The sequence below is a fragment of the Ovis canadensis genome, chromosome 3 (assembly GCF_042477335.2).
Source record: "Ovis canadensis isolate MfBH-ARS-UI-01 breed Bighorn chromosome 3, ARS-UI_OviCan_v2, whole genome shotgun sequence".
Classification (NCBI taxonomy): domain Eukaryota; kingdom Metazoa; phylum Chordata; class Mammalia; order Artiodactyla; family Bovidae; genus Ovis; species Ovis canadensis.
This window is the reverse complement of record NC_091247.1, coordinates 40,868,279-40,935,798: the sequence shown is the minus strand read 5'-3', so window position 1 is coordinate 40,935,798 and position 67,520 is coordinate 40,868,279. Positions and strand designations below refer to the sequence as shown.

At 38.6% G+C, this 67,520-nt stretch overlaps 1 long non-coding RNA gene across 1 annotated transcript; it reads left to right on the top strand.

Moving 5' to 3' along the window:
* The first annotated feature begins 12,225 nt into the window (after window positions 1-12,225).
* LOC138436811 (uncharacterized) lies at window positions 12,226-37,867 on the top strand. The gene is made up of 3 exons (XR_011255630.1): window positions 12,226-12,371; window positions 20,872-21,168; window positions 34,837-37,867. It is a non-coding gene; the product is annotated as an uncharacterized lncRNA (long non-coding RNA).
* Window positions 37,868-67,520: the final 29,653 nt, after the last annotated feature.

Here is a 67,520-nt window from a genome sequence, read left to right as displayed (position 1 = left end):
ACTAGCTTTGTTCATAGTGATGCTTCCTAAGGCCCGCTTGACTTCACATTCCAAGATGTCTGGCTCTAGGTGAGTGATCACACCATCATGATTATCTGGGTCATGAAGATCTTTTATGTACAGTCTTGTGTATTCTTGCCACCTCTTCTTAATATCTTCTGCTTCTGTTAGGTCTCTACCATTTCTGTCCTTTATTGTGCCCATCTTGGCATGAAATGTTTGTTCCCTTGGTACCTCTAATTTTCTTGAAGAGATTTCTAGTCTTTCCTACACTATTGTTTTCCTCTGTTTCTTTGCATTGATCACTGAGAAACGTTTTCTTATCTCTCCTTGCTGTTCTTTGGAACTCTACATTCAAATGGATATTTCTTTTACTCTTTTAATATTTACTGCTGTGCTAGTAGTTTTATCCACTTTTGCTTTCAAATCACTAGTGTAAATGCAAACACAGTGAAAATGGACATAATGTCTTACTACTATTATGAAAGCAATTTGGACTTCACAGACCCTCTGAAAAGATCTCTTGGGGACCCCATGGGATCTGAAGACCACACTTTGAGAACCATTACTACAGAGCATGCCATGCCACAATTAGAAGCAATAGACCAGATTACATTCAGCAATATGAATAAACATTAGTGGTTCTAGGAGGTGGGATGAGTAGATTAACACCTGTTACATAATACTCTATGAAAATGAAAGTGAAGTCTCTCAGTCATGTCCAACTCTTTGCAACCCCGTGGACTGTAGCCTACCAGGATCCTCCGTCCCTGGGATTTTCCAGGCAAGAGTACTGGAGTGGGTTGCCATTTCCTTCTCCAGGGGATATTCCCAACCCAGCAATCAAACCCAGGGCTCCGACACTGCAGGCAGATTCTCTATCAGCTGAGCCACCAGGGAAGCCCATAATATACTATGGGTACATTAAAAATATATGCGCATAGTACATGTTTAAAAAAAATTAAAGGATGCATATCAAACACCAGAATGGCTACTATGGGGTTAAGAAACATTGTTTTCAGCAATAGTAATTGCTAGATCAATTTTTAGGTTTTTAGTATATCAGGGGTTTAGTAATTTGGGGTTTTTCCATTACTGTTTAAGGAGAATTGAAATAGTTGTAGTAGTTCCTAAATATTGATGAAAATCTGGCAATGGAAAGGAACACTTAAGAACAAAATAAAAATTAGGAAGAGGTAAGAAATGAGCTATGGGAATATGAGTCAAAATGCAAAATCCTAAGTATGTATTTTTCTTCCTCTCGTTGGGTAGCAGCATTAATAAAGTCTAATGGTTTTTATTCTTTTTACTGTTATTGTTACATATTTTCAAATATGAGAGATCTCTGTGCTCAGTTCATTCTTTTTGATTACAACCCCAGAGTCTACTGCTTTATAGCACATACCCATACTTCATTTTTGAGGACAATTTTGTCTATTGCCAGCTTATTTGAACTGTGATCCTTTATCATACAATGAGAGCCTTAATGGTAGAACTCCAGAACTCTTTACTTGATAACATAGCTTATATTTGGATCAAATGGACTGATGGTGAGAGAAGGATTAATTAGCTCTTCTCACTACTGTCTTCAATCTACAATTAGAGAAAAGGAATGCTCAGAGATCCTGGAGGTTCCTAACAGCTAATACAAAATCTTTCAAAGAATATGCTTTTTAAAACTGTCTGATGATTGAATAAATCCTTAGTCTAATCCTTCCTTAGTATGAAGTCTTAATCCAAACAGTCTTCCCTGATAGCTCAGCTGGTAAAGAATCTGCCTGCAATGCGGGAGACCCTGGTTCAATTCCTGGGTTGGGGAAATCCCGTGAAGGACGGCATGGCAAACCACTCAAGAATTCTTGCCTGGAGAATCCCCACAGACAAGAGTAGCTTAGTGGGCTACAGTCCATGGGGTTGCAAAGAGTTGGACATGACTGAGTGACTAAATTCATCAGCTTACTTCGAAAATTTTTTTACCCATACATAGTTCTGTTTTCTAATATTTTTGCATCCTTTTTACTTCCCTGAACCCTCTTACAACATTAAGTCCTTCCAGATGGAGCACTCCAGGTTGAAGTATCATAAATCATAATATCATAAATATCAATGTACTAGCTACAGAAGGCAGACTTAGTGCATTGGCAGGAGTGAGCTACATTTGAGTAATTACTATTTTTCAGGTACTTTTGCTATGTGCTTTGCAAGTTTAATGCCATTTAATTGTCACAGTTGCACAGTGGCATTATTCCCAGGTCAGAAATGAGGCGATAAGTGCTCAATTTTACTTCCTGAGCTATACTTGGTCTTATACTCAGTTTTAAGAACAATTCAGGCTGCTCCAAATCTCATGCTTTTTACACAGTAATTATTTTCTACTTCACTTTTTCCACAGTCACCATTATTATTCTTTTAAAATTCATCCATTCTTTTGCTGTTATTTGTTTATGGCATTGGGTAGGCCTTCTTTTTTTTTTTTTTTTTTCAAAACAGCTGGACTATTATATTAAAAGGATGAAAATTTTAAATGTCTAATAGAAAGCGTTTCTTTCTTCGGTATAAAAAATTTAGTAATATCTTCTAAGTGCAAATATAGACATTGTTTAAGTGCTGAAGATATCCTGGACCATTTATTATACCTCTAAGCCTGTGAATATTCCCTGTAGGACAGTGAAACAGATGGAAAAAACTTTGACACTGTTTTGTTACCTCAGATTTCTTTGTGACTTAATGCAATTTTAGCTCCTAAAGACATGCAAGAAATAAAGAATTTAAAGGAAGGAACAATGACTATGAACTTTAAAACAGGGTGTGTTCATATGACCAAACATTTAAGAATATTCAAAAATAAAATTTAGTCTTAAAAATAGCACCTAATTACTTGCCTAACTCCCTAGCATTGTAATTGCTTTTGTTTTCAGCAAGTAGTATTTAAAACATATTCAGGGAAAGGAAGTAAGGGACCTAGTAAAATATGTGAAGTATCTGAGTAAAGTATATTAAATTTAGAGAAAATATACATTTTAATATGCATTTTATAGGTTTTAGATATGAGACATGCAAATCATTGTCTCTATATCCCAATACAGAGAGAGGGAAATTTAAGCCCTGGGGACACTAGTGCAATAAACTCCTGGGAAGAGGAACTCCCCATCTCTAAGCAGTAATTATTGCCAAAACTGTTGAAATGGCTTTTCTAGAAGTTGGCAATGGTTTGTTCAGAAAGGGAGCCATAGTTCCAGGCTCTCTAGACAGTTTCAGCACTTGTGAATATATCCTTCACTGATGAGCTTGTTCAAAAATTCATCAAGCTGTTAATCCTCTGCTTTAAATTACAATTGCAATATTTGTCCACAATGTGTGCCAGTGCACTTAGACACTCAAAGGTTTATGTTAATCATTTCATCATTTAGTTCTGCCACTGCACTTTTTCTGATGTTGAAAGTGTTATCAGTGATACAGGAAGAAAATAGCACATTTTTGAGGGGTGGAAAGCTGAGCAAGTATAGCTTACTTTTATTTATAACACAGTGTTTGTAGAGAAAAAAATTTTCAGGTAGAAGCACTTGATTAGTTATTTGACTATTAAGTATTTTAAAATAAAAAAATAGACAAAAATATGAACTGATTTTTTAACGTGTTAAATTTTATTTTTGTGAATTGTGACCTATACATGAAACAAAATCTAATTTGATATTGTATCTGCTTCCATTACTGACTTATTCTGTTTTCTTCAGTTAAGTTCAGTTCAGTCATTCAGTCATGTCCAATCTGCGACTCCATGAACCGCAACACACCAGGCTTCCCTGTCCATCACCAACTCCCGGAGTCCACCCAAACCCATGTCCATTGAGTTGGTGATGCCATCCAACCATCTCATCCTCTGTCATCCACTTCTCCTGCCCTCAATCCCTCCCAGCATCAGGGTCTTTTCAGATGAGTCAGCTCTACACATCAAGTGGCCAAAGTATTGGAGTTTTAGCTTCAACATCAGTCCTTCCAATGAACACCAGGACTGATCTCCTTTAGGATGGACTGGTTGGATCTCCTTGCAGTCCAAGGGACTCTCAAGAGTCTTCTCCAGCACCACACTTCAAAAGCATCAATTCTTTCACGCTCAGCTTTCTTTGTAGTCTAACTCTCACATCCAGACATGACCACAGGAAAAACCATAGCCTTGACTAGACAGACCTCTGTTGACAAAGTAATATCTCTGCTTTTGAATATGCTGTCTAGGTTGGCCATAACTTTCCTTCCAAGGAGTAAGCGTCTTTTAATTTCATGGCTGCAGTCACCATCTGCTGTGATTTTGAAGCCCCCAAAAATAAAGTCTGACACTGTTTCCCCATCTATTTGCCATGAAGTGATGGGACCAGATTCCATGATCTTAGTTTTCTGAATGTTGAGCTTTAAGCCAGCTTTTTACTCTCCTCATTCACTTTCATCAAGAGGCTCTTTAGTTCTTCTTCACTTTCTACCATAAGGGTGGTGTCATCTGCATATCTGAGGTTATTGATATTTCTCCTGGCAGTCTTGATTCCAGCTTGTGTTTCTTCCAGCCCAGCGTTTCTCATGATGTACTCTGCATAGAAGTTAAATAAGCAGGGTGACAATATACAGCCTTGACGGACTCCTTTTCCTATTTGGAACCAGTCTGTTGTTCCATGTCCAGTTCTAACTGTTGCTTACTGACCTGCATAGAGGTTTCTCAGGAGGCAGGTCAGGTTTTCTTAGGCATACCCTTGGTATTTTCCTGCCTCAGAGTTCTGATATATACAAAGGGAATTGCATTTATCATCCTCTTAATTAGTGCTTTCATTTGTACTGTTTATTGTAGGATCATTTTTTTAAAACTGCCAATTGCTAGCACTTACTGGGCACTTGCATATGCATTTTAAGTGTATTATTTCATTTAATTCAAGGAAGAAGATATCTCTGCATTTTGTGGACAAGGAAATACAGAAACCTAAGGAAATATAAAGTGGTTAACTAGTTAAAGATCACATAGCTTATACATGATAGAGCCAAAATACAAACCAGTCTGGCACATGTGTTCACTCTCTTAATCATTAGTATGTGATACCCATATCTTATGAACGAGCAAACTGAGACTCAAGTGAGCTTAAGGTAATATTCAAGGATAGAACCAGTGCTAGAACCCAGACCTTCTCAATTTCATCCCAGTAATTCTACACTGGATCATGCTGTTGGTCTGAACCTCTTTTCTGTTAAAGTTAAGAAATTTAAAAATTGCTTACATATCTATAATATTCTCAAATCTTCACCTGCTTGTCTATTTTTTCAATTGATAAATAATAGATCTTTTTTATTTTGTTTTTAAAAATCTTATTCACTGTTCAGAAAGTTAAATACAACTATCTATCATATAACTGCAAAGGAAAAGAGTAAATGGAGCATTTTTAATGTAACATAGAATAAGATGGAAATAAAATACAACAATCTATACAACAAGACAGTAGAAAAAAGGATAGACTAAGTAAAATTTAAAATAATTATGTAAATAAGCTGAAGAACATATTTCTCTTTTAAGAAGATAATTCATGGTTGTTCAAGATAATTTTTAAAATATAGAAAAACATTACCACAAAAAAGCCATCAAAAGTATAAAAAATACATTTAGGATATTTTCTTAGGATTTACTGTAAGACTACTATTATGTATTCATACTATATAAACTAAAGTCCATATAAATGTCATTTTAAATTGCAACATAGTATTCCATTGAGTGAATTATCACTATTTAACCCTCCCCTTTTGAACATTCATGTAGATTTGTTTTTTCACTTGTTAAATTTTTTTAATTTTTATTTTTTTAATTAAAATTTTAGTTTAAGTTTTTAAATTAAATTATTTTTTAAATTAATTTATTTTTAAATTTTTATAAAATTTTTTGATTTTTTTAAAAATTAAATTATACAATAACACATACAGGAGACTTGGAAAATATGGAATGAGGTTACATATAGTTCCAATATATAACATATTATTTTTTTAAGTGGATAAATCAAGATTTTTAGTTGGAGTTTCATTATCAAACTCTCAATGATTAATAGATGAATACACAGAGAAGTATAAGGATAATGCTGCTGCTGCTTAGTTGCTTCAGTCATGTCCAAAGGATATAGTAGACCTGAAAAACTCTGTGAACCAATTCAACATAATTAAAATTTACACAATTTTCACACAACAGTAGACACAAATTCTACAAGTTTCCATAGACTATAAACTAGGAGATACTGGAACATATCCAGGGACAAAAAGAAGGTGCCAAAACGTCAAGAGTCTATTTTTAATACATTTGATTAAAAGATGCAATAAGTAATATGAATTATTTGGCTATATTCAAAATTCTAAAATATAATATCCATGTTTCTAAACACTATCTAAAATAATATTTTATGAATTTCTTTTCACTCTTGATTTTGTATTTTAATAAATTATGTTACTTTTAGTAAACGCATGACTAAAATTTTTTCTTTAGTCTTTCATAGCAATTCTATTGACATACTTTATTCAAAAACATTTCCTATCCATAACTAAAATTGTTCATAGTTCACTTCATTTCAGTCGCTCAGTCATGTTTGACTCTTTGTGATCCCATGAATCACAGCACGCCAGGCCTCCCTGTCCATCACCATCTCCTGGAGTTCACTCAAACTCACGTCCATAAGTACATAATAAAACTCAAGACAATGAAAGTTTCCAAAATTATATTTTCAGCATTATTTATTTTTAAAATCAGCAAACATTTATTACAAACTTTGTGCAATCTAATACTTTTTGGGGTATTTTGACAATGATCTTCAGCAGTTTGACTATGATAGCCCTAGGCTTGATTTTATTCATATTTACCCTGTTTCAGATTCACTGAGGTGCTTATATAGTAAATCTGTCTTTAAGCAAAATTGGAAAGGCTTTACTCTACTTCTTCATATATTTTTCTTCCTTTGTCTTTCTTTTTTCTTCTGAAACTCCAACACTCTTGTGATACTGTACTACAAGTACTTGAGGCTCTTTTTACTTTATTTCAACCTTTTTTCCTCTCCTTCAAATTAAATATTTTTTAACTGATCTATCTTCAAGGTAACTGAATTATTTTACTGTCATCTTCATATAGCTATTTAATCTATTGTATAAATTTTTAAAATTTCAGATACTGTATTTTTTAGCTTTAAAATTCCCACTTGTTTCTTTTTTAAATAATTTTCTGATAATTTTCCTATTATTTTATTCTCTGTAAGCACATTTTCATTTATATAACTGAGCTTGGTTTTAGCTGCCACTTTAAAACCCTTGTTGATTATAGTAATGTATTGACCATTTTATATTAATAATTGGCCTCTGTGGATTATTTTTTCCCTGGATATTAAGTTTCATATCCTGGGTCTTCATACATCTAAAATTTTAGATTGTATCCTGGAAAATGTGTTGGTTATATATTTGGTTATATTTCTTTGAATAGTCAAGATGTTTTTGTTTTAGCAGAGAGTCTGTTTTGATAGACTCAGACAGCAACCTCTGCCTTGTCTGGGCTGGGCTGCATCTCAGGTCTGTCTCAGTTTACACTCTTTCAATCAGCTCAGTTCATTCTGTGGTTCTAAGAACAGCCAGAGATTTAGGCAGAGTTTAATGATGCTGTGAAAGTGCTGCACTCAATATGCCAGCAAATTTGAAAAACTCAGCAGTGGCCACAGGACTGGAAAAGGGCAGTTTTCATTCCAATCCCAAAGAAAGGCAATGCCAAAGAATGCTCAAACTACTGCACAATTGTACCATCTCATACGAACTCCTTATTGCCAAATTCAGACTTAAATTGAAGAAAGTAGGGAAAACTGCTAGACCATTCAGCTATGACCTAAATCAAACCCCTTATGATTATTTGGAAGTGAGAAATAGATTTAAGGGTCTAGATCTGATAGATAGAGTGCCTGATGAACTATGGAATGAGGTTCATGACATTGTACAGGAGACAGGGATCAAGACCATCACCATGGAAAAGAAATGCAAAAAAGCAAAATGGCTGTCTGGGGAGGCCTTACAAATAGCTGTGAAAAGAAAAGAGGCAGAAAGCAAAGGAGAAAAGGAAGGATATAAGCATCTGAATGCAGAGTTCCAAAGAAAGCCTTCTTCAGTGATCAATGCAAAGACATAGAGGGAAAGAACAGAATGGGAAAGACTAGAGATCTCTTCAAGAAAATTAGAGATACCAAGGGAACATTTCATGCAAAGATGGGCTCGATAAAGGACAGAAATGGTAGGGTCCTAACAGAAGCAGAAGATATTAAGAAGAGGTGGCAAGAATACATGGAAGAACTGTACAAAAAAGATCTTCACGACCCAGATAATCATGATGATGTGATCAGTAATCTAGAGTCAGACATCTTGAAATGTGAAGTCAAGTGGGCTTTAGAAAGCATCACTATGAACAAAGCTAGTGGAGGTGATGGAATTCCAGTTGAGCTGTTTCAAATCCTGAAAGATGATGCTGTGACGGTGCTGCACTCAATATGCCAGCAAATTTGGAAAACTCAGCAGTGGCCACAGGCCTGGAAAAGGGCAGTTTTCATTCCAATTCCAAAGAAAGGTAATGCCAAAGAATGCGCAAACTACCGCACAATTGCACTCATCTCACATGCTAGTAAAGTAATGCTCAAAATTCTGCAAGCCAGGCTTCAGCAATACATGAACCATGAACTCCCTGACGTTCAAGCTGGTTTTAGAAAAGGCAGAGGAACCAGAGATCAAATTGCCAACATCCTCTGGATCATGGAAAAAGCAAGAGAGTTCCAGAAAAACATCTATTTCTGCTTTATTAACTATGCCAAAGCCATTGACTGTGTGGATCACAATAAACTGGAAAATTCTGAGAGATGGGAATACCAGACCACCTGACTTGTCTGTTCAGAAACCTATATGCAGGTCAGGAAGCAACAGTTAGAACTGGACATGGAACAACAGACTGGTTCCAAATAGGAAAAGGAGTCCGTCAAGGCTGTATATTGTCACCCTGCTTATTTAACTTCTATGCAGAGTACATCATGAGAAACACTGGGCTGGAAGAAGCACAAGCTGGAATCAAGATTGCCAGGAGAAAGATCAATAACCTCAGATATGCAGATGACACCACCCTTATGGCAGAAAATGAAGAACTAAAGAGCCTCTTGATGAAAGTGAAAGAGGAGAGTGAAAAAGTTGGCTTAAAACTCAACATTCAGAAAACAAATATCATGGCATCCGGTCCCATCACTTCATGGCAAATAGATGGGGAAACAGTGGGTGACTTTATTTTTTTGGGCTCTGAAATCACTGCAGATGGTGACTGCAGCCCTGAAATTAAAAGACGCTTACTCCTTGGAAGGAAAGTTATGACCAACCTAGATAGCATATTGAAAATCAGAGAGATTACTTTGTCAACAAAGGTCTATCTAGTCAAGGCTATGGTTTTTCCAGTGGTCATGTATGGATGTGAGAGTTGGACTGTGAGGAAAGCTGAGCACCAAAGAATTGATGCTTTTAAAGTGTGGTGTTGGAGAAGAAGACTCTTGAGTCCCTTGGACTGCAAGGAGATCCAACCAGTCCATCCTAAAGGAGATCAGTCCTGGTGTTCATTGGAAGGACTGATGTTGAAGATAAAACTCCAATACTTTGGCCACCTGATGTGAAGAGGTGACTCATCTGAAAACACCCTGATGCTGGGAAAGATTGAGGACAGGAGGAGAAGTGGATGACAGAGGATGAGATGGTTGGATTGCATCACCAACTCAATGGCCATGGGTTTGGGTGGACTCCTGGAGTTGGGGGTGGACAGGGAGGCCTGTCGTGCTATAGTTCATGGGGCACAAAGAGTCGGATATGTCTGAGCGACTGAACTTAACTTACACACAGAACTTTGGCTTTGCCCCATCTGGCTCTCTCCTTTCTGATATTCTCTTTCTGGAAACTCTTCTTGCCTTGTCTCCTTCCCTTTGTTCCTCTGCACAGAAAAATGACAGACTTTTTCTCAGAGTTTTAACTACTTTTCACTGTGCTACCTCTATGTATGACCTCAGAGAGAAGTCTCAAACAGAGAAAAGTAATCTTTTGAAGGTTATTGCCTCCAACTTTTCGTTTCCCTCTTAAATCTGTCTACTTTTTCCTTTCTCAACTCTTTAGAAACTTTGGGTGGTTGAACTTTTAATTTTGCCCAGAGTTTTTTGTTGTTTGACCTATGGGGATGAGGGGAAGGGGAGGATCTGTTTGTTAGAAGCTATCTTTGTGTTGCAGGAAGAACTGCCAACTTTAGCTATTTTGAATAGAAAGTGATAGTTTATAGATTTTGCTCACAAGAAGCTCTCAATCTGAGTATAATAAATGTGTCATAGATCACAAGACCCCATAAAACACCAGCCATCTAGATACAGAAATCCTTATTTTAACATCTAAACTAGTTAGGAGACCAAAGTCCTACTGCTGGTCTTGTCGTTACTTAATTGCCTAAATAAATGTCTCTGGACATCTGTTTATTCACTATGAAAAAAAGAGGTTAAATTAGATATCTAAGATATTCTAAAGGCTCTATGATTCTGAAAGAAGTAGGTTCATTTTGGGTCATATGTTTATGTGTTACTATTTCTAATATATTTTGAAATTATAATGATTCAATTCAATACCAAAATTTTAATTAAAAGTTTTAATTATATAGCTTCATATAACAGATGGTTCCTGGAAAGATTATATAAATTAATATTAAATACTATTACCAATATGTAATGGATGATGGTCATTTATAGGAATTGTGTGGATTATTTTTTTAAAAGATCATTTTTGTTAAAATAATTTAGCTTTTGTATTGATATAAATGTAAATTCCCATGGAAACACTGGTTACAGATACATGCTTTGTGTTAGAAATATCCACATAATTTATTGCCATGATTTGAGATAGCAATGACCTGTAAGCTTTGTTGTATAGAGTTATTGGTTTTTACCAGTGGACTATTTTTGTTGAATAAAGTACCTTATAAATTTAATTAATTAACATATATATAAATATTTTTAAATTTTAAAACATTTTCAGTCTATTATTAGCTAAAAGGTTATATAGACATTGTTAATCATTTTAAATACATTTTAAATTAAATTATTATTTAATTATTGCTTAACTTATTAATATTTGTTTATTCTCTCATTTTAATTCTATACTGATTTTATAGTTATTGATATGAACCAGGTAGTCACTGGTTTGCTTCAATATAATGTAATTCCTTCTTTATACAAATTCAGTCCATTTCAATATGTAGATTTTTATTTATCTCACAGTGGAGGTTTTTGTTTTATTTTGTTGTTCTCAGCTACTCCAATATGTTATCAAATTTGGCTTCTTTTTGTTTTTTAGTGAGTAAATGAAACTTATTTTAGTATCAAGATATTCATAGCAGGGTATAGTAGCTGTTAGAAAAAAAATTTTAATGTGTCTCCTTTTTTGTAATTTGTTATATATAATCTTATTAGGATTATATTCATTGTCTTAACACCACCCTTAATTTTTCCTTATAAAGCATCTAGGAAATATATGTGAAAGTTGAAGTCCAAAAAATTTAACAACCAACTTGCAAAGAGGTTCTGTTTTCAAACTTTAGAACTGATAAACTTCCCTGGTGGCTCAGATGGTAAAGAATCTGCCTGCAATGCAGGAGAAGCATGTTTGATCCCTGGGTGGGGAAGATCCCCTGGAGAAGGGAATGGCTACCGCATTCCAGTGGGTTTCCCAGGTGGTGCTAGTGCTAAATAACCTATCTGCCAATGCAAGAGACGTAAGAGACAAGGGTTCAATCGCTGGGTCAGGAAATTTTCCCTGGAGGAGGGCATGACAACCCGCTCCAGTATTCTTCCCAGGAGAATCCCAGGGACAGAGGAGCCTGGCAGGCTACAGTTTATAGTGTTGCAAAGAGTGGAACACAACTGAAGTGATTTAGCATGCGTGCTTAGCACCCACTCCAGTATTCTTGCCTGGAGAATTCCATGGAAAACCCATTAATATTGTCACATTCATTATTCAATTTTGCAAAATATGGGCACAATATTTTAAAATATCCAAATTGCTGCACAAATGCCATTTTATAAGTATGGTAATGCTAACAAAACAGAACTGTAGGCTTTTATAAGGTGAAAGTGAAAGTTGCTTTGTTGTGTCCGACTTTGCAATCCCGTGGACTGTAGCCTGCCAAGCTCCTCTGTCCATGGAATTCTCCAGGTGAGAATACTGGGGTGGGTAGCCTATCCCTTCTCCAGGGGATTTTCCTGAACCCTGATCGACCCCTGATTGAATGGGGTTTCCTGCATTGCAGACGGATTCTTTACCAACTGAGCTACTAGGTAAAGTACATAAATTTAATTCCAATGAATATGGCATACAAAAAGAGGTACAAGGACTATTGATGTGTGGTGTTACAAAATGTGGGTTTACAGCTGTATTCTGCAAATAGGTTTGTTTCCAAAATAGCTGAATATTAGTTTAATGAAATCAACCATTTTACCTTATTATGTAATTTCTGTTATTCTTTTCATGCTTTAGGAATAGCTTGATCCAAGTTTTTAAATGAGGTCCTGTGGCCAGTCTATTTGTTTTTCACTCTATTTCTGTGTCCCTCTCTGTTGAGATCTCTTTATGTAGTGAAAAAAATAGATTGTAACATTTATACTGTTACATGCATTTTAATGTCAACCTCTTGGAAGAGACAGCCTCTTCCTCCTCCCACCACCCCCTGCCCTGCCTAATTTTCATCTCAATCACTGAACAGCAGCTGTGGTTAACCCTGTTTAGTCACATGCAAACTTTGGGGCAGGGAAGTAGCTCCTTAACTGACAAATTTACCAGAATCATGTGACAGACAAGAGGGTGATTTCCAAAATGGAGAAATGTAGGGTGGACAAAAACTAACACAATTTTTTTCTTGAGTTGACCCTTGCTCACCCCTCTAAATTGTTGTTTATCTTTGTAGACTTACTATCCTTTGTTTTCTGAGATAGCAAGAAATAATATAGTTGTTTCAACACTTAACAACTATATAATGGTTCAAACACACTTGCCTCTTTTTAAAATGTTGGATGTAGTTTTTATATTTACATTTGAGAGAAAGCAGAATACTGCTGATGAAAATGGTGTATTACTTTTGGAAAGTACTATTGAGATCTCACATAACTCTCATATTTTTGGTTCCAAGTTGGATATATTCCACATCGAAGAGAGCCAAATACTTTAAGCAAGTTATGGGATATAACATAGGAACAATACTATGTGTCTGGAAAAAGGTCTAAAATTCATGAGTTACGCTTAAAATAACAACAAATAATCAACTCAAATGGTGTCATGTAACATTCAGAAAATATTTAAATGTGCCCCCAAACTTCACAGTGAATGTTTAACCTTAGAACATCTACATTTTTCCTGCCATGTCAACCCTGCTTATCCATTTATGCACCATTTTCATTTCTCTGATGCTGGGCTCCTGGTCAAGCTTCTGCTTCTCTACTGCGTCAGGAACTATAAATGTGTGAGTCATAATACTACTTTGTGAACCAAACTGAAAAAGTTAATCTAAAACTTAACCACAGAGATCATGGGTTTGAAACATATCCATCAGTTAGGTAAAGAGGACAAGATAAATATTGTTCTTCTTTAGGTAACCATGCTAAAGAGGGAACAGGTGAGCAAAATTCTCCAAAGACCTATAGATAAGTTTTACCCATTATTGAAACTGTTTCTCCAAATAAACATTATTTAATATTAGAATCTTATAATTATTAACTAATTAAATGATTTAAAATATAGACTTTGAATTACTCTAGAGAGTACGTATGCTGTGCTGTGCTTAGTCACTCAGTTGTATCCAACTCTACGACCCCATGGACTGTAACCCACCAAGCTCCTTTGTCCATGGGGATTCTCCAGGCAAGAATACTGAAGTGGGTTGCCATGCCCTCCTCCAGGAGAACTTCCCAACCCAGGGATCCAACCCAGCCTAATCAACCCATAAAATCATGAGAGATAACTGTTTTTAAGTCAATAATTTTTAGGTGTGTGTTGTATACAGCAGTAGATAACTAAAACAATTGACAAGAGCTGACTCATTGGGAGAGATCCTGATGCTGGGAAAGATTGGGGCAGCTGAGGATGAGATGGTTAAATAGCATCACCTACTCAATGGACATGAATTTGAGCAAATAAGACAGTGGAGGACAGAAGAGCCTGGCGTGCTGCAGTTCATGGGGTTGCAAAGAGTGGGACATGACTTAGTGACGGAACAACGACAGCAACAAATACGTGTATTTATATCTGTATTAAATATTTGTTAACTTTTAGTGATGTACTTTCATCTGCAGCTATTAAAGAGGAGGGAATTGGAAAATTTGAATTTCTTCTCTTTTTGCTCCTGCCCTTTCCATCTTTTATTAACTTTACTATATGTACTTTGCTAGGGAATGCAGCATGTATACTGTTTTGTAATTATAACCCTACATATTTTTAAACTCTTCGATGTTAATAGAATTAATGCTTAACAATCTTTTTTTTCCTACAGTTTTTCTTATTCTAGCAGACTACTTAGGATGAACTCAGGGGAATAATATTTTTAAGTTCTCATTATTTTAGTATTTCCTGAGTTCTTATGCATAACTTTATTTTTTTAAATTATAGTTTAGCTAGATATAAAATTCTTACAGTCCTCTTCATCCTCACAGCTTTCTTTCCTTAACAGTGTTGTAGGATTCCTCTGCAATCTGTAGCTTTGAATTTTTCTATGGAAAAGTCTGGGACCAGCCTGATCCCCCACTCACACCCTGTACCTTAAAACTTTTTTGCCTGGTTATCAAATACATTTTTCATTTTCACTGAAATCCTGTGAATTTGCTAAGATATGTCTTATTTATTATTTTGAATACATAGTTCTTTCACAGAGTGGATCTTTCACTATTTGAATCCAAATAATTAATCTCGGAGAAATAGACTTGAACTATATTATAAGTTATTCATTTCTTTTTCATTTTTTTTCTTTTAGAACTCTATGTGAATCTGGAGACAATTTCCTCTATTCTCTTTCATCTCTTTATTTCAATCTTATTTTTCTTACTTTTCTTATATCTGTCTTCTATTTATTTGCTGTTTTCTGCAATCTTTTATTTATTGTGTTTTTTATTTTGCCTTTATTTTTGTAATGGTTTTGTTATTTTTTTCTTTCACTTCCTACATGAACTTATATTTTCTCTCTTCCTCTCATCTTATGATTTCTTCCTTAAATTATTAAATATATCTTTACAGTCTTTCCTCATAAAGGGTATTGCTTGATTGTGCTATTTAAATTTCTGTTGGAAAAGTGGTCTCAGTCTACTGGTCTGCTAGATTAGGAAAGTTTTCCACCTAATATGATTTGTTTCTAATATATTCTAACTTGTTTCCTCTTGTTTCTTTTTTTTTTACCCCTCGTAGTATATTTATGTGCCTCTGGTGATACATCCCTTTTTCACTGCTCATCTTTAAAGCAGATGAATTTCTCCAGGATTAATCATTTTGGGGAGTTTCAGTATAGAAGGGTTCATGGCACTATTCCAGGTTTGCTGGAATTATGATTTTGATGACCCAGAATTTTGTGTGTGAGTTTGTCTAGTTTTTAATTTTCCTAAGTCAGTGAGGGTAGTCATTATAGAGGTTTTTCAAAATGCCAAATCTCTACTCTCATTTTCTTTGAGAAAGACTTTTGCTGCAAAATACAGCTAATTTTTATGATTCCTTGTTTGTTGTCATCTTTTTGACTTTCAGAAGTAAGCTAGGTCCAGAAGAGTTCCTACCTCCACACGTGCATCCTATTTCCATTGTTGCATACAAGGCATGTGGATTTTGCATCTCAGCTAGTCGTCCTTATTTTTTAAGAAGTGTGTTTTTCTGACTCTGAGATCTGAAGCTATAATGTTATTTCTCTTGTTCCTTTTGCATACGTATTTGCTTGACCCCTCTTCTTCTGGGAACCCTACACTTTTTTTTTTAGTTTATTATTGTTTTAGTATATGTTTTGCAAAAAAAGAAGTTTGTGTTATTATGTCTATTCCTCTGAGTTGCTTTAGGTGATTTTCAGGAAGAAAATAGGAAAATTCTAACTTTAGAGCATCATCTTCATCGTTGATGCCATTTGAGACATTGTATTCAGTACTATAGAGCTCATCTCCATTGACTTATTCCTTACAGAACCTATTAAAGCATATTTCAGAAAAAAAAAAAAACAGTTTTCAGACACAACTTCATTTGAGTTTCTGTTTGTTTTTGCCTGTTTAAGAAATTCTCAGTTATATCTGACTTCTCACTAGTTAAGTTGTAATTATTTCCTTAATGAGTCAGATGTTTAAACCTAAAATATATAATAGACAAATTTAGGAAACGTAAAGCTATGTTATTTTAGCCAGTTATATTTAGCTATTTTTTTGAAAGACCTCTTGGGAGGGTGCAGATTTAAAATCTGTACCTTCATATATTTTACATCAGTACTCCTATAACTCTATCAGCTCAGACTTCAATTCATCAGTGCAATGGACAATTAAAACATCTGCTTTCTGGACCTACTTTCCAGATACAGTTTTTTTTGACTGCATTGTCATTTTATGCAGAAATGTTTGGAAAATTTTATAAGCAATTTAGTGCATTTTGTTCTATTTTATAAAATTTAGTGGGAAGAAAAGTAATGAAATTGTTAAACTATGATTTTAGAAGATGTATATAAAGTCCATCTTTAAAAATTAAACTTACTATAACTTGCAACCAAAGAAACCTGGCCTAATATAAGAGGAAAATGAGACCCAGTTTGACATGAAGCCAGGAATAAGGTTAGGATACAAAATGTATGTTGTTAAGTCTGATTCACTTTCAGCCAATGGGTAGAAATTTGGCTTTTAAGCCTTTCAGCATGGAGCAGATTTTCTAGATTTCTTTTTTGTATAGTGGCAGGGGAAAAGGTTCTGGGTCCATTCTACTCTGAGCTGCTATTAGCACTATTATACCCTCTGTTCTGCAATGGTTCTGTTCAGTAATTCTGCACTGCTGGTCAGTCGCCAAGTTGTATACGACTCTTTGTGGCTCCATGGACTAGAGCAGGCCTGGTTCCCCAGTCCTTCACTATCTCCCGAAGTTTGCTCAAATTCATGTCCATTGAGTCAGTGATACTATCTAACCATCTAATCCTCTGCCACACTCTTCTCCTTTTGCCTTCAATCTCTCCTAGCATCAGTTCTTTTCCAATGAGTCAGCTCTTCATGTCAGGTGGCCATAATATTGGAGCTTCAGCTTCAGTACCAGTCCTTCCAATGAATATTCAGGGTTGATTTCCTTTAGAATGGACTGGTTTGATCTCCTTGCAGGCCAAGGGACTCTCAAGAGTCTTCTTCAACACCAAAATTCAAAAGCATCAATTCTTTAGTGCTCAGCCTACTTTATAGTCCAACTCTTACATCCATACATGACCACTGGAAAACCCATAGCTTTGACTATATCGACCTTTGTTGGCAAAGCAGTGTTTCTACTTTTTAATGTGTTGTCTAGGTTTGTCATTGGAGAAGGCAAATGGCACCCCACTCCAGTACTCTTGCCTGGAAAATCCCATGGATGGAGGAGCCTGGTGGGCTGCAGTCCATGGGGTCGAGGAGGGTTGGACACGACTGAGTGACTTCACTTTCACTTTTCACTTTCACGCACTGGAGAAGGAAATGGCAACCCACTCCAGTGTTCTTGCCTGGAGAATCCCAGCGACGGGGGAACCTGATAGGCTGCCATCTATGGGGTCGCACAGAGTCAGACATGACTGAAGTGACTTAGCAGCTTAGCAGCAGCTAGGTTTGTCATAGTTTTCCTTCTATCTATTAATCAAGAAAACATTTGATAACCAGAATTTTTATTTTTGTCTTCACATGTTTTAATTTTACCTTCCCTCAGCTTACTTTCAACAGTCATGAACTTTTCATTTGTTAGTCTGATTCAATCATGTTGGACATGGAGTAAAATTCCAGAAACATCTTTGAGTGCCAAGATGTTCATCCTGCTTAGTTGTCTCTTAATCTCTTTCAGTGCCCATCAGTATACATTTTAAGCTGTAAGATGCTGATTAGGTCTGGTGTAATCCCAGATAAGCACTTTATAAGAAAAAACAAAAAGAACTGTAAAGGATGTGCATCATGTTTGAAAATCATTGTCCTAAACTTTACCCACGGACTTGAATTAGTTAACCTTTGCAAAAGAGACTTTGCTATCACAGAGGTGTCTTATTTTTAAAAGGTAAATGAGCTCACTACTTATTTCTTAAAATTAGGGGACAGGAATTCAACTGGCAAAAGAACTAAGGTTAACACCATGAAATAAGCAATGGAAAATGCTGATATTTCTAGCCAGGCAGTAAAGAATGTCTTTTCCTTGTGACATCTCAAGCCACGGAAGCCATGTCTTTAAAAAAGTCTCTTATATCAGAAAGGCTTTTTACTCCATCTTTTTCAGGATTGTAAAATGTGGTTGGGCAAAGGGGGAGCGTAGTGGGGAATCCGGAAATTTTTGAAGCAGAACTGGTAGGAAATTTAAAAACCTCATGGACAATGTGAAAGAGGGGAAGAGATTTCAGATGAAATAACGCTTCCTCCCCTGACAGATCCTAAAGGGCCGTATTGATAGCGATCTTCAAACTATCAAATTTAATTTTGTCTATTGAAAGTAATTTTACGGCCTGTAGTTGTAGCCATTTCAGTTGATTTTCATGACTCTTGGACAATTTTTATTAGTTATATTTAGTGATTTGATCCTTCTGTTAGATCGCACAAAAACTGTACATTCTGGAAAAGTAATTATGTCTATTTCTTCTTCTGACAGAGTATGAAGTAAAGACTATATCTATGAAAGAAATAGATTCACTAATAGGGTTTTGAATACTTAAGCGATGTCCTCGTTCTTTTAACAAAGAGAACTGAATCAAAACTACAAATGTTTTGTTTGGTGGAATTATAGGATAGTGAACGACAACAACAAAGAACATAATTCAAAAGAGACTCCTCTTAATCTATGACTGAGGCAGGAAGTACCCTAAGCGACTGACTGCCCACTGGAATCACCTGAGAAGCATTTAAATAAATGCCAGTTTCTATCTGGGGCTATCACCTATGCATCAATATCTTTAAAAGCTCCTCAGGCAGTTTTAATCAGCATTCAGTACTCAGAACCAGTAAGTTATCCTCAATTAGTCTTGCCCCAATATTTACTAAACCCAATGTTGCTATAATTGAGATATGAATTATGAAATAAAATGTATTGAGTCTTAGTTATTGGACTTGAAACTTCATTGCACTGGGAGAATTATTTGGTTCTGAGTGTGCTAAGCTTCAGTCATGTCTGACTCTTTGAGAATTATTTAAAATGTGACAAATAAAAATTTTCAAAAAATAGCATTATTAAGAGCCATGTATGGTAGAGAACTTGTTCTAAAGGTGTCTTGAAAAGAAAGAAACCATAAAGGAGTCGTGATTAAAGAAAACTTCTGGGAGAAGCTAGGACTCTTCGCAGAGCAGGATCTGATGGGACATTCCCAGAACAGACACCTCCATATGTCTTCTGCCTGCCTCTAAACTTTGGAGAAAAAGTTTAGCCTCCTAGGCCTTCTCTGAGTTCCAAAGAACAAATTTAATTCGAGAAGTGAGAAAAGGCAGAAACAAAAGAAAACGATCAGCAAGACAAAATCATAATGGTTTAGTCATTAAACAAAGTCAAGGACCTTTAGTTTCTCCTCACGTTAGTCGCTCAGTCGTGTCTGACTCTCTGCAGCCCCAAAGACTGTAGCCCACCAGGCTCCTTTGTCCATGATATTCTCCTGGCAAGAATACTGGGGTGAGTAGCTATTCCCTTCTCCAGAGGATGGTCCTGACCCAGCGATCGAACCCAGGTTTCCTGCATTGCAGGCAAATTCTTTGTCATCTAAGCCACCAGAGAAGCCCCAATATCTCCTCAAGAGATAATATTCTGAGCCACATCCTCTGAGCTATTTTTCAGATGCTGAAACCCCTACCAGGCGGAAGAAGTTAACTGCAATCTGACCACAAGCACATAGACTCCAGACCAGTTGGAACCAGAAGGCTGACGATGTTGATTGCTGATTACCTCACCACTAACCAATCAGAAGAATATCTACAAACTGATCATGCACCCTGCAACCCTCTCCATCACCCTATCTTTAAAAGTCTTTACCTGAAAGCCACCAGGAAGTTCAGGTCTTTTGAGCATTAATAGCTCAGACTCCTTGTTTTACACCTGCAATTAATTCTGCACTTTCCTTCACCACAATCCAGTATCAGCAGACCTAAATTTGGTTCAGTAACAAGCCTGGGCTTCAAAGAGTGACAGCTCTAGAGGGTAGCCAGCCTCTAAAAGGACTCACTGACTCAATGGACATGAGTTTGAGTAAACTCCGGGAGTTGATGATGGACAGGGAAGCCTGGCATGCTGCAGTCCATAGGGTTGCAAAGAGTTGGAGACGACCAAGCTGAACTGAACTGAAGAGGACCCCCAGTAATCACCACTCCTGGTATTCACTCCTGGTATATTTCCCTGGTAGCTCAGATGGTAAAGCATCTGCCTACAATTTGGGAGACCCAGGTTTGATCCCTGGGTTGGGAAGACCCTCTGGAGAAGGAAATGGCAACCCACTCCAGTACTCTTGCCTGGAAAATCTCATGGACAGGGAACCTGGTAGGCTACAGTCCATGGGTCGCAAAGAGTCCGACATGACTGAGCAACTTCACTTCTGTTATTCACATCCTTGTGACTTTTATCTTATCTCCATTTTCTCCTCTCACAACTTGGAAGAAGCCAGCAGTGATGACACTCAAGCAGCTTATGGAGAGGCCTATGTGGGGAGAAGTGGAGGCCTTGACTGTAGACAACAGCTACGTGAGTGAGCTTCTAAGTGGATTCTTTAACGCCAGCCAAGTCTTGAGATGACTGCAGCATACATCAGCTGACGCCTGGACTGCCACCTGATGGGAGACCTTGAGCCAGAACAATTCAAGCCAAGAACCAGACAAGGCATTGGAAAGAATATAATGAGCAAGAATGAAGTGGGACTGAAATGGTATTGCTGCAATATTCTGGCTGGAGACACAGGTATGTCGCCTGTGGGTATGTGTTGAGAGGGGAGGACATAGATTAATGAGGATTTTGAAAGATTTACTGAATATTTGATGTTGGAGTAAGAAGCCATGGGCTTTTGTTTTATTTCTCCTCTCAAAAGTTTGGAAACATATTTTAAAAAACATAAGTCAAATGAAGAGGGGAAAATATTTTGTTGTTAGTAAATTAGCAAAAAAAATCAGATCACTGTTTTATATAAAGAAAGATAAGCACTTCTCTTGTAAAATATATTTTTGGGCAAAGGGTTTGAGTGAAATAGGAGAGTTGATATAAGAGGTAAAAATCACTAATCACTAGTGGACACTGAAACTAACAACAAATATATATACCAACCTGACCTACCAGATTAGGCCTTTAATCTAAAAGCATTTAACTATGTTTTAGAGAGACAATAAAATCCTTTTCTTCACTAAGACTTGATTTCCAATATTGATTCCAATTGACTTTGAATATATTTACTAAAGGCCATCACATTAACAAACGTTAACTGAGTGTCTTATATATATTTCACACAGTCTCCTATTTCCTACAAAGCATATGCATACTAAATTGAAAGTCCAAGGGCAGCAGCTTTTAATTTTTTCATGATGTTATAACAGGAACAGGAAAGAATTTTATGAATGAAAATTCACCTTGTTTAAGTACAGGCTCACAACCTTCTCTTAGCTGTTGGAATGTTTTCCTAAAGAATTTTGCCTTAGGCAAGTCTGCTTTTAGAATAAATCAGATCAAGTTCAATTTTATCAGTGTTTCACTTTTGGCTCACTGTTTATTTTGCAAGTAAAACTTAAAATCAATAGTTGGGTTTAGGGTGAACATTAAGGAAATTGTGCCCACACAGCAGGGTCTGCATGAACCACCTTTGGGGAGTACTTTATTTTCTATTTTCCACATTGCCTCAGAAAAGCAGATAGAACATCTCACTTCCTAAAAGAATTTTTTTCCATTTTTAAACAATGCACATTTATTACATGAATTTCTGAAAATCAGAAAAATATAAGAAATTATTTTTAATGTACATTGTATGTACATTGTAATACCATAAGCAGAAAATATCACTATTCTATTTTTCTTTCCTTCTGACATTGTTTTTCTTATATGTATATTTGGATGGTAGTATATAATTATGGTTATTCAGCATTCATGATTTTTATCCTATCTCTCCTCTCACTTGGAATTCATCATTTTATTCATTCAACAAGTATCTGCTGAGCAATATAGCACACATTTGTATTTTAATTTTATATAGTTAATTTTTTAATGAAGTTTATTTATAGTACAAATTAGGCCTCCCAGGCGGCACTAGTGGTAAAAGAACCCACCTGCCAATGCAGGAGACATAGCAGAAGCAGGTTCGATCCCTCAGTTGGGAAGATCCCTGGAGGAGGGCATGGTGACCCATTTTAGCTTTCTTGCTTCGTGAATCCCCTTGGACAGAGGAGCCTGGTTTTAGAATAAATCAGATCAGGTTCAATTTTATCAGTGTTTCACTTTTGGCTCACTGTTTATTTTGCAAGTAAAACTTAAAATCAATAGTTGGGTTTATCAATAGTCCATAGGGTTACAAAGAGTCAGATATGACTGAAGCGACTTCAGTCAGTTAGTCAGTTCAGTCACTCAGTCATGTCCAACTCTTTGTGACCCCATGGACTGCAGCACACCAGGCCTCCCTGTCCAGCACCAACTCCTGGAGTTTGCTCAAACTCAATGTCCTTTAAGTCAGTGATGCCATCCAACCATCTCATCGTCTGTCGTTCCCTTCTCGTCCTGCCTTCAATTTTTCCCAGCATCAGGGTCTTTACAAATGAGTCAGCTCTTCCCATCAGGTGGCCAAAGTATTGGAGTTTCAGCTTCAACATCCATCCTTCCAATGAACATTCAGTACTGATTTCCTTTAGGATGGACTGGTTGGACCTCCTTGCAGTCCAAGGGTCTCTCAAGAGTCTTCTCCAATATCACAGTACAAAAGCATCAGTTCCTCAGCACTCAGCTTTCTTTTACTTAGCACACACAATTTTTAATAGCTGCACAAAATCCCATAAAATACTTTGACCATAGCTTATTTATCCAACTTTCTATTATTGGATATTTAGTTTCCATTTACTTTTTGATCTGTAATGTTTTATTTTTCTTTTAACTCTTAGTTTCTTTTAATTGGAAAAATGACACATACAAATCATAAATCCGAACAGTAAAGAAGGGTTTACATAACCTCCTGTCCATACCTCCAGATTCCTAGTCTTTATTATCTGTTTCACATCTCCTATTTTCAAAGCAATCTGTGTATATGCAAACTGTCTTTTTTTCTATATGAAAGGAAGCATGCTTTGTACACTATTTTCAATGCTTTGTACCCTGTTTTTCATTTTTATCTCAATTACGTGAAATAAGCCCCTTAATTGCAGATGCCTCTTGGTATTATGTGCTAAGTCATTTCAGTTGTGTACGACTCTTTGCAACCCCATGGACTGTAACCTGCCAGGCTTCTCTGTCCATGGGATTCTCCAGGCATGAATACTGGAGTGGGTTTCCATTTCCTTCTCCACTTGGTATTATAAAGAGAAATCATTAAGTATCATTTACGTAATCACTTTTCTACTGATGTATGTTTGAATTATTTACAATTTTTTTCTAGTTCTCTAACCTACTGTTTTGTCTAGTCAGTATAGCTTAAACAATGTTAAACTGTTCCTCACTTTTATAGTGATGTATCAAGTTATCCAACATTAAGCAAGAACTTGCTCTGTGGTTCAGGTAGAAAATCTTGTTAAGGAATTACCTATTATTATCACTCATCTAGAGCCAGACATCCTGTAATGTGGTCAAGTGGGCCTTAGAAAGCATCACTACGAACAAAGCTAGTGGAGGTGATGGAATTCCAGTTGAGCTGTTTCAAATCCTGAAAGATGATGCTGTGAAAGTGCTGCACTCAATATGCCAGCAAATTTGGAAAACTCAGCAGTGGCCACAGGACTAGAAAAGGGCAGTTTTCATTCCAATTCAAAAGAAAGGCAAAGCCAAAGAATACTCAAACTACCACACAATGGCACTCATCTCACACGCTAGTAAAGTAACGCTCAAAATTCTCCAAGCTAGGCTTCAGCAATACGTGAACCATGAACTTCCTGATGTTCAAGCTGGTTTTAGAAAAGGCAGAGGAACCAGAGATCAAATTGCCAACATCCGCTGGATCATCGAAAAAGCTCTTGAGTTCCAGAAAAACATCTATTTCTGCTTTATTGACTATGCCAAAGCCTTTGACTGTGTGGATCACAATAAAGTGTGGAAAATTTTGAAAGAGATGGGAATACCAGACCACCTGACCTGTCTCTTGAGAAACCTGTATGCAGGTCAGGAAGCAACAGTTAGAACTGGACATGGAACAACAGACTGGTTCCAAACAGGAAAAGGAGTACGTCAAGGCTGTATATTGTCACCCTGTTTATTTAACTTCTATGCAGAGTACACCATGAGAAACGCTGGGCTGGAAGAAACACAAGCTGGAATCAAGATTGCCAGGAGAAATATCGCAAACCTCAGATATGCAGATGACACCACCCTTATGGCAGAAAGTGAAGAGGAGCTAAAAAGCGTCTTGATGAAAGTGAAAGAGGAGAGTGAAAAAGTTGGCTTAAAGCTCAACATTCAGAAAACGAAGATCATGGCATCCGGTCCCACCACTTCATGGGAAATAGATGGGGAAACAGTGGAAACAGTGTCAGACTTTATTTTTGGGGGCTCCAAAATCACTGCAGATGGTGATTGCAGCTATGAGATTAAAAGATACTCCTTGGAAGAAAAGTTATGACCAACCTAGATAGCATATTCAAAAGCAGAGACATTACTTTGCCAACTAAGGTCTGTCTAGTCAAGGCTATGGTTTTTCCAGTGGTCATGTATGGATGTGAGATTTGGACTGTGAAGAAGACTGAGCGCCGAAGAATTGATGCTTTTGAACTGTGGTGTTGGAGAAGACTCTTGAGGGTCCCTTGGACTGCAAGGAGATCCAACCAGTCCATTCTGAAGGAGATCAGCCCTGGGATTTCTTTGGAAGGAATGATGCTAAAGCTGAAACTCCAGTACTTTGGCCACCTCATGCGAAAAGTTGACTCACTGGAAAAGACTCTGATGCTGGGAGGGATTGGGGCAAGAGGAGAAGGGGACGACAGAGGATGAGATGGCTGGATGACATCACTGACTCGATGGACGTGAGTCTGAGTGAACTCTGGGAGTTGGTGATGGACAGGGAGGCCTGGCGTACTGCAATTCATGGGGTCGCAAAGAGTGGGACACGACTAAGCGACTGATCTGAACTGATTATTATTTTAATGAGCTATAAAAGTCAAGAATGGATGTATTTTTGGTATCTATGGAAGTAAATGCAATTGTCTTCATTGATCTATTAATTGGTGAAAGTATATGAAAGAATTTCTTAGAATCAAGTCATCTCTATATTCCTAGGATAAATTTAGGCAACATATAGAGTTCCAGTCATACTATATATACAATCTGAATCATTTGTTTTTACTTGAACAATGTAACAAAATCTTTTATCAGTTTATTTTAAATGCTTTATAAATATTTTGATTGCATAATTTTCCATCTAGCAGATGTATTATTACTTTTTTCTTGCACTATGTTGAGTATTTAATTTTCCATTTGAAGCTATTCTAAACAATGGGAAGCAGATGAAACAATTTTCTGACGTACACAGTATAACTCAGATGTAAGCCTCTCAGTATTCTAACCATAAGGGTTTTAATATTTAAATTCAAATAATTTTAGTATCCATTTCACTATCGTGGAAAAATCTAATGTGTACCCCAGTGTGTATCTTAGGATCATCTGGGACCTGTTTCTTACAGTCACATCTACTTCAAATTTTTGGCTTCTGCTGAATTTTTATCTCATTTATCTCTGACTTCTTGTGGAAGGTCCATTTTCTTTCTTTCATTTACTTAACAAGTATCAAAACCCTTTTTTCAAAATTCTCCAAAGCGCGATCCAAATAAGGCAATTTTAGAAGATGGTTACGTGTAACAGACTTTTATTGCTGATTTGGTGAGTGCTTACACTGAGTTACAGCACAATTGATAAGATTAATATTAGACATTCACTTTCTCAAAAGTTCTCTGGCCATTTTGCTATTGAGAACTAGTCCTTTTGTGGCTTTTCCTTGAATGCTATTTCCCTCCTTCTCCTTTCATCTCTGCACTGCTCAGAGACGAGATATCCCTCTCTCATGCCTGTCCTTGAAAATTAAATTCTCCTCATTTCTTATGCAGAACAATTCAATGCTGTCTTTATGTACTGTTGTCTCACAACCAGCCATATCCTAAGGCCCATCTTTCTACAACTGAAATGACTCTTCAATTTTTTTTTCATTTTTCCAATCAAAAGACTTTTTCTCCTAAGAAGAATTGCCCCCACCAGATTTTAACCCACTTCCCCACCCCCATCCCAACCTTCTCCAGGACTGCTGATCAGTTTAGAATATAGTCCTGGGTCTTTAGCAGGATGAGTCAGATAATGCTGCCCTAGAACTTGTATGGCATTTCCTCCATGTTTCTTAAGCCTTCTGATAATGTGGTAATCACCTGCCTTCTCTGTTGATGGAAGAATTAGATTGTTGGGATCCTAACATGATGTATCTGTCAGCAGCATTGATTCATCATCACTGAATGCCAAGGTTTTCTCTGATTTCAAAAATGGGAGGATTAATTGATTGGTGCCTTCCACCTCCTCCCTCTTCCCAGTTTTTAATTCCCTCTGCATTCTTGCCTTATGTTTCTTCTGTCTGTTTTATTCACTAAGAGACACATCATTGTACAGGGGGTGGGGATTGGGAAGGCTGGACACAGTGTCAAGAATGCATTCATTCTTCCCTTTAGGCACTAATCTAACTTGTATTTTGTTTAGAAATCTTCTGAACAGTGCCTAATGGGTTAGGAATGCTTCCCCCTCTTTTGTCCTATAAACGCTCCAGCCAAGCATTCTTCTGGGGCTTCCACTAGCCTCTCAGAACTGTCTCTGGTTAGGTTGTGTTTGTCCTGTTTATATACAAGACACTATATTTAGGGAGTTAGATGTAGGAATTATGGTTCCTATGTATTCTGTGTGAATTATATATATTCAGTTGATCACTGTATAGTGAATGCTCTCTATCTACAAATGTAACAGTACAATGATCAGAATCTGAGTATTGATTTCCCTCCAAGGTCACAGGGCCTGCATGGAAAGTGTACACAAGACTTCCTTAAACGTCTTAAGTAGGACTTTGGATCTGGCTTGCTTCTGCTTATGGCCAGATATTTCATGGTCCGCAGTATCCTCATCACCTCTCACCTCTCTGTTTTCTAGAGTGCACTCTCCCTACTGTCTCTTTCCAGCATAGAACTAGTGGACAAGAAATGCCATCCAGTGCTCTAAGAGAGGTCAAGTGCACAGAGGGTGTCAGGAATAGCAGGGTGGTGAGAATTGAAGTCACAAAAGTAGACTATATTAGGAGTGCAAAGAAAGAAGGGTCATGAATCAAGGATGTGTGTAATAGCTCAGTGGGAGGAGGAGAGTCCTACAAGTATCAGAAAGGAACAATCCCATTAAGCATGATACATGCTAACAGTGTGCTCCCAACACTGATTAGTCATAGAGGAAAATACTGTACCCAGAGCAGTCCTCTCTGGAGTTGTTCATTTGATATAGATGATTTATATGCAACTAAATCTCTTATTATATTAACTGGAAACAAAATAAAAGTCAAGAATAATCCTCAAACTTGATTTCCATTTATAATTCCAGTCTATCTGCATTACCTTTTTCCAGCACAAAGAGACAAATGAATGGTCAGTACTTCTCATCCTTCCACATCTGGGGTGAGGATAAAAATTGCAGTGAACCGATCACCATTTGAGTCAACTTCAGGACCAAAGAGAACCTGATAATAAGGATCTTAGCAACACCAATGTAGAATGAGAATTTCCCAGAGTATGACTTTTTCGATGTCCTACTGAGGTGGCTCTGGGTTCAGCATCCTTGCATTTAATTTCTGATGCTAGCACTTACATACAAGTCCTTGGAAGCGAGGAAGTTAACCTCACTAGCCTTACTTTCCTCATCTCTAAGTCTCTAAGACAGAGATACTGAAAATAATAAATGAGATTTTACACACACACACGTATATATACATAGACATACATACACACATACATAATGCACATACTTGGCACACTGTAAGCCCTAAATAAATACAAGCCATTACTATGATCCAGGCGGTGATTAGATAAAGGCTAGTACTGCAGTATTCTCAGGTGCTCAAGCTAAAGACCTGGGAGAATCCTAACCCTACCCTGTCTCACTGCCTAATCAAATCTTTAACAATGTCCTGCTTTTTTGCTTTCCGTGCTTTGAGTAGAGATCCCTGTGCTATACAGTAAGTTTTTTATTAGTTATCTACTTAATACATGACATCAATAATATCTTCAGTTCAGTTCAGTCGCTCAGTCGCCTCCGACTCTTTGCGACCCCATGAATCGCAGCACGCCAGGCCTCCCTGTCCATCACCAACTCCCGGAGTTCACTCAGACTCATGTCCATCGAGTCAGTGATGCCATCCAGCCATCTCATCCTCTGTTGTCCTCTTCTCCTCTTGCCCCCAATCCCTCCCAGCATCAGAGTCTTTTCCAATGAGTCAACTCTTCTCATGAGGTGACCAAAGTACTGGAATTTCAGCTTTAGCATCATTCCTTCCAAAGAAATCCCAGGGCTGATCTCCTCCAGAATAGACTGGTTGGATCTCCTTGCAGTCCAAGGAACTCTCAAGAGTCTTCTCCAAAACCACGGTTCAAAAGCATCAATTCTTTGGTGCTCAGCCTTCTTCACAGTCCAACTCTCACATCCATACATGACCACAAGAAAAACCATAGCCTTGACTAGACGGACCTTTGTTGGCAAATAATGTCTCTGCTTTTGAATATGCTATCTAGGTTGGTCATAACTTTCTTCCAAGGAGTAAGTGTCTTTTATTGAGTCTCTTTACCTTCACTAGAATGTCAGCCACATGAGGGCAAAGATGATTCCTGTTTTTGTTGTATCTTTAAGGTTTAGCACTTGGTAGATGGTTGACAAGGTCAGTTCAGTTCAGTTGCTCAGTAGCGTCCAACTCCTTGTGGCCCATGGATTGCAGCACACTAGGGTTCCCTGTCCATCACCAACTCCTAGAGCTTACTCAAACTCATGTCCATCAAATCGGTGATGCCATCCAATCATCTCATTCTCTCTCGTCTCCTTCTCCTCCTACTTTCAATCTTTCCCAGCATGAGGGTCTTTCCTAACAAGTCAGTTCTTCACATCAGGTGGCCATAGTATTGCAGTTTCACTTCAGCATCAGTCCTTCCAATGAATATTCAGGACTGATTTCCTTTAGGATGGACCGGTTCGATCTCCTTGCAGTCCAAGGGCCTCCCAAGAGTCTTTTCCAACACCACAGTTCAAAATCATCAATTCTTCAGTGCTCAGGTTTCTTTATAGTCCAACTCTCACATCCATACATGACTACTGGAAAAACCATAGCTTTAAACTAGACAGACATTTGTTGACAAAGTAATGCCTATGCTTTTTAATATGCTGCCTAGGTTGGTCATAGCTTTTCTTCCAAGGAGCAAGTGTCTTTTAATTTCATGGCTGCAGTAATCATCTGCAGTGATTTTGGAGCCCCCCCAAAATAAAGTCTCTCACTGATTCCACTGTCTCCCCATCTATTTGCCATGAAGTGATAGGACCAGATGCCATGATCTTAGTATTCTGAATGTTGAGTTTTAAGCCAACTGTTTCACTCTCCTCTTTCACTTTCAACAAGAGGCTTTTTAGTTCTTCTTTGCTTTCTACCATAAGGGTGGTATCATCTGCATACCTGAGGTTATTGATATTTCTCCCAGCAATCTTCATACCAGCTTGTGCTTCTTCCAGCCCGGCATTTCACATGATGTACTCTGTATATAAGTTAAATAAGCAGGGTGACAATATACAGCCTTGATGTACTCCTTTCCCAGTTCAGAACCATCTGTTGTCCCATGTCCAGTTCTAACTGTTGCTTCTTGACCTGCATACAGATTTCTTAGGAGACAGGTCAGGTGGTCTGTTATTCCCAACTCTTTAAGAATTTTCCACAGTTTTTTTGTGATCCATACAGTCAAAGGCTTTGGCATAGTCAATAAAGCAGAAATATAAGCTTTTCTGGAACTCTTATTTTGTCGATGAATCAACGGATGTTGGCAATTTGATCACTGGTTCCTCTGCCTTCTCTAAATCCATCTTGAACATCTGAAAATTCACAGTTCACATACTGCTGAAGCCTGGCTTGGGGAATTTTGAGCTAGCGTGTGAGATGAGAGCAGTTGTGCCGTAGTTTAAAAGTTCTTTGGCATTGCCTTCTTTGGGATTGGAATGAAAACTGACCTTTTCCAGACCCGTGGCCACTGCTGAATTTTCTGAATTTGCTGGCATATTGAGTGTAGCACTTTCACAGCATCATCTTTCAGGATTTGAAATAGCTCAGCTGGAATTCCATCACCTCCACTAGCTTTGTTCATAGTGATGCTTCCTAAGTTCGACTTGACTTCACAATCCAGGATGTCTGGCTCTAGGTGAGTGATCACATTGTCATGGTTATTTGGGTCAAGAAGATCTTTTTTGTATAGCTCTTCTGTGTATTGTTGCCACCTCTTCTTAATATCTTCTGCTTCTGTTAGGTCCATACCATTTCTGTCCTTTATTGTGCCCATCTTTGCATGAAATATTCCCTTGGTATCTCTAATTTTCTTGAAGAGATCTCTAGTCTTTCCCATTCTATTGTTTTTCTCTATTTCTTTGCACTGATCACTGAGAAAGGCTTTTTTATCTCTCCTTGCTATTCTTTGGAACCCCGCATTCACATGCTTATATCTTTCCTTTCTCCTTTGCCTTTAGTTTTTCTTCTTTCTCAGCTATTTGTAAGGCCTCCTCAGACAACCATTTTGCCTTTTTGCATTTCTTTTTCTTGGTGATTGTCTTGATCACTGCCTCCAGTACAATGTCACGAACCTCCAATCATAGTTCTTCAGGCACTCCGTTTATCAGATCTAACCCCTTGAACTATTTGTCACTTCCACTGTATAATCAATCAATAAATACTTGTTAAAAAATTGAATAAATAAATGAATTGTGCTTTTAGAGCTGAAGTGCATGTGTCCAAGCTACACGCCTTAGGATGTGAATATGTGTGTGTGAATGTCTGTTATTGGTTCTTATGTGAATGTGAGGATGCACTATTGCATATAAATATGAATGAGAAGGTGTGAATGCATGTGAGTTTATGCCTGTGAATACATTTAGTAAGAGTTTGTTACTGCCTGTGTATGTGTGTGAGAATGTATCCGTGTGTGTGTGAATATGTGTTTGTATATTTGTAGAACATTAGAGAAACTTGATTCTCTGATTTGATTTGAATCAATTACTTTAATTAAGTACTTAACAATTAAGGTTTAATCAACCCCTTTAATTAAAATAATCCCATGGTGACAAACTAGTATTAGAACAAATGGATATTTTATAGTCCTCTGCATTAAGAGATTGACCTCATGAAGTTAATCAATAAACTGGAATATGTTGAGTAAGAACTGTGGGATTTTTAAATCCTATGGAAACTCAAGGCTTTCTCTATTTATTTCCTTTTCCAGGAGACAACCCTGATATGCAGGGATTTGTTGGGTAAATGCATACCTTTCCTGTCTAACACTCATGCCATTCCCACTACCTGTCAAGTTTTGGTTTCATCTCTTCGTTTGGCTAAGGTCAACTCACCTCTCAGGTCTCAATTCAAATATTTGATCCTCAGAAACTCCATTGCTAATCCCTGATCCCATCCAGGGTATATACCCTCCTTACTTGTTCCCAAGAACCCTGTACCCCACTTTGGATGCACATACACAATCAATTACACTTGTGATATTTAAGAATTCACTGTTTCATTCCATAAGCTCCAGTAGTGCAGAAATCTCCCCTTTCTTGTTCATTATCACATCTCAACATTTAACATAACATCTGGCATAAATAAGTGCTTAATAGATGTTTATTGAGCCAATAAAAAGGAAAGCTATTTCCTTGTATGCATATATATAACTATATATACATAATTTTAAAATTTAAAATATATTTACCACATATATACATCTAAAAAATGATTACCTTTTCCAAGGGCATGGCTTGCTTGGCGTGTGACACACACACATAGATGTTCAGTAAACAGATGTCAGTGTATTGAACCTTGAACTCATGTTATCTTGTGTCTATGAACAAGGGCATTTTGATGTCAGACGATCTGATTGGAATCCAAGTTTTGTTGCTTATTAGCTATATGGACCTTGAGAAATTACATGACCTCTCTGAAGCTCAATTTTCTTCTCTGTAAAATGGAATTTCTAATGGTATCCTCCTCAAAACAATGCTGTAAGAATTAAATAAAAGAAACACTTTGCATCACACCTGACACATAATTAGTGCTCAGTAAATACTGAAAAGTGAAATAAGACTACCAGAAATTATGAAACATTTAACATTTCAATATTTTAGCATTCTAGCCTTTAGATTGGGGTATGTAAAAATAGACTTGTGACCTAATGGCGAGTTTCCTTGTTGGCTCAGCAGTATAGAATTCACCTGCAATGCAGGAGACCACCTGCAATACAGGAGATGCAGGGTCTATCCATGGGTGGGAAAGATCTCCTGGAGAATGAAATGACAACCCACTCCAGTACTCTTGCCTGGGAAATCCCATGGACAGAGGAGACTGGCAGGCAACAGTCCATGGGGACATAAGAGTCAGACATGACTTAGTGACTAAACCACCACCAACAACCTAATAGTGGGAGGGGATTTCTTAAGCAAAATTCCCAAGTGCAAAAGATGAGGCAGAAAATTAATGCACCTGATTTCATCAGAATTAAGGGTTTCTGTTCAATTAAGGTCATCATGGAAAGAGAAAGTGTTTAGATAAATGGCAGAATGCAAGAAGACACTTGTACATTTCTAACTGACAGGGGATTATTAGCTATAAAATAAAAAGAAGTCCTGCAAATCAACAAGAAAAACACAACTGTGCAACTGTGGACAAGGGATATGAGCAAAAAAATTTATAGACAATAAAATCTCCCCCCAAAGGCTAATGAGCATAATAATTGCCTAAATTAATTTTATTGGGGAAATGCAAATAAATAAACAATGAATTTTGCATTTACACCAATTAGTCTCACCAGAATTAGAAGCTGGAAAGTGCCAAATGTTGGCAGGGATTGGGCATATAGGGAGTATGAACTGGGGGAGCCATCTTGGAGGGCAATATCAGTACTTAATCAAACTAGATATATGCATACCAACTTCCCTGCCAGTCTAGTGTTTAAGACTCTGCCTTCCAGTGTGGTGGGGGGCTGGGGGAAGTGGAGTTTGATCCCTGGTCGGAGAATTAAGATTCCACATGCTGTGAGGTGCAGGCAAAACGTGAGGAAAAAAAAGACATGTGGGCCAATTCTGCTCCTGTGTATATACTCCAGGTAGATTCTCACACGGTGTCTTAGAAGATATATCTTTCAGGATAAGCTCAGTTTTGTTGTGAGACAAAAAACCCTAAAATCTCAATGGATGAAACAATATAAGTTCATTTTTTGTTATTATTGTATGTTCATCACACATTGACAGAGGTCTCTTTATTCATCTAGTCTCTTTGAGACCCATTCTGAGGAAGTCATCCTATTTTGAACATTGTTCATTCCTGTACCAGAGGGAAAAAGTGCATTTTGGGGGTTCTTGAATGGGCAATTCAATGTTCCAACCCAGAAGTGACACATAGCACTCTTCATACAATTCATTGGCCAGAACATTTAAAAATTTTTATTTATCTTACTAGATTGTCTAGAAATGTTCCAATTTAAAATCTCATCTCCCATTTAAGAGTTCACTATTTCCCCAACACCCTGCTCAGTTCAGATTACTAGCAATTGATTATTATGAGAGGCAAAACATATTATTTTGCTATTTCATTTTTCATTGCTTTGATATGTACTTGAACATCTGTTTTGTCTATCACTTTTTCATTTTTTTCCCCCAATTATCCATCTTTCTTCTTGCTTTGCAAGCGCTTCTATATTTTAAGATCATAGAGTTCTATATTAAGATAACTTTCTATATAGGTTTAAAATGAATTTTAGCATTTTGTCATTTTTCTCTCAATTCTGTTAATATTGCCTTTGGTTATAGAAAAGTTTAAAAAGTTTAGGAAATAGAATATGCATTCCTGTCATTAAGGTTTCTGGGTGTTTAAGAAAAGCCTCTTTAACTCCAAGAATATTGGCCATTTCTGTTAATATGACCTTATTCAAAATTACAGAATGGTAAGGCTTAAGTAAGCCTTTGACTGTGTGGATCACAATAAACTGTGGAAATTTCTGAAAGAGATGGGAATACCAGACCACTTAACCTGCCTCTTGAGAAATCTATATGCAGGCCAAGAAGCAACAGTTAGAACAGGACATGGAACAACAGACTGGTTCCAAACAGGAAAAGGAATACGTCAAGGCTGTATATTGTCACCCTGCTTATTTAACTTCTATGCAGAGTACATCATGAGAAACGCTGGACTGGAAGAAACACAAGCTGGAATCAAGATCGCCGGGAGAAATATCAATAACTTCAGATATGCAGATGACACCACCCTTATGACAGAAAGTGAAGAGGAACTAAAAAGCCTCTTGATGAAAGTGAAAGAGGAGTGAAAAAGTTGGCTTAAAGCTCAACATTCAGAAAACAAAGATCATGGCATCCGGTCCCATCACTTCATGGGAAATAGATGGGGAAACAGTAGAAACAGTGTCAGACTTTATTTTGTTGGGCTCCCAAATCACTGCAAATGGTGACTGCAGCCATGAAATTAAAAGACACTTACTCCTTGGAAGAAAAGTTATGACCAACCTAGATAGCATATTCAAAAGCAGACATTACTTTGCCGACTAAGGTATGTCTAGTCAAGGCTATGGTTTTTTCTGTGGTCACGTAAGGATGTGAGAGTTAGACTGTGAAGAAGAATTGATGCTTTTGAACTATGGTGTTGGAGAAGACTCTTGAGAGTCCCTTGGACTGCAAGGAGATCCAACCAGTCCATTCTGAAGGAGATCAGCCCTGGGATTTCTTTGGAAGGAATGATGCTAAGGCTGAAACTCCAGTACTTTGGCCACCTCATGAGAAGAGTTGACTCATTGGAAAAGACTTTGACGCTGGGAGGGATTGGGAGCAGGAGGAGAAGGGGACGATAGAGGATGAGATGGCTGGATGGCATCACTGACTCAATGGATGCGAGTCTGAGTGAACTCCAGGAGACAGTGATGAACAGGGAGGCCTGGTGTGCTGCGATTCACTGGGTCACAAGAGTTGGACACGACTGAGCGACTGAACTGAACTGAACTGAAGGCTTAAGGACATTCAGGTTGCATTTGTTATTTTCTAAATAATTCTGGGCTTTCTTGAGGGTTCTTTTTAATAGAATGCAAATCTGCTTCTTGAATGCCAAGGCTAGTGTAGAAATATTCTGAAGAGATGTCCTGATCAACTTTTTATATCAAATGAGTATTTCCTTTAGCTATTGTTCACTTTTATTCTGGGTTTATAAAGTTTGAGCATGTTAACCTCTTCTGGTCTCCTTCATTCAAAGCTGAAATCACTGTCATCCAGATAAAAATGACTGAAATAAGAGATGGAGCAGGCACCTGAGGAATCTCATACAGGTCTAATCTCAAGGGTTATATTGGGGCTGATTCTGAGAGATGATTCTGAAAGTCATCAAGTGTCGAGTGTAACAGCCAAAATGTGATGTCTGAACAGCAGCTATAACAAACCACTCAAACCACTTAGGTCTCGTCATTCCATGTAATATTTTGATCCCAAGGATAAACAAAGAAAAATAATTTCCCTTCTACTAAAACTTAGCGACAAAATCTACTCAGAGCCTGCATTCACATGCCAGCTCCAGACAATACAGGTGTGCCTTTTTTTCTTCCTAAGTAAAATGTTGATTCAGGGTCATTCAAAAGCCCAGATGAAGTACAATTTTAAAAGATATGCCTTCATTAAGTGTTTCTTTTTCTCCTTCTGAATCCTTAATCAGACCCCTGTTTGGACTGTTGACGTTCATCTTAATCACTTTTCAGAACCCTTTCTTTCCAGTGTTAGCTAATATCAGTGTATAGATGAGAAATATCAGTTAAATGTAGCACATGGTTGGCTCTCTCGGTGATTTGGTGCTTCCCTTTTTGGTTGTTCTAAATGCAGATCTCTTCAGGGAATCTACCCTTGCAAGGCTTGTCATCCTTGCTTCCCTCAATGAGGTCATCACAGGCACACCTAATTTTTGTACTTTTCCTCTATAATAAATTTCCTTGAATCACTGAATAATTTTATCTACCTTCTGCCATAAACTTCTCATTTTCTCTGATATCCTTATATGGAATACATCAACCAGAATTGAGCACAATATGGCTTTTCCCTTCAATAATGCAGAAATAATTTCTTGTGATTCACATTCTGTGCATTGAGTAGTGATCGGGCAGTGATTGTTTGCTTGTTTAAGCACTTGTATGCTAGATTATTTAACTGCTGGTTTAATTGTACCACACTGAGAGTTCTGCTGATTGTTCAATCTTGTTATCATTTGAGTACTATTCACGAAATACATTTTTCTCTTAATCCAGGTGGTTCAAGTCAAATATTAACCTTATTTCCTTGATTTTAAGATGCACTGCCCACCTTCTCACCCTCACATTTTCACATGTCTGCAACCAGAGTGTATTCTAAACTTATCAAGCACATTAGAGGTAGTGTTTGTCCCTCAAAAGACTATTACTAAATGTTCCTTTGTGCTTTATCTTTCAAAGAATGGCCTCTTAGAATTCTAGAGGTACAGTGAGTCAAAAGTACATGAGACTTCACTATGAGTTTGAGACACTAATAAATGTTGGAACCCACCCCCCCCCCCCCTTTCCTTACTCTACTCCTCAGATAGTAAAGTTATTTGGGTTAAAATATATATATTCGCCTTTTGTGGATATAGGCCTGAACTTTTCTAGTTTGGTATTATTGACTCTTTCCTCTTTCCTTCTACTGGATCAGTATTGGAAAAAAACATCCTGGAGACCCTCTTTGCCTTGCCTGCATCTGTCAGCTCCTTTTCACTTACACGCACATTTTTTTTTTTGCAAACTCCTGGCCATTTGGGTTTTTTCCTAAGTTCTTTGCCCTCAAGTCTATGCACAAAGTCTTACATGTTGTACTTTATCAAAAGCTTTGTTGAGGTCAAGGGTGGATTATGTATAAACACTGTTTTCTCTGTCTTGGCTCCTCCTCATAAATTTTCATGGACTTTAACGGCTGAATCCCTTTAACTCCAAAAAGGGAGTGGATGGAATGCCAAGTCTGAACACTGAAGTTCTGTGTTTGTTCAACTTTTAAAAATGTAAAGGCATCTTTAGTAGCTATCATCTTTTAAATACTTTTTTATAAATGCATGTACTGAATATAAGCATAGTCTCAAATATCAAATGGAAGTTTAATAGGGAGATGGAAAAATAAATATAAGCATACATTTCTAACATAAAAATATGAGTGATTTTTCTTAAAATCCAAATAATTATGAATATATTCAATTCTATAGATATGCATACAATTAGACATGTGACTATGGATTATGTAAAATTGACCTGTATGATTGCATATGTGTAATGGCACCCCACTCCAGTACTTGTGCCTAGAAAATCTCATGGATGGAGGAGGCTGGTAGGCTGCAGTCCATGGGGTCGCTAGGAGTCAGACACGACTGAGCGACTTCACTTTCACTTTTATGCATTGGAGAAGGAAATGGCAACCCAATCCACTGTTCTTGCCTGGAGAATCCCAGGGACGGGGGAGCCTGGTGGGCTGCCGTCTATGGGGTCACACAGAGTCGGACACGACTGAAGTGACTTAGCAATAGCAATAGAGATGTGTAAATTTAGGCATATATTTATAAATATAATAGTCCACTTAGTGGGGTAAAATAGAAACAAGGTTTAGATTCTAGTTCTGCCATTTTTTAAATTGTAGAACTAGGTCATTTAAATATTTTGATCCTCAGCTTTTACATCTATGAGTATAAAACAATAATGCCTGCCTTACATACCAAATATGGCTATACCAAGAATCATTCAAAAAAAATTTTAAACTACAAAATATTTTATAAATATTTATAATATTTGGTGATATTTATAAAACTACTTCTCTCTCTAGTCACAAAAATACCATCTTCTTCAAACAGTATATTTTGTCAATAACTCAACATCAACTTTGTCATTTAAAGCCAACATGTAACACAAAAGAATTGAAACTTTTTCTTTTAAAAATAAGTAAACTATTCTTAGATATTTTGTTTATATCAATGTATAATATATATGCATATGATTCATTGTATATGTTTATTATATAATTGTATATGGTTTTAGAGAATACAAATTTGCAGCATAAATTTACAACAGATGTCAGCTTATTTTCAATGTTTTAGTTCAGAAAAGCCACAGAAAAGGCAAAGTTTACTTTTTAAAGTATCATTTATTCCCTAAGCTTCTTAGGTTTAGCATATCCCAAATCTAATTTGTTGAAATAATGGCAAGTTTTAAGTAAATTGACAAATGAAATAATAAGAGGACTCCCATACAAATATCTATGGCTTAAATTAAATTAAATAATCAAATAACTGCAAAGACCTAAATGTCTTATAGGTTTTTGCAAAATTAATCTGCAGTCAGTATGGTCTGAGAGACATTATTATACTGGAGTTTCTGGACACCAAAGTTACCCTAGAAATATTTCAGGAGAAGCCCTGGGTAGCACTGAGTCAAATATATAGACCCAACCCCTGTAACACATGATTGTTAAGACCTGAATTTATATTCTCTTTGTTACAGCTTTTAAATTTGTAAAGAAGTTTTCACAGCAGCCATCTCCAAGAATCTTCAGGGACTTAACCTCAAAATCAACTAGATAGAGTCAGTTTAGACAAACTCCTGGAGACTCCAGTTTCATGTTAAAATTACTTTTTCTTTTCTATTAGGGTAAAGAGCCTTCTAGTCTATGTCAGCTGCTCTCAGAAAGAGTAGACACGGAGAAGCAACACCCAATGATATGCAGCTAGGTTTACATTTCCCAAGGAAATATTAGCAAGTAAACTACTATATCTGTTTTCTTCTCAGTCCCACACTTATAAATGTACCTGTAACCATCTCTTGAATTTCCCCTGTTAAGCACTAGAGTATCATTCCTCTCTCTTAGAATCTGAGGAAGGCTTGAGAATTGGTTTGTAACCAATTGAATGTGTCAGAAGTGACATTGCATGACTTCCGAGGCTAGGTAATAAAAGGAGACATAGCTTCTGCCTTGTACACTGGGACACCAGCCTTCAGATCTCATAACTGCCATGGAAGAAATCCAATTATTTTGTCATACTGTGAGAGAGCCCGGCCCATGTGGGGAAGCCACGGGCTGTGCTCCAGCCCACAGTTCCAGCTGCAGTCATAGTTGACAACTGACATCACTGTCAAACGTAAGTAAAGATGCCTTCACATGATTTCAGCCTCTGGCCTTAGCATCTTACCAACTAGGAACCAGACACCAAGGGGCAGAGGCAAGCCAACCCTACCATGCCTTCTCTGAACTTTTGACTCAGAGAAATTGTAAGGATAATAAAATGGTAGTGAGAGCTGGACTATAAAGAAAGCTGAGAGCCAAAGAATTGATGCTTTTGAAGTGTGGTGTTGGAGAAGACTCTTGAGAGTCCCTTGAACTGCAAAGAGATCCAGCCAGTCCATCCTAAAGGAAATCAGTCCTGAATATTCATTGCAAGGACTGATGCTGAAGCTGAAACTCCAATACTTTGGCCGCTTGATGTGAGGAACTGACTCATTGGAAAAGATCCTGATGCTGGGAAAGATTGAAGACAGGAGGAGAAGGGGATGACAGGGGATGAGATGGTTCGATGGCATCACCGACTTGATGGACATAAGTTTGAGTAAGCTGTGGGAGTTGGTGATGGTCAGGGAAGCTTGGCGTGCTGCAGTCCATGGGGTCGCAAAGAGTTGGACACGACAAAGAGACTGAACTGAACTGAATTTTCTGAAGTTAAGTTTGGGAGTAGCTTGTTTCATAGCAACAGGAACTGGAATACCTCACATTTGAATCTAGCTGACCTCTCCACTTGCTTTAGTCAACAGAATGAAGAGAAAGTGACAGGAAGCCTGTTTTGAACCTAGGACTCAAGAGGACTTGCTCTTTCCCTTTCTGTGTCTCAGCCATCACAGTGAGAACATGTCTGGAGTCACCTGCTGGCAGATGAGAAACACGTGGAACATACTTGAGTTACCCTAGCTGAGGCCAGCCTACAACCATCCCAAATCCAGATGTGAGGCCAAGCCACCTACCTCACCACACCAGATGGAGAAGCAAAAGATGTGTGTTGTCGAATGCTGCTCAGGTTGTGTGGTTGTCTGTTAAGCAGCATTATCGTGGCAGGAGATGACTGGTACACTATTTTAAAAAGCCAAAGCAAAAAGTATTAATGCACCCTCCCTTGATCTCATATTCTTCCTTCTTAACTGCCTTATATCAGTACTCTCCTTCACAGCAAAACTCTTTAGTCTAGTTAGCTACTGTTTTTTTTTCCACTCCCTTACCTCCTAGTCCTTCCTCAACCCTAATCATTCTGACTTCTGCACCCAGCACTACACTGAAACTGCTCTCTTTAACATAAGCAGTTATTCTCACAATGCCAAATCTGATGGACTTGTTGCATAGGTATCTTCCTGAACCCCTTGGCAGCATGCATTTTGTTTGACCATGGGTGCTTCTTTTCAAACACTTTTCTCTTTTAGCTTCTGAGATACCTCCATGTTTTCTTCCTATTTCTTTGGCTGCTCCTTTTTATCCCTTCTATCTATTTTGCTGGTTCATTCTTTGTTTCATGTATTTTTTAAAGTGTTTATTGAACATCTACTATGTGCCAAGCATTTTGAGGGGTGTTATGATCACAGCACTGAAGGCAGACAAAATGCTTGCCCTTGTAGGGCTTAGGGTCTAGTGAGAGCAGACAAAAATAAGCAAATGAACTCATACACATAATTGGTGATAAGTTCTATGGAGAAAAGAAAGCAGAGGAAGGGAGAGAGAGAGTGACAGGGATGGGAATGGTGTTACTGTTTAGATAGTGGTCAGTGAGGTCCTCATTGAATGAGTGACATTTGCGCAGACACCAAAAGAACATGAGGGAGTGAGCCAGATGGCTCTCTATGGATGGAGGGTCCCAGACTTACGGAAGTGAGTGAAAGTCGCTCAGTTATGTCTGACTCTTTGTAACCCCAACATTGAAAAAAATGAAGTTCATGGCATCTGGTCCCATAACTTCCTGGCAAATAAATGGGGGAAAAGTGGAAACTGTGACAGATTTCATTTTTTGGGACTCCAAAACTGCTGCCATGAAATTAAAAGACACTTGCTTCTTGGAAGGAAAACTGTGACAAACCTAGAAAGCATATTAAAAAGCAGAGATATCACTTTGCCAACAAAAGTCCATATAGTCAAAGCCATGGTTTTCCCAGTAGTCATGAATGGATGTGAGAGTGGGACCATAAAGAAGGCTGACAGCCAAAGAATTGATACCTTTGAATTGTGGTGCTGGAGAAGACTCTTGAGTGAACTGCAAGGAGATCAAACCAATTAATCCTAAAGGAAATCAACCCTGAATATTCACTGGAAGGATTGATGCTGAAGCTGAAGCTCCAATACTTGAGCCACATGATGCGAAGAGCCAACTGATTGAAAAAGACCCTGAAGCTGGGAAAGATTGAAGGCAAAAGAAGAGGGCAGCAGAGGAAAAGATGGTAGATAGCATTACCAACTCAAGGGACGTGAATCTAAGCAAACTCTGGGAGATTGTGAAGGACAGTGAAGCCTAGGGTGCTGCAGTCCATGGGGTCACAAAGAGTTGGACAAGACTTAGTGACTAAACAGCAACAAGTTACGGTATGAGGAAAGAAATGCCTTTGACATCTCATCATGGATCATTTGCTAAAGTTTTCTGGAGTGTGGTCTCTGACCCTAACACAAAAGGCCACTTACTGCCTATCTATTTAAATATTAACTCTGCAGGGTTAAGGTTTAGTCTCTCCTTTCTCTCTATACTTGTGCCTAGGATGATCTCATCCATTTCCAAAGCGTTAAATGCCATCGATGCTAAAGTTAACATGTTTAGTGAAGACCTCACTTCTGAACTTTGGATTTAAGTATTCAGCTGCACCCTTGACATCTCCACTTGCACATCACAACCTTACTATGTTCAATGAGAACACTATTACACCAGCACTCCCAAAACTCAACCACACTTCCCCAATATTTGCCATCTTTGGAAATAGTCTTCCAATTTCTTAAGCCATAAGTCTAGTAGTCTCCTTGACACCTCCATTTTACTTATATCGCAAATTTAGTTCATTAATCTTTTAAATTTGACCCCCAAAACATCTCTCAAATCCATCCACCTCTTTCCATCCCCACTTCTCCCAAGGTGTGCCAGGCCCTAGCCATTGAACACCAGACTCATGATATTCAGGACCAGTAGCAGCTACATGATTCAAGACAGAGTAGACCTATACCATCATCACATAAACCTTTTTAACTGAATTTGATTTAAGATAAAGCAAACCTCTAAAAGGCTGACTGTTCATGTATGAATTGATGGCAAGTTTGACTTTTCCAACAATTGTTTGGCATTTATCTTATGGAAATGTATCTTATCTATGATACAGGATGTATTCCTACATGTTTCAAAGTAAAATAAAGTAAATTTGAGGTTGAGGAAAATACTCAGAAGAGTGGAAACATCTCATTGCTTTTTCCAAAGCCATTTTCACATCCACAGAATTTTATGTGTTCTAAGATGACATTAATTCTGGCCTATCTTTACTCTAGTTTATTAAATTATTGGATTCCTGGTTTTTACAGCATAAACAGAGACTTTTTATGAACATGAATAACTGTTATTTTAATAATAACCCATTGTGCTAAAATTTGGCATTTAAATTTATAAATAAGATCACAGCTGCTGACCTCTTTCAGTGAAGAAAAGAACAAAAGGAGTTAGCAACTCACTCTGAGAGTCCGCCTAAATCAATTAGAATGTTAAATCCATGCATACAATAATGTTTAATAAAAAATGCTTTAAAGGGAAAATCATCTCATTTTAAATTGGATGAATGAATACAAAAGATGACACGAGGTTCCCGGATTACTGCTCTGAGGCCCTAAGACATCAGACTTAGGGCATTGCTAACAGTTCAACAGTAATTAGAATATTAATAGGATGTGTCATTCTGATTATATAAAATATGCATCAGAGTACTTTACCTAACTCTTCTGGATTGATTGGAGAGTGGCAGAGAATAATCTGATTGTCCCTTCTCTCAGTGTAAGAGCCCCGTTTCAGAATGCTTACTTGCAGACTCTATTTGAGGACATATTCAAATTAAAATCAATGCATTTATAACCTAATTAGCTGGTCTCTATTGATTCATGTTCCAGATATTCAGTTTATACAGCATTACTGTTTTTACTAACTACCCGTAAATATATCCTGGGTGGCATGTTGGGTTAATATGTTAGTGTTTCTCCCTGAGGGAGCTGAACTAGCAGCTACTGTAAGTCATCGCTGAAGTGCTCTGTTTTCCAGTTTTCTCCTAGTCAATACATGTTAATAAGACTTCATATGTTTATTTAGCACTGATCTCAGCCAAGTCCTGGGCTTTGTATGTAACACTGGATTATAAATGGTTCTGATGTAATGGGCTTACTGTTTGAAAGTAAAGGGAACATTGACCTTTGAACAGTTGACTGTTTCTGCTCTGGGGTATGAGGGGTCAGGGGTTCAGTGGAACTGCCTCATACAAGCATAACCTCTTCAGGGATGTGGACCCAGTCACCTGTTCTCATTATGCCTGGCTTGAGAAAGGACACATGACCTTTCAACTCTGCCACAAATTTACCCACAAGTTGCCATACAGAAAGGAAAAAGAAATCAAGCCATATGTTATTTCAGCCTTCTCCTGACTTGAAAAAATTTTGGACTCCATGTTATATGTTCAAGAATGGCCAGACCTCTCTAATTACATCGAGAGAATTAGTGAACTTTGCTCTCAAAACATGCAAATATTCCTTAAACTGTGGAGAAATGGCAAAGCTCAACTCTAGGGCACTGAAACAAACAGAGGCTTAAAGATGTTAGTGACTTTCAGACTTGGATCTCTGGCTCTCTGGACATGTTTAGGATGTCATTGATTTACTCCTTCCACAGAGGTGGAGAGAGAGGACCAGGGGAGATAGGTTTAATTAACCTTAAATATCTCTGCAATTTAAGAATTGTAGGCCTGGAACAGTTCCTGTACTAACATGATTAGCAAATATTGACTTTCGAATACAATAATAATGTGTCATCTAAAACCCTTGATAAGTAACTTAAGTACTTCCTTAGCTTGCATCTTATTAAATTAGATGAGGTATGGTCGAGGCACATTACACAAAGACATTGAAATGAAAAATCAGACCTAAGGGTTTTAACATTGATTTTAAGAGAGCTAAAAGTCACAAAGAAAACATACATGCTTCAATTCTGCAGCCTATGAATGTAAGCTGTCTATTTTCTCTGGATGGATTCCTTAAAATTGTACAATAATTTTCATGGTGCAACTGTAGCAAACATTCACAGTTTGTGACCTTTTTGGCAGCTGTAATCAATCATCAGATTGTGTATGATGACCATATAATTTTAGTTTTATGGAAGGTTAACTTACACAGATTATGAGCTTTTGATGTTAAAATATGGAAGAGCGAGCCAGGGTACACTAGGTTACCTGTGAATATGGTGAGGATAATCCACCCAACCTCATTCATAAGGTTTACCTTAGAAATGTGTACAAGCCAGCTTTAAAAAAAAAGCGGGGGGGTGGGGGGGAGTTTGAAGATGTGATACTAGTCAGCTGCACCCTGAAGATTCTTACTGTATTGATTAGTTTTCAAAGGCTGCATGGCATGTGTACTCTACTTACAATAGACTTGGAATGAGGGGAGAAAAGCCTCTAAATGTCATCAAAGCAAATGGTCTGTGAACAGTTGCTTCAAAGCTGGTCATCAGTTGCCTGGGTATTTGGCCACAAAGCTTGTAAAGAGGTTTCTCTGGAAGGGAAGTTATGACAAAATGTACTTCTTGGCCAAAAGACTTCTGTGTAGATAGCAGGACACATTCATTCTTGCTTGATACATAAAATTAATTAGAGAATTAACATTCCTTATGAAAATTTGCCTGCTTTTTATCCTTTTCCTTAAAAGAAAAAAAAAAAAAAAACCAGGAATAGACCCCAGGCCTTTTCTGTTCTCTAATAAAATTGCAAATTGACTTGTGTTCAAATGGTGATTGAATAAAATGAACAATTAAAAATGTATTGCTAACAATGAGATCTATCAGCCAATCTCTTTAAGGATTAATTAGTTGCAGGAACAATCTTTCTTATCCATGGAGAATAGAACCATGGTGCGTGGACAAGGATGTGTCAAGGAATAAGTTTTTAACATGATCATGAGCACATATGTATGTGCATATGGTGTCCTACATATACACATATATAGGACAAGAATGCAGAAATATATGTAAGCATCTTTATGAGTTTAAATGACAAAAATTAGCTGCAGCTTCCTTGGAGGTATTTATTTCACCTTAGCTAGAATGATTCGACTGTTGCTGATTAGTGATCCATTAGTTAGCTTGAAGGCAGCCAACAGATTTTACTGATCGTAATTTATCATTAAAGCAGAGAACTGCTCTAGGTATTTAAATAATGTATGCAGATAAATGCACTCTTATTTTTTAAATTATCCACCTGTACCAACCTTGTAAGAATCTTTGCCCCATATCAAAAGTTTGCTCTCTGAGGAAATTTTCAAAGTTAACTGAAAGGAAAAGCCCTTCTTCCTGGTTTATCAGTTCTGCGTTTCAACCTACCCCTTTACAAAATATCTGAAATGTTCCAGGTTACCTTTGCAGTCCTTAAAAATCCTGAAATTATCTCCACATTTGCTGTTACAAACTGAGGGCTTATCCTGCAAAATCTGATACCTCTACTGTTTCTTTAGCAAAGATTTCAGATACCATAGAGATAAACTAGAGTCCCCAGGACCCATTCAAAGCTCCAGGGAGAAATGGGCATAGTTTTCTTCTTCACAACTTGTTTAAATAGAGGACGTTCTAGAAAATGTCATTTTTCTTAGGTTGCCTTAAAGTCAGGTCTTCTCACTGCCACTATTGTGCCTATTCAGCCTAAAAGGGCATTTAGCGTTGAGGCATTTGGTAACTACTGCTTTCTTGGGCTTCATTCTCCCTACAGGGCATTCCAAGAGATGAATAATAAGTGTGAATAAGAAGAACAAGTTTCCAGTCCTGTCAAACTAATTAAACTAGTGTAGAATGAAGGGAGGTTTGCCATTAGGTTAAGTTGAAAACATGTAAAGAAAATCATTCAAACCATCTGAAAGGATTTTAAAAGTTTTCATGTTTTCGTGTATTTGTGTGAGAGATATTGTATATGTAGATAATTGTGCATGAATGTATATCATCTTTAAATGGAGAATAGTCCTTGTTTTTATAGACCATATACAACATATGTAAAAACAGACATGGCAGGCCAGTTGAAAAAAGGACAACCACAATTCAAATCACTGCTGTTAATGAAAACAGACAAACAAACATGAATAGACCTGACTCTTTTACTTAGAAGAGCAAACCCTGGTTCAGTACTAAGAACTGTGTGCAATGAGCTAATGAAGAGATTCACTAGGGCACAGGGAGCAGTGCAATTTGGTAGTTGTTTTAACCAGGTTCCAGTTTGAGCCATAGACCCTAAGAAAGCAAAGATGCAGGAGAGGGAGAATTACATGGGCAGGCTGGGGGCGGGGCCGGAGGGGGATGTCTTTCAGGCAAATTTTAAAATGATCTTTTGAAATGTATTTCCATATACTCCACTCTATTCTGGAAAATTAATTTTTGGTAACTGAAATAATCAATTTGTTTATCTTTAGAACACTGACTGCCATGTACCATATCCACAAAGCAGGTTTGACAAAATTCCAGGATGCAAATCCATGTTTTCATATCGAGTATCAAAAGGGATGGCTACAGCTACCCTAGTCATCCTAGTCAAGCGAGGTAGTTTACCTCCACCATCACGAGACCGATGTTCATTTCATTCGTTTAAATCTTACCACATAAATGTTGGTATGTGATTTCCTTTTTGCAAAGGACATGCAATCCTGAAACTACATTTTCATACATCCAATTTTTATTCATCCTTAAAACTTTTCCTTCCACCTCACTCTCTTTAAGTCCACTTTTCCTGACTTTTAACTTCACGTTCCCTTTCCCCACAACCTAGCATTAATCAACATTGATAGATCACATTTTAGGACCTCTTCTGTTAAAAGGAAGTGATAATTTTCAATGGTCTTTCTTCTCTGCTGGTTAATATCCTATCCTGCTGCCTCTTGGGTAGAACTCTATAGCCAGTTCCAAGTAGAGAACTCTGTCTTACCATCAAGTTATTTTCCCAGTTGACACCCCATCTCATTATGTTTCATTCACAAGGTAGAAGAAGACAAAACTGTCCTTATTCTGAGTCCAAATACTGGGATTGCTTTCTCATGTAACTGATGCAATTGTCCCCTGCAAAATGATCATGGTAAGAGACATCCAAGTACCTGTTTTGGCAGGTGATACCAGGATAACTCCAAGGTATCCCTACCTTTTGCATGTCAAAAGGTTTGTTTTAACTACCGACCCTTTTTTCCCCCCTAGAGAGACTCAACTATCCTTCTGCTACAGAAACAAGACATGTTATCTCCTACACGAAAGAAATTCATGCCCGTGATGAGCAATATTCCAATTAAAATTCATCACGAATAGCAAGCTTTATCTCTTTCTTGGATAACGTGAATCATTCGTGGTGCTGGAAACAGGCTTCATAAACCTCCAGTCATAGAACGTCTACTTCCATAAGAACTTGTTTTATATTAGTAAATAAAACATCATCTGACACTTTTGTCACTTATGTCTGGGTGCTGATGAAAATAATGGGAATGCTCAGAGGTTATGGGACATTGTTTATCAAGGCATGTAGGTGACACCACCAAGTATAAGTAATGCTATTCAGCAGAGTGATTGATCCTGACTGCATATTTTAAAGCCCCTTTCATTGCCTATCGAAACCTTTTAGGTAATGCACTCCTCTCAGGTATCATTTTATGTTTGAAAAGCTTTATAATTCATAATGAAAAGTTGCTTAGTTACCCCAAGTGAATCCATAGCTTCAATTATTCTCTGTGTAAATGGTTGGACTCCATTTTGACCAGTGTTTATGGTGTTTGGCAATTTTTCAGTAGCTACTTTGCTCTGATATGATGAATTTCTTGCATAATCCTCTCCTTTGCATGTGAGGAGATGAAATAATCTTAGTAGGTAGAAAGAAAATGAAAGACCTGCGTGTTTCAGTTTTGGAAACATCCAAAACATAACATCACTATTGCTAAGTCGCTTCAGTCCTGTCCGACTCTGTATGACCCCAGAGAAGGCAGCCCACCAGGCTTCTCCGTCCCTGGGATTCTCCAGGCAAGAACACTGGAGTGGGTTATCGTTTCCTTCTCCAGTGCATGAAAGTGAAAAGTGAAAGGGAAGTCGCTCAGTCGTGTCCCACCCTCAGCGACCCCAAGGGCTGCAGCCCACCAGGCTCCTCCGTCCATGGGAGTTTCCAGGCAAGAGTACTGGAGTGGGTGGTCATTGCCTTCTCAAACTATGAAAGAGTACGAAAAACAATACCAGTTAGGCTAGATAAAGACACCCATAAGAGACATGTATATGTTGATGAGACCAGCCCTGGGACAGCCAGCCTTTGCCTTGTTCTATAGCCGGCTTGCTCTGCCTTAAGACATTGCAGCAGGGAAGAGGAGGGAGCCCCAGAATTTACCAAATTGGACTCAATCGCCAGGAAAATGCTGTCATTTTCTCATTGGTATCCTTTTCTAAGATTATTATGGGCCTCTTTCTTTAACAAAATGATGTAAAACAAATACTCATATGTATTAAGTGGCTAGACATGAAACTATTGCCCTCGTACAGAAAGAGCAGAGACATACATAGCTGTTGAGGAAATGAATGAATTTATTGATTCAGGAGCCATCTGTGTGGTGATTAACCGGGCCTCAACTTTGGGAAAGTGTTGATCTTCCCCTGATCTTAGATGATTTCTGTCTCCCTAACACTGTGGAACTCTTGCGTGCTCCAGCATTTCTGATACTGTCTCTATTTCATCCCACCCCTTGCCTTCTCTCTGTGAACCAGTGGTATATAATTGTGAAATGATGCCTGTAACAGGAAGCCTGGGGAGAAAGATGAAAACAACATGAGTCTTGAAGTCACACCAACCCAGGTTAAAATTTGCAAATTTCTGATTTGCAACAGTCTTGAGAGAATTACTTAATTCCACATAGTCTCAATTTTCCCACCTGAGAAATGGGAACAACAATAGAGACAGTCTGTGTGTACCTTCTAGGAACACTCATTTATTTTATTTAACGCTTTGGTGGTACTTCCTGGAGTGCATGCCAGGTTTTGCTCTAAGCATTCGATGTACCAATAAGGTAGCTACTGTCTCTACAGAGGAAGCAACCGAAGCATGAAGGGGTTAAGTAATTTGATCAGGGTCACAGTATTAGTAAGTGAAAGAGCCAGGATTAAAACCTAGCCAGGCTAGCTATAGAATCTGTGCTCTCAACTACTGTACAAAGCTGCCTTCTGTCACGGTAGCTGCTATTATTATTGTCATCATTGCTATTATTATCATGAACACTGCAACCCAAAGCACACGGAAGGTTTGGTGTTAAGGGGAGAAAAGTGGCCCATATGATGCCAGTTAGAGCAGTGTTACTGAGTCAAGACTAAACCCTTCCTTTTCACTCTTAAAGCCTGTGGACAGACATCATCCCCAGTGAGCAGCCCAGAGCTGATGCCACAGCACAGCATCCTCAGATTTGTAAGGTGGTAAGTGTTCACATAGCCCAAGGGCTCAAGGCAGCTGTAAGCCATCGAATTTTCTTTTCTTCATGTCAAATACACATGTACTCTTGATATAATGTTAAAATATCCCCTCTTGTTAAGATCTTCACCATTCAATGCATGTGTAGGGCATCTTTTATTGAAAATTAATTTTACAGAGGAGAAACTTTTTTTAAAATTAGTTTTAAATCCTATTTTAAAAGATAGTTCTTTTCGAAATCCTTCATTATGTAGATGGCAATAACAAATGTACTCTCCTTTTCAAAACAAAAATTGGCTTAGCTTCTTTCAAAGAGGATGGGCACTTGCCCCCTTCTTTTTTTTTTTTTTTTTTCACTTGCCCCCTTCTTGAAAGTGAGAGCATGATGTAAAATTATCACCATGACAGAAAGAGAGACTGAGAGTTGTCACCTGATGGAGTCATCAGCTAAAGTTATTCAAAAGAGGTCCTGGCTTTGTCAACTCTGCTTTTCCTTAACAGATGTCCCTAAAATCAGTGGAAACTAGGATTTCAAAGAACATGGAAGTAACTGTTGAACTCAGGCAGATGAACAAGAGATGGGCGAGAAAGGAGGAGATATCTCAGATCAAAGCCTATTATTCAACATGGGAAACAAAGACAGACTTACAATCACAGATGATTGTGATCTAATTCTTGGTGGAATAATGTAAAATCATATGGAATACATCTTTGTTTCCTAAAGACTGATCAGAAAGAATAATTCATTTAAAATTTCTATAATTGTTGCCACACTTTATTTCTTATCAAGAGCTACTCAGGTCTAGAGAATTTGTAAAATCGGTTTAAAATGGCAAAATATTCCTGGAAGTTGTATGTGGATATTTTTTCCTGCCTATGTATAGAATTTTTTCTTACATGAATGTTAATAGCAGAATTACACATAGTAGTCAAAATATAGAAAAAACTCAGATGTCCTTCAATAGATGAACGGGTAAATTGGGGTACATTCATACAATGGAATACTGTTTAGCCACGAAAAGGAAAAACAGACATATTGACACATGGTACAACCTGGATGAGTTTCAAAAACACTATCCCAAGATGTCAAACACAAAAGGTCACCTGTTATATGATTACTGTCATAGGCTATATCCAGAATAGGTAAATCTATAGAATCAGGAAGCAAATTAGTAGTTACCAGGGTCTGGGAGGGAAAAATCTGGAGTGAACGATTATTCAACGGATGCAGGGTACTTCCGGGATAATGAAAACATTTGAAAACTAGAGGGAAATGGTAGTTGCACAACACTGAATACACTAAATGCTACTGGCTTGTACACTTTAATTGTATGCTATGTGCATTTTTTTGTTGTTGTTTAGTCGCTAAGTCCTGTCCGACTCTTTTTCGACCCTATGGACTGTAGCATGCCAGGCTCCTCTGTCCATGGGCTATCCCAGGAAAGAATACTGGAGTGGGTTGCCATTTCTTTCTTCGTGTATAGAATTAATGAATTAACACATCCACAATATCCATAATCCTCACAAGAGCGGTTGAATGCTTTCATCTTCCAATCTGGACATATGTGAGAGTGAAGGCATTGTATAAACTCTGCAGAGGAATCCATCCTATCATGGGCTTACTTTCATGTAAGACTAAAATGTCTCTGGCAAGTTTCATGAAATTCTTTAAACACAAAGCACACTTATGTTTGAATCCCAATGAAAGAAATGGAATATAGTTGCATGATCAAAATTTTAATATCTCCTTTTAATAGTACTCGATTACATGAGGTAAGCAGTAGCATTTGGTTATCAACTAGTAAGAAAAAATTTAAGGATAGCAGGAAAAAGATTTTTGAAAGTGGAAATCCTGAAAGGAGATTTCTGCTATGTAGATGTCAGCATCAGAAAAGACTTTCCACATCTAAAATGCTGGCCACTTTCCAAAGGCAAGAAAGGAGGCTATGCGCACATCTTAATAACTCCCTTCACTTAAGTTTTTCTGTTTCTCCTTCCTCTATTTCTAGAATAAACTATCTTAAAAATCCTAATGTTGAAAGCATGGGGGGAAAAGACACATGTACTGATAATCTGAGAGTGACGATTTTTTTTTTTTTTTTTTTTTAAGATTTGGTATGTCCAAAGCATATGCTGTGCCTCATGGCCAATATGGAAATGTCAGGAGTTTAATTGGCAGCTGTGAATAGCAGCACCTGCAAACAGCTCAGGGCTTGTTCCTGTGGTCTGGCAACATTCTTACTTTCTGCTTTAAATAAAGGCTTACTCACTGGGACAGAAATAACTGACAATGGATGATTGATGATTGCCCATCACGCAAGGGCTGACATCTACCATTCACCAGGTCCGTTTTCCAGTGCACGTCCAGATTTCATTAACAGGGGCGTGACATCCAGGAGCAGGCCTGCTGCAGATGGCTCATCAGTAACCTATTCAGAGCACCTAGAAGAGAGAGACCTAGTTGTGTTAACCTGGAAAAACAGAGCACTGGCATTTCCATATGCCTTGGGAAGATGGTTTGAAAAATTCTCCTTTCTTTCCTCCTGCTTTCTGTGATGCTTCTGTTTGGTGAGAGTTTGTGTAGTTTCTTGTTAAGTATCAGGTTGCCTTATACAGTTCTCTGATTCTTATTACAAACTGGCTTGACATTTGAAGGATGTGATCCGAGGAAGAGGCATCCTAAAGGAGTTATATTTCTAATTATTAATGTATAAGACTGATGTCCGGGGACTATTTCAGTTTTGAGTACAGTAATGTTTACTATTTCAATTAAGAGGGACAAAGAAAGTGCAAAGAAATCAATCCACTGTGCAAACAAATGGCTAACGTGCTTTTCCACACCTGGACATCCGTCAGCCCATGGTGGGCCCCTAGGCACAGCCAAAACACACCGGCAAATGCAGTATATTGGAAAGAGCCCTGGTGTTGCAAACCTTGGAAAATAAACACTGCTATATTAAAGCAGCCCTGCAGTGTTCAATAAAACCCAGAGCGCCTCCAGGCAGGTCTTTTCTAGCAGGCTAACATTTAGCTTTCCTTTCTGCCTGTTTCTTCTCCCCAGGGTTGCTTTTACCCACTGATCATCTTTTGCACATCTGCCTTGAGTACTTCTTCCCTCCAATTAAGGTTTGCTCTTCTCTGATGCACTTATAAATATTTTCAATTTTTCATGTCTAAATCACGGTGTTTCTTGCTCTCTCTCTCTCTCTCTCTCTCTCTCTCTCTCTCTCCTTGTGGTCTACCTTTGGGACAATGACAATCCCTACATGCAATTTTAAGAGGGTGATGAGTCATTATACTAAGTAATTGGGTCTTCCCCTGGAATTTTGCTCAGGGGTTAAGTGTTTCTTCTGCAACTTACAAACTTATTTCTACAAATAGTTGTATTATAGGCATTTCACTCACCAAACCAGAATCAAACAGCCAATTTGTTTTGAGCCCCTTTCTGAGTCTTACCATATTCTCCTAAGGAAATAGGGGAGGCTGATGCACTGTCATTTCCCAGATAGAGAAACTGGACCAAGAGAAGCAAAGCAGCTAGTTCCACACCTCACACCTCTAGCTAGCAGGAGCCTCAGTAAGCATCTGAGACCCTGCCTGCTACCAGCGCGCTTTCCACAGGACTGTTTGGCGAGTAAGGATGTGGACTATGCCTCACAGATCACGTGGTTATTTGGGTCCTTGACTCATGTGAAACAATTGCCAGAGAATTGCTACTTTGTGCTGCTGCTGCTGCTGCTAAGTCGCTTCAGTCGTGTCTGACTCTGTGCGACCCCATAGATGGCAGCCCACCAGGCTCCGCCGTCCCTGGGATTCTCCAGGCAAGAACACTGGGGTGAGTTGCCATTTCCTTCTCCAATGCATTAAAGTGAAAAGTGGAAGTGAAGTCGCTCAGTCGTGCCCGACTCTTAGCGACCCTGTAAATATCCTAATTCAACCAAAATCATTTTGTGAGCGCCAGTGAACAAGGATAGATTCCCAGGCATGTCCCAGATATGTGCAAAAACACTATGCTAGTTGCCACTCAATACATTAATGCAAAATCAGGGAGGTCTGCCTTGTCTCTGATGTGCTGAATATGCATCCATCTAGTTGGCTGTCCAAATCACTTTTTTTTTTTTTTTGGCCATAAAATCTGCTGTCTCCTTTTTTGTTTAACTGCATTCAGTTTTACAGTCTCTCCCAGAAAGAGCAGCTAATTATATTTCAGCCGAGAGAGAGGCAGGTGTTAGTTAAGATAGAAGTCCTAGTTTTAGCTTTGACAATTCATGCAGTTCAGCTGGATCCTAGAGTAAAGTCACCAGTCTGGAGAAGTGCCATCTCATCATTTTAGGTCTTCCTAGGTTTGCAGGGGATCGCATGCCTATAGATGTGAACTCTGAGGTTGGAAAAGACAATAATAATTGGCAATAAAGTTTGAAATGGTTGAGTTGTTGTGTGTGTACAAGGAAACCTGGGTCATCTGTAAATCCAAATGGACAGACATGGAAAATGGCAAAGATCACTGGGATAAGTAGTCAGACTCCTTAGGGTTGAATTGTGTCTATACATTTACTAGTTATGTGACCTTGGGCAAGTCACTTACCTTCTCCAATTCTGTTTCTTTATTTGAAGTAATACCAGTATCAACCAGTAGGTCGAGGTGAGGATTAAATGAGGTAAGATATATAAAACACCCCACTGTGCCTGAGACAGAGCTAGGTATACATATCTTGTTTTCAGAGAGCAATTATATCCCAAAAGGCTAAGCTCTCTGGGACAACAGCAGAGATAGCAAGGGCAGAAATGAGAAGAATATCCAGAAGCAAATAATCTAATAAATGTTGGCATTTCGGAACATATCTGAAATAAATCTTTATCCTTGAAATGAGTGTATTCCTCCAGTAGTGAGATTATCTTAGTTTCCAGGAACATGGTAGTTACAGTCCAAATGTCCAATCATTTTTGTGAAAATACTCTCAAATTCTTCCGATTTGTTTGCGGGCATCTCTGCACGTACATGTTGTATATGTTTGAATTTCTTGTAGATTTGGACATAGTAGGGGGCAGTATGGGCCTTCCCTCATAGCTTAGTTGGTAAAGAATCCGCCTGCAATGTGGGAGACTTGGGTTCGATCCCTGGGTTGGGAAGAACCCCTGGAGAAGGGAAAGGCTACCCACTCTAGCCTTCTGACCTGGAGAATTCCATGGACTGTATAGTCCATGGGGTAGTGGAAGTATGGTGTAGACCAAGCAACTAAACAATTTATTGAAATTTCCCCTTTCTGACTAAGTGTTTTAGTCAAAGCCAGTTCTGGTCCAACTCTGTTGACTCTAATTTCTAGACTGCCTTCACGGAGTAACCAGTTTTCCCAGGAATCTGCCAAGTGCAATGCCGCATGATAGACCCTGCGTATCCTGTCTCTGGAATAAAGTAGACCATGTATCTGAGTGTTGAATTTTGTCATTTTTAGTGATGAATAGTTGAAAAAATTTTAAGACTGCCTCTAGCATCTGCATCTGTGTCTACCAGGTGTTCTTAAATGTTTCATTGGAGTTCTAAGGGTCAAAGTTATCCATGACTCCCTCTTGCGTGTTCTTCTAAATATGATTCCTTGTGTACAAATCACCTTCTTCTTGTGACCCTAACAGGCTACCATTCACATTTAAGATTCTACTCAGGTTTACCTCTTCTTTGACCTCTCCAGAAAAAAATGAATCCCTCATTCTCCAGGCTATTTTCTTACAAATACAAACAAGATTTTATATGTGTTAAGCTGTATAGCATTTCTTTGTTTTATATTAATATCTAGACAGAAGTCTCTTCTACACAGCAGTCTTTGAAAGCAGGGCCATTTCACTTATCTTTATACCTCCAATCCTTGTCAAGACCTTTACACACAAGGTGTGGTGTGAAAAGAGCTCTTAATAGTTCCATAGTTACTCAAGGATTCATCTAAGCAAATATATGTGAATAAAATTGTATAGGAATAGAAGATTTAGCTTGGGCAAATAAAGCACTTCTTGAGAAACATGCCTTAGATTGAAACAGTTCTTTATCTGATGCCTCTGACAGCACAACCCAAGCAATATTTGCATGTGTGGGTGCTAAGTCACTTCAGTCGTGTTTGACTCTTTGTGACCTTATGGACTGTAGCCTGCCTGATTCGTCTGTGCCTGGGATTCTCCAGGCAAGAATACTGGAGTGGATTGCCATGCCCTCCTCCAGGGGATCTTCCCGCCCCAGGGATCGAACCCGTGTCTCCTATGTCTCCTGCATTGCAGGTGGATTCTTTACCCACTGAATTACCTGGGAAGCCTGATGTTTATTGACGATCCCCTTAAATTCCTTAACTCACCAAGTCCTGACTGAATAGCTAGGATCATGGCATTTAATTGGTGTGCACACAAGCAAACTTTAAAAATGGTGATAATGACAGAGAATTATAAGCTTTGAGATTTTCAAGTCTTAAGTGACTCAATTCCTAATGTTAGAAAATCACTGTGTTCCTATCCTTTTGCAACAACATACTTTATGTGAGTGACTTTCCTCTTAATTTAGAGAGAAGGAGAACACCTAAAGCAATTAATAAGGACAGAATATCTATCTATTTATGTATTTGCTTGTTTCATTTTTGGTTGTGCTGGGTCTTCATTGCTGTGCGAGGGCTTGTCTCTAGCTGTGGAGAGCGGGGGGTGCTCTCTAGCTGCAGCCCCATGGGCTCCTCATTACGGTGACTTTGGAGCACAGGCTCTATGGCGTTTGGGCTCCAGAAGTTGCAGCACACAGGCTCACTAGTTGCGGCTCATGGGTTTATTTGCTCCACGGGTGTGTGGAATCTTCCTGTACCAGGGGTGGAATACTTGTCCCCTGAATTAGCAGGTGGATTCTTATCCATTGTACCACTAGTGAAGTCCCAGGACAGAACATCTGAAATAATTAAGGAGCAAGCTGTGAGGACTGGGAAACAAACACATTCATTGCTTCTTGGGGTGGATGTTGTTCTTACTGGAGGGTAGTTGGGGGTTGGGGAGAACAGGGATGCCCTCCACACGCAATCTCCTCCAGGCTTTTAGAGCAGAATATTCTTCACAATTTTCATTAAGGACCATCATATCAAGAAGGCCTTCATTTAGCTATAACAGATTGCTCTGGGGTGTAATGTTTTTCAACTTGAGAGTAAGTGTTTCTTCAATCATTTTTTCACAGGAAGAAAGTGGTTATTTTGAATGCCTGCAAAATGCAAATAAAGAGACTATGGATATTTGGGGAGTTCACGCATACTAAGTCTAAAGCATCTTTGATTTAAAAATGGAAAATTGGCAAGCGATTCATCAACACTGGCCTCTAATTGCTTTTACTGCCTTCACAAAATAAAGATGCTATTTTATGGCAGAGATGTTTCCCTTTGGCAAGTGGCTCTGGGGTAGGCACAGTAAGTACAGGGATATTTTCCTCTGAATATACAATCTGCATCTTCAGTTCTGCATGCCTGTGATTGACAGCAGGCATTTTAATCTCAAAAAATGTTTTCCAAACTGCCTAAACATATGCTTGCATGTTAATAGTTATTGCATGGTATTAGATGGAAAATACACACAAACTTTAAAAAAAAAATTGTTAACTCCGTGCATGGCCACACAATGGAATATAATGGAAACCAGAGAAGCAGAGGACTTGTGTCATTTTACAGGCAAGGCAAAAATCAAATAAAATAAAAAAGAAGAAAGGAAAAAAGAAACCTTTAACAATTTAGTCATGGTAAAATTAGGAGACAATACTGATAAAAGAAAACACACCCAACATTAAGGCAGCATAGTCCTCCTCCATCACAGCAGGTCTAGACAGCTCCCACAGCTGTGTCTGCTCTCTCCACAAGTAATGTGTGGCCCTAGCTGGAGGGTAGCATGAGCTCAGGAGGGAACATCAGCATAGGGTCTTAACTAACTTCCTTCTGTTGCAGGCGTGTCTGTATCACAGTGTGGTTTTGCATCTTCTCTGAAGCAGCCTAGTGGGAGAGCCTTAGGTGCACCACACCTTGGCTCACCAAAACACAGGGTTCCTCATCTTCCTGAGGCAACAGGTGGCCCCTTCCTGGGAGAGCAATCTGAGACTCTGCTTGCCCTTTGGGCCAGATTTCAACCTTTTGAGGTTTTTTTCCTGGTTCTGAAGGAGATTCCCTGTTTTACTTGATGTAGTGTTTTGTCGAGACTATGCTTGGGGTGTGTCTCAATGTAGCCCCAGGTGGGACTGAGGCTGGAAGGCAATGGGTCATTTTCTCCATGCCTGATGGCTCTAGCTGTTCTCAACTCTCAGGAAAAAATCAGCTCTCCTCCCCATGTCCCCAGGAATGAAGGTGATAGATATCTTCCGGTTCTAAATGTAGACATCAAAATGCCTGACAAGAAGAGACTGATGTCAAGCAGGGCCTGTGAGGTTCCCGGGCATGGAGGTCTTTTTGTCTCCCATTCCTTGTAGGCATGGAGAAGGCACTGGTGACCCACTCCAGTACTCTTGCCTGGAAAATCCCGTTGACAGAGGAGCCTGGTAGGCTGCAGTCCATGGGGTCGCTAACAGTCAGACACGATTGAGTGACTTCACTTTCACTTTTCAGTTTCATGCATTGGAGAAGGAAATGGCAACCCACTCCAGTGTTCATGCCTCGAGAATCCCAGGGACGGGGGAGCCTGTTGGGCTGCTATCTATGGGGTCGCACAGAGTTGGACATGACTGAAGCAGCTTAGCAGCAGCAGCAGCAGCCTTCTAGGCAAGCTCTAGCCTCCATGGCTTTCTCTGAGTTCCTAGGGGCAGAACAGTTGCTAATCAAAGGAGTGTGTGTGTTAATCACATAGTCGTGTCTGGCTCTTTGTGACCCCACAGACTATAGCCCACCAGGCTCTTCGTCCATGGGATTCTCCAGGCAAGAATACTGGAGTGGGTTGCCATTTCCTTCTCCAGGGGATCTTCCTGACCCTGGGATTGAACCCAGGTCTCCTGCATGGCAGGCAGATTCTTTACCATCTGAAGTCCAAGTGAAAGTTGTTCAGTTGTCTCCGACTCTTTGTGACCCCATGGGCTATACACTCCATGGAATTCTCCAGGCCAGGATACTGGAGTGGGTAGCCTTTCCCTTCTCCAGGGGATCTTCGCAACCTGGGGCTTGAACCCAGGTCTCCCGAATTGCAGGCGGCTTCTTTATCAGCTGAGCCACAAGGGAAGCCCAATCAAAGGAAAAGAAGCAACAAAACCACCAGAGGCAAGATTAAAGGGACCAGAGAGGCCCATCAAGATTGGGAGTCTGGAGCACTTAAGACCCTGCCCACACCCTAATCTTGTCAACAGCTCCACCCTTTTGAAACTTTGCAGAAGAAAGAATACAAGACTATTACTGCCTTGATCCTTATCACATGCTTCTGTCTGACTATATAACCTCTTTCTACTCATCAGGGAGGGGAGCACAGTTTTTAAGGAGCTAGCTTACTTTGCTCCACCTTTGTTTGGCAAAGTAATAAAGCCACTCTTTCTTTCTCCTCCATAACCATGTCTCCGTATTTCTGTTTGGCACTGCTGCACAGAGAGCCAAGATGTTGGCAACAAACTCCAATATAAAATAAAATTTTAAAAATACCAGACAAGAATATTGCTAACAAGATCATGAAGCATAACCCATCAAGTCAGGTGCAACTCTTTGCTCATGAGCCTGTCCCCCAATTCTTCATGGTAACCTGTGACATTACATCTAATCTAGTCTCTCCTTCAAAGACAATAATGTCTCTTTCTTCTGAACTCCTGTGACATTGATGACTAGTCTTTACCCACAGTTCCCAACTCAACTGGTAGGAGTCTGACACTGTGATGGCCTCAAGGGAGGGTGACAGGCAGGATCCAGTGTCTCAACACTGTTATCAGCCAAAGGGAGGAGGATTTTGTTGAAAGCTTAGATGATCAATGGCAGTGACAGTCCTGAGAATCACCCTGGGGTTTGGGGATAGTAGGGTTGAAAAATGACACAGGAGCGGTAAACGTTTTAGGGCAGGACTACCGTTTCCTGCAAACCTCATGGAGGGCAGGAACTTTGGGTCAGAAACAACAATTTACTACATCTTCACTGAACATCCAAGTAAAATTGTCTTCCAATTGGATGACAAAATGGAATTATTCAAAAGGAAGGCTCCCTTTCTTTCCTGAATAGCTCTCTGGTCTAGGAGTCAGGAGAGTTGGGCTCTCGTTCCAGAGCTGGGCAACTAAAGAGTTTCCAAACCTTAGTATTTCCCCCTGAATCTGTTGCTGCACTGGTTGCCCCACTTCCCTGAAAGACTAAGAGAGACAAATGTTTTGAAATTATGAAGCTCACCTTTACTCCAGTTTCTTCATCTGTAAAATGACATCACCAGTGTGACATGACGATTTCTAAGGCTCCTTTTTCTCTAACACAGACCAAGCTATGATTCTGATTATTACTCTCTGTAAGGCTTTCTCATTGTTCTCAGATACTTGAAACAATACACCTTATGTACTTAGAAGCTGGATATTCAAAATTCTTTTTAGACAAGTGTTTAAGTGGTATGCCATCTGCAAATACTTGTGCTTAGTCACTCAGTCGTGTCCGACTCTTTGTGACCCCATGGACTGTAGCCCATCAGGCTCCTTTGTCCATGGGGATTCTCCAAGCAAGAATACTGGAGTGGGTTGCCATGCCCACCTTCAGGGGATCTTCCCAACCCAGGGATGGAACCCAGGTCTCCTGCATTGCAGGCAGATTCTTTACTGTCTAAGCCACCAGGGAGGACCATTTGCAAATGCTATCTGGGGGCCAATTTTTTTCTTGTTGGATCTGAGGTGGATCATAAGGGTTTGCCTCCAAATCCCCATTGTACATAAAAGCATGCCCAGATCTGAGAGATTTATAACTTACCTAAATGCATCATCATTGTCATCATCATCATCTTCATTTCTTCTTCATTTTTCCCCTCTAGATTTAATCTAGTAGGCCACACTGACCGGGTTAAGAATTTTCAAAAATATAAAAGATCTAAAAGTTACTCTACTTGGCAAAACAAAGGCAGAGTAAGTAATTTTTCCAAATATCTCTTCAGACATGCCTTATAAGGAAGTTTTTCTTTCAGGGGGATTTGGGCTCTCATTAATCTATTTCTGCTTTCAACAGTGAAATGAAAAATGGAATGAGATTATCAAAATGGATAGTCTGGTGTGGACCTGATAACATGTTTTTGAAAAGTGGTTTACATTTGACATTAGTTAAGCTCCCTGGGCCGGAGCATCCCAGGTCTGCTATGTGAAGCCTGTCTCTACTCCCAGCTTGGACACAAATATGCTTTATTGGTTTTAAACGCCTCTCAGGCTGGTTGGAAGGATGGATGAATTCTTAGGGCGGTAAGTATTAAGTCATCTGCAGTACTGTAAATATCACCTCACCCTATCTTATTCGGTATTTATACAAAGACAGTTTTATGTAGCATGCTTTTTCCTCAACCTGGATATATTTATTTTAAAATTTTATTCTCTTCATAGCATATACTTTTTGATGGATGGTACAGAAAGTATAAAGTGAGCAATTTAGATATTTAAAACGTGATGTAGCTTCCTTCGTACCTTTTGGCACACTTAAAGTTCAACTCCTTCTAATATCAGGACAGTCTGAAAGGAGTAGAAAGTCCTATGTTTCTAGCAAATTACAAGAACATTGGCAGTTAAACCAGCTAACTTGTCTCTTAGAAATAATCTTCTCAAAACAGTATTTCAGAACAGTAACAACATGCTGACAACAACCTACCTTTCTAATCTTGCTTCACTGGTTATGATGATTGTGCTTCTAATTAAATGTGTGATTAGCAGAAGTGACTGAATCCACACTATGGCAGATGTGGCCAAGATAAGGGTGTCGTCCCTGTATCTCACTCAATTGATTAAAAATTTCTCGAAACCCCTAATGCTCTTCACGCCACTCAGAATCAGGTTTGTGGAAATAAACCGCCCTCTCCTGATGTCCTTTAATGAGTGGAGCCCAGTTCTGCTCAATCCAAAAGCCACTGAGAGAGGGTTCATACTAAGTTAAAGAGCTTAGCTCTTATTGAGGCTAAAATTCAATGACTAGCCAGTGATATTTCCCCACAATGTGCAAGGAAACAAAAAGTAAGCAAGGAGCTGCCCAGAATGCATATTCCCAGGCTCCACACCCGGCGGTGCTGATTCAGTGGGTCCTGGCTAGGGCTGGGGGCACTGTACCTTTAAAATCAGGCTCTTGGGTGATGCTGGTGACCATATCAGTGGCCTGAACTTTGAGAAGCACTGGAGAAGATCCTGCTGGGGATCCTTAGGTGGAAGACTTTGCCCTGGACCTACATCAACCGTGTTTGAGGTCTGGGAACTCAATGTCTTATACCCCCCACAACAAATTACAAGAACATTGGCAGTTACATGAGGATGTAACATGAGGATGCTTGAATGCATCCTCCTTACTGTACGGAATGGAGAAGGAAATAGCAACCCACTCCAGTACTCTTGCCTGGAAAATCCCTGGTAGGCTACAGTCCATGGGGTCTGTACAGTCCAAAGAGTCGGACACGACTGAGCGACTTCACTTCACTTCACTTCACTGTTGTACAGAAAAGTTCTAGAGTCTAGAGAGAAGTGACTTGCTTGAACTCATGAAACACAAAGGGGCAGAACTAACTGAGGAATCTACACTTCTCTACAAAGGACAGACATCTCTCTTTGGCAGAAGGGTCTTGGCACTAAATTCTCCAGTCGAAGACACAAGCTAAATTAATGTGTGAAGTCAAAGAGGATGGAGGTGTCACCTCTTCAGCCCCTCCCTATTGCTCTCTTTTCATCCTGGGTCTGCTCCCCATTCTTCAGCCCGCAGCCCAGGTTATGGAGCTCTCTTCCAAAGTCCCTCCTGCTCACTGTCTCATCACCATTTGACGTCCCCTTTTTCAGTAGATCCGTGATATTCTATTTACCCCTAAAGTCAAACTGTGGTGTTAAGAGTTCCTAATGTGGCAACATCGCCTCAACAGAGGGGAGAACAGATACCTGTAGGCATTCGCAGAGCAGGTGCCACCTCCGGTGGGACCTCTCACTAGTTTCTCAGCTGCAGCTGTACAGCTTTACCTTTCAGGCTGTGGACACCCCTCAGCCGGGCCCCCCACTGGCACCACGTGGACAGCTCACAGTCCTCTGCTGGCCAGCAGGCTCAGCACATGCGCTGCCTCGGAGGATTGATTTTTATCCATTTGGGAGCGTTTGGGGAAGGATCTTGGGATTTTTTTTTTTTTTTTTTTTGTCTGAAGTCATAGACATCTTGTGATATTTCTGCCCAAACTCTGTTTTAACTCAGGATGTTAATAAAATAAAGATGATTCAGAAGTGATATTCCAGGGTGTGGTTGAAAACAAGGATTTAAAAAACTGTTTTAATCTAGTCTAAAAGGCCATTCCAGGACTTCCATGACAGGAAGACAAATCTATGATGTTTTCTACTCCTCTATCATTTCTCAGCTGAAATCTCTGTAGCTCTTCATAAATTTTCAACTGTACTTGCAAGTGAGAAAGAAACTCTTCATTTACCCCTATTGCAGGCAATACTTCTTAAGTAGGATTACACTGCAGCCTTACCAATTAGCTGGTTAATTAGAAAATTTGGTAACAATTGTTCATTCAACTTCATAAAATATTCATTATTCAAAATAACCATGGAATTGCCAAATCTCCATCCCACTTTTTGCTTGACAAAGTTTTGCAAAAGAATTTAAAGACTAAGTGTGTGTGTGTGTGTATGTGTGTGTCTGTGTACAAGGCTGAACCACCAAAGAGATTTGCCCAAGGTCACATAATAGTTCCCTGCCGTTTCCTTTATTGTCTGCCCTCAAATCCTCTTTCTGTAGTAAGCAAAGGAAGGGAAATGACGCTGGCTTCCAAATTTCATTACAAAAGCTTCCATTAAAACAAAACGTATTGCGTATTATAATTGTAAGCAGAAGCAGTGAGGGCAGTGGTTTTCAACCTTGTGAGAATTGTGGGGCTGCTATGAAATGTGGCTGTCTTCAATGAACCCCATCCTCTATCCAGCCTGTGAATTATCGGGCATTTTCAAAAAATTACTACACTGCACAAAACCCAGACACATTTTATATCTATTTTTTTTTTTTAGTTACTAAAATGGATATAATTTTCTTCACCGAAAAAAATATGGTAATAGTTCTTGTGGTACACTAGTATTCTAGCTTCCCGAAAGTCCAAGTTTGAGTTTGCATGCACAAAACTGTTTGGGAAAACAGAAACAGTAACGTCAATTAAAACCTGTTTTTTTTTCCCCTCCCAAACAACAAGCTGCTGAATTCAACTGCTAGTTTTGTATGTAGTGGTTGTTTGGAACCTGCTGGTGAACGTAAACGATTTCTGTCTCTTCTTAAAGTTGCAAAGGAGTTCAATGAACGTCAGCCATGGAAACAATGACGACTAACATTTTCTGAATGCTTACCCTGTGCCAAGTCCTTAACAGCCATGAATTTATATAAGCCTGCCTGGAGAGACAGATATTATGATCTCCCTTTTACAAGTAAAAATTTAGGCTTAGAGAGATGGAGAATTTGCCCAAGTTCACCCTGGCGGGACAGTGGAGAAAGCAGAGCATCTGGGCCCCTTGGCCCTTCCTTCAAGCTGCATGACTGCTTGGGTGAGACACTTACCTCTGATTCACACTGAGGTTCTGAGTCTCTGAAGAGCCTTCTCTGCAACCACTAGTTTTACAAAAGATACTTGGAAACCACTATTAAAAATGTGGAGGTCTCCATTAAAATTCTCAAATTAAATTCAAAATCTGTTTCACCCACACCCATGAAACTTGCAGAAAACACCCAGTTCCAGAGGAGTTATTACCCAGGTCTTTGAACTTTAATTACTCCCAGGACTCTGAGTCTCATGGACAAAGCAAATAATGCCACTGAAAGCTAAATACAGGTTCAGCAGATGAAAGAGACATCACAGTTTTCTCCCCTCTTCCTCCTTCTTTCCTTTTGTAGACCTTGCTTTATCAAACTGGAGAAGAGATCTGTTTCATGTGCAAAGAACAGAAAGCAAAGGAGTTGGGATGGACATCTTTCTGAAAATCCTGTTTCAACTCTAGTCAAGTTGAAACCACACACCTGCAGACTGACACTTGTGCTCCCAAAGCAGCTATCTACGACCAATACTCTGAAAAGAAAAGTACTGAATTCCTTCCTAGGCAATGACATGATACTCATGTTGAGATAGACAATGCAACTTTTAGCTTTTCTGTAATGCACTCAGAAGCCTGGGATGGACAGGCTCCTTCTATCAATAAGATGGACTTTTAAAGCGCCAGCAGTCCTGGTGGGAGACAGACAGATCCTGAGTCTCCTTCAGGAACTGCATATAGGGAGTTCTTCCTGTTAGACTAATGAATGGCCTGTCTGGGACATTGGTTGTTTCCCTTTAAAAAAAAAAAATGTCCTTTCATGTATATAGAATTGGAACTTTTTTACTAACAATTCCTGTAACCTATTTCAGGATTTTTCATGGACTTGCCATACCTAAGAGACTCTATCTTAGTTTCAAAGTGGAACTAAATATATGGTCCATATTTAATAATCTCACATTTTTGCAAAGTGCTAGTAGATGGAATCACTTTTTCCTCATAAGGAGGGGCCTACCAACCAGAATTTTTCAATCACTTTTACTTTTGGATCCAGGTGAAGGAATAATTGAAAGGTGTATTCCATGTTACACCAAATAGGTGCAAGATTTTTTTGTCAAAGTATTTGATACGATTATGAAAGAATTCCTCAAAATTAAGCTTTCTTTTTAAATTCCATCTTCGGATATCCAAATTGTTCACATACGCCCAGATGAAAATAGAACAAATCATGATGGATTTAAAAAAAAAAATCATTCAATGAAGATAGCTGATCTTTTTAGAGTTTTTAAAATATGCATGCAGGCCACCAAAATATATTTATAAGTATAAATGTATAAACATATTTGAGAAGTCTGCATGCATAGTCATATGTATTTTATACAGATCTAACTTCAGCTCAAGTAGCAACAGTGACCTCTAGTGTGTCATTTTAATTTTCTCACTCTGCAACTTCAACTCATTGTTTCTTTAACCTCTAGGGCATTATTTAAACAGAATTTTCCAGTTCATATTTGTATTTGGTCTAATTTCTGTATTGACTCTATATGCTGACAACTGATTCTTAAGAGACCTTCTTTGATCCTGGTAATGTATGATAAAGTAATTGTGCCTTCAATTCATGACTTAATTATAGTACATAAAGCTGTCATTTACATGAATAATCACCCACCCCTCCCACTGCCCCCTCTCCCAAAAAAGGCCTTCTTTATTTGCAAGAAGAATTTAAACTTTGGCTTGAATAACTTGTTGAGCTCTAAGACACCAGCATCCACACGAAGTCATGTCATGTTTGCAAGACTGCTCCTTTTATTTGATGACACCCTCTGTTTCTTTTTATCAAAATGAATTTGAGAGAAAGATCAAAGAGTGTATCTGATGGGCAAAACATTATTTTGGTAATTGAGTGTTTGGGGTTTTGTCCTGGATGTGAGCTGATGTCAGGACAGAAGCCACAGAACGAAGGGCTGCAGCTCTGGCAGCCTGTGTCAGCACCTTTATTCCAAGTTCCTCTTTTCAGGAGTTTATAACATTGCAATAAAATTTATTATGGGCTGGGACTTGGCTTACGGGAGCCTGGGCTAACACTGTAAAATAGTATGGAGAGCCTTTTTTTTTTTTTTTCCAAGCAAGTGCTTGAATCTGTTGTGTCCTGTCTCCCTTTAGAGGGAGTTCAAAATAAAAGTCTGGTCAGACAGATTTGATTCCCTTTGGTCTGTAGGCAGAGGCAGTTGAAAAGAGCCCCCTACCTGCTCTATGGTAAACTCTTTTAGGATGATTTGGAAAGGAAAAGAACAAAATAACAATAAAGGAGTAAAAGTTTCCTGCAAATGAAGGAGGCTCTTAAAATTGCAGTTGTTGGAAAAGATCCTCTAGGATTGGAGAGGGAGACATGAAAAGGTATTCGAGATTGTTTTCTATAATTGGGTGATCTTCAGTGCCCCCCGCCCCCC